Source organism: Anomaloglossus baeobatrachus, chromosome 2, assembly GCF_048569485.1.
Source record: "Anomaloglossus baeobatrachus isolate aAnoBae1 chromosome 2, aAnoBae1.hap1, whole genome shotgun sequence".
NCBI classification, from domain to species: Eukaryota; Metazoa; Chordata; class Amphibia; order Anura; family Aromobatidae; genus Anomaloglossus; species Anomaloglossus baeobatrachus.
The window spans coordinates 612,118,784-612,190,872 of NC_134354.1; positions in this window are offsets into that span (position 1 = coordinate 612,118,784).

A 72,089-nucleotide genomic window follows, 5' to 3' on the forward strand; every position below is an offset into this window, starting at 1 on the left:
CTGTCGGTTAGTCCCCCCCTCTCTCTTACTTACCGTTCCCCGATCACTGCCGCGGCGCTGCACAGCTGTTCACTAAACTCCGGCGGCTTTTCCTCTTTTGAAAAAGCCTGCCGCTCATTAAACAATCTCGTATTCCCTGCTTTCCTGCTTTTCGGCGCCTATGATTGGGTGCAGTGAGACACGCCCCCACGCTGAGTGACAGGTGTCTCACTGCACCCAAACACAGCAGCCAGTGTGTGTGTGTATACTGTGCAGTGAAATAAATAATTAAATAATTAAAAAAACGGCGTGCCATCCCCCAATTTTAATACCAGCCAGATAAAGCCATACAGCTGAAGGCTGGTATTCTCAGGATGGGGAGCTCCACGTTATGGGGAGCCCCCCAGCCTAACAATATCAGTCAGCAGCCGCCCAGAATTGCCACATACATTATATGCGACAGTTCTGGGACTGTACCCGGCTCTTCCCGATTTGCCCTGGTGCGTTGGCAAATCGGGGTAATAAGGAGTTATTGGCAGCCCATAGCTGCCACTAAATTCTAGACTAATCATGTCAGGCATCTCCCCGAGATTCCTTCCATGATTAATCTGTAAATTACAGTTAAAAAACACACACACCCGAAAAATCCTTTATTAGAAATAAAAAACACTAACAAAGTCCCTCATCACCAATTTATTAACCCCGACAAACCCTCCATGTCCGGCGTAATCCACGGACCTCCAGCGTCGTGTCCAGCTGTGCTGCATGAAGGTGACAGGAGCTGCAGAATACACCGCCGCTCCGGTGAGTATAGCGATCAGCTGAGCTGTCACTGAGGTTACCTGGATGCAGCGGTGGCCACGGGTAACCTCAGTGACAGCTCAGCTGATCGCGCTACTCACCGCCGCTCCGGTCAGCTTCACACAGCAACTGAGGTGAGTATAGCGATCAGCTGAGCTGTCACTGAGGTTACCTGGATGCAGCGGTGGATGCAGCGGTGGCCGCGGGTAACCTCAGTGACAGCACAGCTGCTGTCACTGAGGTTAATCGCGGCCACCGCTGGATCCAGCGGTGGCCGTGAGTTACCTAACTGACAGCAGCTGATCGCGCTACTCACCTCAGTTGCTGTGTGAAGCTGACAGAAGCGGCGGTGTATTCTGCAGCTCCTGTCACCTGAATGTAGCAGAGCTGGACGCGACGCTGGAGGATTGTGGAGTACGCCGGACATGGAGGGTTTGTCGGGGTTAATAAATTGGTGATGAGGGACTTTGTTATTGTTTTTTATTTCTAATAAAGGATTTTTTCAGGTGTGTGTGTTTTTTAACTGTAATTTACAGATTAATCATGGAAGGTGTCTTATAGACGCCTGACATGATTAATCTAGGATTTAGTGGCAGCTATGGGCTGCCATTAACTCCTTATTACCCCGATTTGCCAACGCACTAGGGTAAATCGGGAAGAGCCGGGTACAGTGCCAGAACTGTCGCATCTAATGTATGCGGCAATTCTGGGCGGCTGCTGACTGATATTGATAGGCTGGGGGCTCCCCATAATGTGGAGCTCCCCATCCTGAGAATACCAGCCTTCAGCTGCATGACTTTATCTGGCTGGTATTAAAATTGGGGGGACCGCACGCCGTTTTTTTTAATTATTTATTTATTTATTTTACTGCACAGTATAGACACGCCCACCGGCTGCTGTGATTGGGTGCAGTGAGAAACCTGTCACTCAGCGTGGGGGCGTGTCTCACTGCAACCAATCATAGGCGCCTGTGGGCGTGGAAAGCAGGGAATATGAGATGGCTGTGTACAGAGCACAGCGCGCCCGCCGGTATAAAGGCTCGGTCACGCTGTGCAGGCCGGCCAATCACTGCAATTCCACAACTAACAGGGCTGTGGCATTGCAGTGGTCTGCCAGCCAATCCCTGCATGAGGCCTGGCTCTCAAAAGAGCGCCAACATGCAGGGATGAAGACCACGAGTACAACACGAGTATTGCGAAATTACTCGGTACCCGCTGAGTAGCCCGAGTACAGTGATACTCGTGCGAGTACCGAGTAGTAACAAGCATACTCGCTCATCACTAATCATGAAATAATTATTTACCTGTTTTCTTACAACTCTAGTTGAATGACAGCTGGGACAATCTTTTTTATGCAACTTGGTTTATGCTTCTTAATACATCTTTAGTAACATTAAAAAATTAGCTGCATTTCCAATAGATTTCATTTAGGCTAGAATTGATTCACACATTCATAAGGGTAAGGCGGGCTTTACACGTTGCAACATCGCTACCGATATATCGTCGGGGTCACGTCGTTAGTGAGGCACTTCCGGCGTCGGTAGCGACATCGCAATGTGTAAATCCTAGGTGCGACGATGAACGAGCGCAAAAGCATAAAAAATTGCTGATCTGTGTCACGTCGTTCATTTCCATAATGTCGTTACTGCGGCAGATATGATGTTTTTTGTTGTTCCTGCAGCACCACACATCTCTATGTGTGAAACCGCAGGAACGACAAGCATCTCCTTACCTGCGTCCACCAGCAATACGGAAGGAAGGAGGTGGGCGGGATGTTATGTCCAGTTCATCATCGCCCAACTGCTTCAATTGGCCAGCCCCTTAGTGACGTTGCGGTGACGTCACTGTGACTCCGAAAGCACCTCCCCGTTGAGGGAGGGATAGTTTGGTGGTCACAGCGATGTCGCCGACCAGGTATGTGCGTGTGAAGCTGCCGTAGCGATAATGTTTGCTACGGCAGCAAGCCCAAGATATCGCATGTACGACGGGGGCGGGTGCTATCGTGCTCGACATCGCTAGCAATTGCAAGCAATGTCGCAGCGTGTAAAGCCCGCCTAAGGCTATGTGCCCACGGGACTAGGTACACGCGGATTTTGCTGCCAAAAACCTGCTGATTTATCATGATTTTCTAGATAAATCCGCAGGTTTTAGCAAGTACAGACACATGTTATCCTATGTGACATGGGGAGTGCTGTGTCCATGCTGCGGTATGTACGGCTGCGGAGTATGCTGCGGATGTCCCGCAGCCACACATTACTGCATTTTAATTCTTCCTGCAGAAATACCTGCGGAAATCCCGCCCCTCCACTATGGAGCTAGAGGGTGGGACTTCAGCGGGTAAGTTACATGAATGTCCGCAGGTTTACCGCAGCTATTTCGCTGGAATCCCGCAGCAATGGATAGCTGCGGATTCCGGGGAGCTGCTGCGGGAAACCTGCGGACATGCCTGCGGATCTATCTGCAGATAAGTTGTCCCGTGGGCACATAGTCTAAGAAGATCCTGTGCTGCTCTAATGCAGTCCACTTCATCTGAAGTACTTTAAATAGGCCAAAAAATAGAAACACCTCAAAACACTACATTAAGAAGAATTAATAAACCACTTGTACTGTATTTACTGTCACATGCTTTGTCCTCACATGGAAATTTCCACAGAAAAATAAAATGAAGGCAGCTTACAATTAATAATGTGAATGCTAGAAGTACACTTTGTTCATCAAAAAAACCCACATTTTCCAAATAAGAAATTTTAGAAATACAAAAAGATCATTAACAGAATTAATCTAAATAACACATATAAACAATGACAAGATACAATCAAAACATATGTATAATAGAATAAGTAAAAATATGGATAATTACAAAGCCAATAAATAGTTCGTAGAGTTGGGTGGCTCGATGAAATTTGAATTCACCAGCTTTGTCCCCCAGAAATTAAATATGAATTGCAAAACTAAAAATCCACTATTTACATGAAAAAAGGAGTGAAAGAGAGATTTTAATATAAGTACAGCAGGGTACATAAGAGATAAACCAGGATTTAATTTTAGCAGCAAAATTAGCACTGAGGGGTTTAACACTGCCCTATTTGAAATGTATGAAGGAATAAAAAAGCTATTATTAAAGTGCTGCTACTGCAGTATACTACTGATCAATGAATTTACAGTAACACTGAATGACTATTCAGATACAGAACATACCCACAACACAATCAGATTACACTTTTGTATCACTATGTTCAATGAGATGTGTACTTCGATAACATAGTTTAGTACAGTCAATGAAAGGGCATAAATAAAAGAAATATAACACAGTAGAAATAATAAAGAAAAAATGTAAAATGAAATGTATTAAAAGGCTGCTAATCGTATCCAAGTGATTAAAAAATATATACAACGACATAAACAGTACTGAGAAGTGAAAAAGTGAGAAACAAACCCAAAAAACAGCCGAGAGTTAAAATAGATGAAAGAGAAGGAATGGACATGTGAAACAAATAATATAATATAATACAGTGAAGGAAATAATTATTTGATCCCTTACTGATTTTGTAAGTTTGCCTACTGACAAAGACATAACCAGTCTATAATTCTAAGAGTAGGTTAATTTTCACAGTGAAAGATAGAATATCAAAAATAAAATCCAGAAAATCACATTGTATGAATTGTAAAAATGTATTTTCATTTCGCAGAGAGAAATAAGTATTTGAGCCCTCTGGCAAACAAGACAATACTTTGTGGCAAAACCCTTGTTGGCAAGCACAGCAGTCATACTTTTTTCGTAGTTGATGATGAGGTTTGTCAGGAGGAATTTTGGTCCACTCCTCTTTGCAGATCATCTCTAAATCATTAAGATTTTGAGGCTGTCACTTGGCAACTCAGAGCTTTAGTTCCTTTCATAGGTTTTCTATGGGATTAAGGTCTGGAGACTGGCTAGGCCACTCTTTGACCTTAATGTGCTTCTTTTTGAGCCATTGCTCTGTTGCATTGGCTGTATGTTTTGGGTCATTGTCATGCTGGAAGACCAAGCCATGACCTATTTTTAATGTCCTGGCAAAGGGAAAGAGTTTGTCACTCAGCACTTTACGGTACATGACTCCATCCATTGTTCCACTGATGCGGTGAAGTAGTCTTGTGCTCTTAGCAGAGAAACACCATCAAAACCTAATGTTTCAACCTCCATGCTTGACAGTGGGGACGGTGTTCTGTGGGGCAATTTTGGCCTGCTATTTTAAGGCTGGGGAGGCACCAATAACCATGGTCCTTTGTTACCTTGAGACTCTATCAGTTTCACCTTGGCTGGTGATCCAATTTGGAGAGGACTCCACTATTTTTTTTATTATTTATTTAATTTTAAATAAATAATTAAAAAACAACCAAACAGTGTTTGGTGACCTTTGTTTTGGATTATCAGCCAAGGTGAAGCTGCCTGATGTGAGCTTCAGTGCAGATGTCTGCTTTAATTTAACTGGCTACCAAAAATAGGGGGGACCGCATGTCCTTTTTTCACTTATTTATTTATTTTGTGACTAAATTCAAGGCTAAACACCCTTTAGTGTCAGTGTCACATGAAAGGCACAAAAGCGTGCAAGCTTAGAATATGTAGGGGGTGGGACATTATATAGTATAGGTGTTTGACATCTATCTATCTATCTATCTCTCTATCTATTCATTGCAAACTTTATATGCAGATGTGACTGAACTCTTAGAAAATCATCTAGATACTTTAAATAGTAGCACTTGTCCTACTTCTTTTGGATTTTTTAATGTAGCATCGCACATAGACATAGCACAAGTGAAGACCATATTACAGCTGCACCTGACCTTCCTTACTAAATCTACAGTTACTGTATAGATTACAGCAATGCCCACACACCCCTCCTCCCTACCCCCAACAAAGAAAAATGGTTTAAAACCAGGGTCAAAAACAAATAGGCCAAAAAATGGTAAATATATAATCCATTTAAAAAGAAAAACTCCTGTAGAATTTTCATTACTTTCCCATGAAAAACCTTAATGTTTATTAAATAGATTGGTGCCATTAAGTGTCACTTCTAAAATACATTTACATATTGTGTTTCCGAAATTCAAAATGTTAACAGCATAATTACAAAAACAATTGTAGAAAATCATTTAACAGTGATTAATTTAGCATTTTGAGAGTTACGATGAAACATTATAAATAGGGAAAGCAATAACTCTTTAAAATAGTAATATCAAAGAAAGAATTTGATATATAGTCTGCTGCACATTTTGCTTTAGTCAGAATTAATTCATGAAAACTGTAAATAAATAGACATTTTCCAATGTATGTTTAGCATTTAGAAGTTAATATCAGCAATTTATTATAAAGCTTAGTAATTCAATTAATTTTTAACAAGATAATACATTCTCTAAATTAATTATATTGTTAATAACTAATGGTAAATCCTGTGAATTTATTTAACAACACATTTATTCTGCATTTGGTCCTGCTGTGGTCTGTTTACTGTTCAGAGAAGAAAAGGAAAAAAAAGTATATAATCACCATTTGCAAAAAGTCTGCTTTCAATATATTTTGTGTAATGGTCATGATAATTATTTCAACATTCTGTTGGCAGTCATTACCACTTCACCCTGCCTGGTTTTCACCTTCATAACCATGCTAATTTTTTTAATTTTGACCAGTGTCACTTTTTGAGGTAATAACTCAAGCTTATTTGTGAAAATATTATAAAGTTAGTGAAAATTTAAAAAATTCAGAATTTTATGCCATTAAACCATAGAGGTGACCGCAGTTCACTGCCAGTGGTGGTTCTCACAAAGCAAAGTGTAAGAGCTGTCACCGGCTGCTGTCCCAACCTGTGACGTTCATTCTATGAATGTTCGTCATAAGCTGGAACAATGAGCCTGGGAATGCCGTGGGACCTCCTTATAGATTACGGCAAACCTGATTTGGATTAAAATGAATAAAATTGGTGAATGAGGGTGTTATTTCTTTATTAATTATATCTTTTTATGTCTTTAAAGGTCGCTTTAGAGGAACGTCATGGGAACTTCTTGTAGATTATGGCGGAACTTTTTATAAGACACTAGTTGTAGTACCCGGCATTGCCTGGGATAGTAACTGCCTCTCTTTCTCTCTCCCAGTCTCTCTGTGTGTCGCTGTCTTTCTCTCTGTGTCTTTCTTTGTCTGTCTGTTTCTATTTCTCTGTGTGTATTTGTATCAGTCTATCTGTCTCCATCTCTGTGTCTGTTTGTCTCTCTCTATCTCTGTGTCTGTCTCTATTTGTGTGTCTCGCTGTCTGTCTCTTTCCCCATCTGTCTCTTTCCAAGGCTGTCTCTTTCCAGGTCTGTCTCTTTCCAGGGCTGTCTCTTTGCCTGGCTGTCTCTTTGCCCGGCTGTCTCTTTGCCCAGCTGTCTCTTTCCAGGGCTGTCTTATTCCAGGGCTGTCTCTTTCCAGGGCTGTCTCTTTGCCCGGCTGTCTCTTTCCAGGGCTGTCTCTTTCCAGGGCTGTCTCATTCCGGGGCTGTCTCTTTCCAGGGCTGTCTCTTTGCCTGGCTGTCTCTTTGCCCATCTGTCTCTTCCCAGGGCTGTCTCTTTGCCTGTCTGTCTCTTTGCCCATCTGTATCTTTCCAGGGCTGTCTCTTTCCCTGTCTGTCTCTTTCCCTGTCTGTCTCTTTCCAGGGATGTCTCTTTCCAGGGCTGTCTCTTTCTAGGGCTGTCTCTTTCCAGGGATGTCTCTTTGCCCTTCTGTCTCTTTCCCCATCTGTCTCTTTCCCCATCAGTCTCTTTCCAGGGCTGTCTCTTTGCCCGGCTGTCTCTTTCCAGGGCTGTCTCTTTCCAGGGCTGTCTCATTCCGGGGCTGTCTATTTCCAGGGCTGTTTCTTTGACTGGCTGTCTCTTTGCCCATCTGTCTCTTCCCAGGGCTGTCTCTTTGCCTGTCTGTCTCTTTGCCCATCTGTCTCTTTCCAGGGCTGTCTCTTTCCCTGTCTGTCTCTTTCCCTGTCTGTCTCTTTCCAGGGATGTCTCTTTCCAGGGCTGTCTCTTTGCCTGGCTGTCTCTTTCTAGGGATGTCTCTTTGCCCTTCTGTCTCTTTCCCCATCTGTCTCTTTCCCCATCAGTCTCTTTCCAGGGCTGTCTCTTAGCCAGTCTGTCTCTTTCCAGGGCTGTCTCTTTCCAGGGCTTTCTCTTTCCCCGTCTGTCTCTTTGCCAGTCTTTCTCTTGCCAGGGCTGTCTCTTTCCAGGGCTGTCTCTTTCCAGGGCTGTCTCTTTCCAGGGCTTTCTCTTTCCAGGGCTCTCTCTTTGCCCGGCTGTCTCTTTCCAGGGCTGTCTCTTTCCAGGTCTTTCTCTTTGCTTGTCTATCTCTTTGCCCATCTGTCTCTTTGCCCGTCTATATCTTTGCCCATCTATCTCTTTCCAGGTCTGTCTCTTTGTTTCCTTCTGTCTCTCTCTATCCGCCTCTCCACTGACATTATATTGCCTCACACATAAGCTTCTTATACTAACAGTTTATTTTGTTCCTATAGCAACCACTGACAGTTGCTATTAATAGCCTGTAGCCTGTATTCAGTTTAATGGAGGCAGGATTTTGTAGAGTAACTGTAAAGTGCGGGGTTAAATTTTCCCATCAAAACATAGTCTATGACGTTTCCTGAGTTACATAGAGTATCTGTGCAAAATTTCGTGATTGTAAATGTGACGGTGCAAATTCCTTTAGCGGACATACACATATGCATACACACATACATACATACACAGATACATACATACACTGAGCTTTATATATTAGATTGGTGAATAAGAGCTGTTTTTAATTAATTATTTATTTTGTGGCTATATACAAGGCTACACATGCTTTAGTGCTACATGAAACACATTAAACGGTGTCATCTTAGAATATGTATGTAGGACCTTAGCACATTATATAGGTGTTTGACATCTATCTATCTATCTATTATCTATCTATCTATCTATCATCTAGCTCTAATGTAACTTTGATATGCTTGCTTTGTTATTGGTGCTATATTTAAAAAGTACATACAGTATTGTCTTTTGTAAAAGTGTCCCACGTACGTCGCAAGGATGTCACCTGGATATATCACATGGAACATGACCTTGATGTCTCATGGACATCACACAGATGTCACATGAAGGTCACGCAGATATCATACAGTTGATAGGTGAGGGGAAAAAATTCACTTACATAACATACGGAACGACACTCACATCTCACTCACATCTCACTCCCATACAGTTGCAGGAATAACAATGGAGCCATATTTCACATGCAGATGTGAAGGAACCCTATTAGTGGATATAGGTGTCCAGAAACCAGCAGGCAGCCAATAAGCGTATCTGTGCAGTTAAAGATAAAACATTAATTCGTTTAGATTTCTGCAAATTATGCTTATAGCAATATCATAGAAAACCAGTAGTTTAATGTCACAGTTGAGGATAAAAAGGGTAACATTTCTCCTCGTGGAGAGTGACATGCCTGACATGCCAGCATAGCTCATCACTTATAAGCCATGTAATGCACTTCTAGAAAATTAAACATGAAAATTTGTGAAGACACAACTTGCATAGTACAGGAACATGCACACAGTCATGTTAAACTATAGAAAGTGCACATGTTTATTAACTTAATACCAAATGCCTGCTGACATTATCCTAAATGTTTTACATTGTGCATTAAAAATGACCACCTCCAAAACTGTGCACCCTATTGTCCACACATATTTCTAATTTTAATTTGTGAATCATTATCTACCCAGTCTATTATAGGCATGTGTAAATAAAAAACTGAATCTTTAGAATAGGATGTGCCATCCAAATGAGATGACCTTGTTACTTATGGATAGCTTACGCAATTTTGATCAAAACATTCAGCAGAGTATCGTATCTTTTTTTTTTACATTTGTAGCTATATTGACATTTGTGTATACATTAACTCCTTTAAGGGAATGTGTGATGTGTAAAAATGCTTATAATCTGCAGATATGGGATTAATAATATCAGAACATAAAGAGGACCCATCAATAAGTGGTCTTCATCAGTGAAAAATGGTTGCTGGCCTATACATCGGAGGCTGATGTCAGTGCGCGGTGATAGATAACAATGTGGCCCTCAGACTAAAAAAGATTATGCATCTCCACTTTCAGGATAAACAGTATAAAATAAATATGCAAAGGACATTCTTGGAATACATTTGGCTTTTTAAAGCCTATTTAGACATTTCAAATAAACTTTAGCAACAAAAGTATCAAGACACCTGCGCATTATATCCAAAGGATCAGCCTATAATATCCACCCCCTTCACGATACCAGATATTTATTACCCAGCCATGCATTGCATGTATAGTTAGGTTTTCTAATTTATTTTATTACACTCTTGATAAAAGAAAACCTGTTGTGTATATAATCTCTATGAACCAGCTAATAGGGATTAAGCTACAGGTTAATATCATTTGACATAATGCGGCCACCACACTGAGAGGAAACTAACTTTATTCCTCCCAGCAGCCTTGGTTTTTCAGTCATAGAGGAGCGGCTGGCGTAGTTTTAGTCACTACTTGGAACATAGAGATCACTGGCTGTAACCACACCCCTGGCACAGAATGAAAGTCAGCTTCAGGATTTTATCAGTACAGAGCCAGCTGTCAGTCAGTTACAATCCAAATGTAAAAATAGTACCAGCACAAATCCGTAAAAAAAATTTCAATTTTATTCCTTGCAAAAAGGCATAAGAACAAGAAGTTAGGTGGATAAAAAACAATAAACTGATACAAGACAGGCATAGGTAACACGTTTCTGGCCCAAAGGGCCACTTTGGGCTAGAAAAACATTATTTGTACCTATCTTGTATCAGTTTATATTTTTTTTTATCCACGTACCTTCTTGTTTTTGTGTGTTTTTGCATTGACTAAAATTGAAAAAAAATTTACGGATTTGTGCTGGTACTATTTCTACTTTTGGATTGTCCATGGAGCTGCTCTGCACCAATGTTAAGCCTGATGGGAGCCACAGACTCAGACTGGCTGTAAGGGGAGTCTAGAGAAAAGCCGCTCACAAAACAGGACCCTAAGAACTCTGCAACCCTTTAACCCCTATACAGGGATTTGGAATTACACAGAGCCCCAGAGATCACTACCTGTGGTAGGCTGTAGTCCGTGGTCGTCAGGCAGGGTCAAAAACCAGGAGATGCTAAAAAGGAACAGAATCGGCAGGCAAGGGCGTAGTGAAGAGACAAAGCAGAGGTCAAATCCGGAACTGGCAGCAAGGTACAAAAACGACAGGCAGGAGGCAACTTCAGCTGGAAGACACACGTGACCTACAGTCAGCCAGTGGTACTGCAGGTTCCAGGGAAACCCAGCCTAGTGGATGAGCGGAGCCTGTGCTCCGCAGAGCCATGGGCACCGACTCCTCTCCCATCATTAGCACTATCCATGGTGGGAACATGGCATCGTCTCTCGATTGGAGCAGAAGTCGCAGGAGCAGATTCCGGTGGGGACGTGACAACCGTGCACTTTATCTGGTGAGCTGAAATGCTATTTCCTAGTGCTCGGTTATAGTCGGCACTCACTGTGTATTTAATGGTGACTGAAACTATGATGGATGCGCCCCTATGACTGAAAACCTGAGGCTGCCAGGAAGAAAAATATTCATTTCCTCCTGGCAGCAGGGCTCTAAGTGCTGTGGCTACATGGAGTCAGGATGCTATTAACCTGCAAGTTAACCCCATATCTGCAGGTTAATAGCATATTTTTACATGACCGGTTTCCTTGAAAAAAAAAATAAAAATAAGAACAACCCCTTCTGTCACAACTATTTGTAAATCTAAGGGCTTGATTTCATATATTTGTGGCAGTGGGACTAAATTAAAAATAATCCGAATTCAATGGATAAGAGGTGTGTCCCAATATTTTGGAGCATATGTTGGCATATTACACTTAAATATAGAAAAGAAAAGGAGTTTTAGGAGAGAAAAGAAAAGCAGCACGGCCTTTGGTAGTTAATATTTCATTTTTTTTCAAACATTGTCTCGATGGGGGAATTAAAACTGAAGCCTTTCTGGGGATTCCTCTCACTTAACCAGAGCATAAATAAAACCTAGTTAACATTGGATTATATATGTGTGTGTGTCTTAACCTAATAAAAAACAATAGCATAAATGTCTTGTAATATTGGAAAGTAGAGATTTCTAAACATTGATTTGAATCTTTACAAAGTATATGAGGTTAAAAAGTATTTTCCCATTTTCATTCTATAACTTGCATAAGTTAGTGACCAATGTCACTGCTATATTTACACCTACTTAATGGAAGATAAAAACAGAATTATTAACTAAGCAGCCTATTGTAATGTCACAAATGGATAATGTTACTTTGATGAAACAATAAAGCAAATGTAACTTCACTTCGTGTTTATTTCATTCTAAAGTGCTAGTCTCAATGGAAAATTTTGTTAACATTTTAACATTTTAAAATGTGACACTCATTATTATCATTTCTCCAAGTTCTCCAAGTACTTAAAATATCACATTGAATCTAGAAATGATAAAACAATTTTTTCATGTTCATTCCCTTGTGCATTTTTTGTTCCACAATTATTCCCATAGTAAAAAGAACAAAATGAGGCATAATATATTGGTAAGCTATGTATGTTAGATGCCAAGCCAAGCTCTGCACAGCACGCCAGCTTAAAAAAAGTTATTGACAGCTCAGAACTTTGCTTTAGATTTATGAGAACCAGAAATTGGATTTTCGGTATCTAACTTTTATGTCAATATGCATTTTGTGATGTGGAAGTTAATGGAAAAGCGTATGTTCATTTTTATGTAATAGATAATTTTCCACAATGTTTCTTTCCATTCTCATTCCATAAATTCTTTGAACATTTCCATCAAGAGATTTGGCAAATCTTTGCCCCACAAATACATAAGCTTCTTGTCAAAAACAATAGGAATTTCTGTATTTCTATAAGAATGTGGATTATCATTTGATGTTTCCCATTTAAACTAATAAATTGATACATGTCTTTTATAAAGTATTGCTTTGTAGAAACAAACAGTAACATCAAATAACATTAAAATCTACTAACCTCTAATCAAAACCATTATCCCTAAAATATTGGTTTTGATGCATTATAACTGGCATTGTGCACACCAGTCTTAGTGATAGTTATTCAAGAGTAAATTATTGATTAACAGGCACACAATACTTAAAGGGATTGTCCATTACTTTATCATTAATGATCTATTTTTAGGATAAGTCATTAATGTCTGATCGGTGCGGTTATAACACCAAGCACTGCCAGAGATCAGCTGTTTATGGTGCCATCGCCAGCCAGAACTGCTCAGTTGCGGAGTTTCACTTCACATATCCACCCCAATTGATTTGAATAGGGTGCCTATATGGAGAACCCGGCATTGGCCACCCTACAGTTAGTTCATGGAGCTGTGCAGCTCCACAATCAGAGTAGTATAGGTAATCAATGTCAATGTAACAGACAAGCCCTACATTGAACTAGGAAGATCTTACATAGGGGGTTAGATGATGACAGCTGTTGCTGTCATGACTCACTTCTTGTGAATGCCGGCTGCATAGTGGCATTCACATGAGGTTATCACTTCTGCTGTGTGGTGCACAAGTGAACGAACAGTGTAAAAAATGAGCCAGTGAGCCCAGGATCTTAAAAAATGAGAACGCTACAGGTCTAGAAAAATGGCCACAAAAGCACAATTCTTTTTCTTGACAAATTTCTGAATTTTTTTCACCACTTACATAACAAGAGAAATATTTAAAAAAATAATAAGTATAAAAAGTATACATGTTTGGTATCTACAAACTCACACTGACCTGAGGAATTATATTACTGAGTCAGTTTTACCAAATTGTGAACATGGTAAATAAAAAACCCCAAAAAGCTATTGTGGAAATTCACTTTTTTGCAATTTCCCTGCACTTATAACTCATCCTGCAAAAAACGAGTCCTCATACAGCTATATTGATGAAAAATAAAAAGTTATGGCTCTTGGAAGAAGGGGAGGAAAACTACAGAACAAAAAAATAAATATGGCCCTGGGGTGAAAGGGATAAAGCCCAGCTGATTAGTCAATAGTTGTTGTTTAAAAAACTATATAACCATGTAGACCATGTATCAGATGCTCACTGAAAGTTTTGAAATTCCAGAATCAATTTTGACTAGCCCCATGGCAGCCATCTTAGTAGCCATATTCGACTAGAGATGAGATCTTTTAACATTCAACTTCACCTACTTCAGCAAAGTGTTCCCAAATATTTAATTTGCAGCAAATACTTTTCCAAAAATCTCAATAATGAAAAGCTTATAATTTCTCACTTGTGTTGGAGATGAGAGAAAGATCCTTGCTGACCAGAAGAGCTTAAATTCTACAGGAGACAGAAAAGAACTTGCTAATCAGAAGAGCTTAGAATCTTCAGAAGAGAGAAAGACACAGAGGACCTGGCTGACCATAAAAAAACAATACTCTACAGGCAAGAGAGAGAGAGAGAGCGTGCACCACTGACCATAAGAGCATGCACTATATAGTAGTGAGAGACTTACCCAGTGACTCTGATGATGAAAAACAATTTTTCCATACAAACTGTACTCTGTTGGGAACTGCTGATCTGTGATTGCCCAGAAACTGACCACCACTTTACTAAGTACGATAATGTAAGATGCAATAGCATTATAGGAAGTAAAACTGCAAATTAAGTTTAAAAATATTTGAATTTGTGTGAAATTGCTAATTTCAGGAAAATTGATTCAAACTCGACCCTCAGCAGATTAATTCACTCATCTATACATTAGACCTATTATTATTATGTCTGTCTTTTTAACTGACAGAAAACAAAAGAATTAAACAGCACGACTTTATAGTGTGTTTGGTGCCATCCCAAAAGTTGTAACCCAACAACCATTGTAACATAGAAAATGTAAAAGTTTGCTATTACTTCACACTAGATGTAGTAAAAAGTAGATCTCTCACCAGCCCTTTAGGCTCCAGGGATTAGAAACTCTATAAGACTGGTAACACATAAGGAAAATGATCCGTCACCAAGTCAGTTATGTGGAAGCATAGGTAGCGGTGCTCAGGTTATCGAAAGACACATTGCATAGTCCATCAAGATGGGATCTTGAGAAAGCAAGTTTACAGAAAACCATGTTGGCCAACTCGGATAATGTCTATCTGGCACAGCTCATGTATTTGTTTCAATAAAGGATAAGAACCCAGATTCCGTGAACAAATTTGGTAATTTTAAGTCCCATGTCAAGAGATGGCAATGTAATGGTTCAAATACAACAGAGTTTGTCAAGTAAACACAGAGTTTAACAGACTGGTTTGATAACTCATATTAGCATAATTGTATAAGAAAAAATTAATCAATCAATTATATTGAAATAAATCTATAAAAAATTCCATAATATTCCATAACATTTAAATCCAATTCACAAATGAAATAAATGAATAACAAAAATAAAAAAAGTAGTTGTATAAATTCTTGAAAATTCAATAATATTACATAAAAACTAACCAAGTGACTGATGCAGTTAAAATAGAATAAGTAAGTGGTCCACCAATCAGAAGGACCAAACATTACTTTTTTTTATTATTATTATTATTATTATTATTATTGTGCCATTTATTCCATGGTGCTTTACAAGGGAAAAGGGTATACATAAAATACAAGTATAACAATCATGAACATTACAAAAACAAACTATTACAGGAGGAGAGAGGACCCTGCCCGTAAGGACTCACAGTCTAGAGGGGATGGGTGAGGGAACAATAGGTAAACAGCTGGTTGTGCAGTGGTATACTGGTCTGAGGGTTATTATAAGTTGTAGAATTGTCGGAAGAAGTGGGTCTTGAGGTTCCTTTTGAAGCTTTCCAAACTAAATGAGAGTGTGATATGCTGTGGTGGAGATTTCCAGAGTATGGGGAGGTGCGGGAGAAATCTTATATGCGATTGTGGGAAGAGGAGGTAAAAGAAGAGTAAAGAAGGAGATCTTGTGAGGATCTGAGGTTGCGTGCAAGTAGGTACTGGGAGACTAGGTCACAGATGTAAGGAGGAGACAGGTTGTGGGTGGCTTTGTATCTCATGGTTAGTGTTTTGAACTGGAATCTTTGGACAATGGGATGTCAATGAAGTGATTAGAAGAGTGGCAAGGCCAGGGAGTAGCATATATAAATTAATATACATTACATATTTTTATAAAATAAACTATTGGCATCCCGTATCTTTTGCAAGGTGCATGCTCGCTGTGATGGGAAACATATTCAAGGAGGGTGGCAAAATGCCAGAAGTTCAGGAAATATTTACGGTACTTAATGATAAATCAGTTGCATTAATTTAAGATATGGGGTCAATTGAATATTTTTTGCACCTTTTCTTTCCCTCATAATCTAGTTTTTAAGTTTGTCATTTTGAGTGGGATTTAGGATCTCCAAATGTTTTTGGCTGATACATCCCTTGCAACGTTTGGATAAATCACTATGTTTTTTGTGCAAATATACTCTAGTCCACTACTAGAAGGAGTATATTTAACATAATTACATAGTGATAGATATAGACATAGTGAAATAAACAAATTACAGAATGTTTGAACTTAATGAACCTAAGTTGCACATTCTTTATGCTTAATTATATATCACGCACAATGCAAATTGTTGAGAGAAATGCATCTAGCTCTTTTTTAAATGAGATAATAGTATCTGCCATTACAAGTTATTGCAGTAGGGCTTTCCACAGTCTCACTGCTAGCTCCACAAGTAATGAATGTCCCCCTGGACTTTTGAGATTATTGGAAGGAATAAGTCATTTGCAGTCCTTTGTAAATGGGGAAGGGAGGGTAGTTGTGCAAAAAAGAGAACAAAGTAGACAGAAAGAGTGAGACAGTAGGCATCAAGTATGGTATAGAGGGGGCTGGGATTGCTGGGATATGCAAAGAAAGTAGTGATGTGAGGAGTTAAAAATATATTAATAGTATTAATTGTCTACTGGCAAATGCAAGAAGTCTTGTAAGCAAAATAAATAAGTTGGAAATTCTTTTGTCATCTACAGATTATGATGTCTGGAGTATTACAGTAAACCTGGCTGGATGAGAGCCATGATAGATGACAAACATAGAGGGTTATACTACATTCAAAAAGGACAGAAAAGACAAAAAAGGTGGAGGGGTGTGTATATTTATTACACACCCCTTTGTCTAACTTAAGACCTGTGCTCAATGATGACTTTGAGGGAGCTGCAACAATATAGAGCCAGTTTGGGTAAATGTACATGGGGAAGGCAATTAGGGAAAGCTGTTAATTGGAGTTTGCTATAAGTCTCCAAAAATAGCTGAACAGATAGAGGAGGAAATGCTTAAAAAATTATAAAGGTAGCAAATAATAATCAAGTCCTTATTATGAGGGATTTCAACTATCCAATAATAATTCCCAGAGGGGCATTGCAGCTATAAGTCCCCTCACCACTGACAGCCAGACTGGTTTGTCAGGTCTCTGTAAGGAGAATAGTCTTCCCCCGTGGTCCCCATATAGCTTCTCATGTGCCAGATCAGTTACCCACACTTTGCACTGACGAGGGGCAATCACCCTGAAGCACCGTGTCTGCAAATTGGGATTCTCATCTGGCATATATCCTAGGTCATATGAAAAGGCTTGTTAAAAGGCCACTTTTGACTTTTAGGATTGCTACTTCCAATAGGTGGCGCAAACGTTTGTCTCCTTTCCTGGAGAGACAATTTCAAGTATCCAGACATTCAATGGGACATATAATTGTCTGATTGTGCTAAAAGCTATAAGTTCTTATCTACAATTCAAGACAATTACCTCTTTCAGTTTGTAGATGAACTGATCAGGGGAGATAGTTTGCTGGATATGGTCCTGTGAAATAGACCAGATACAATTTCAGCAATCATATTATGGAAAGCTTCAAAGTAATATTTAATAGAACAATTCAAAGGGGAAATGCTAAATCTATAATGTTAGGGAAGCTGATTTCAACAAATTAAGGGAAGAGCTTAATCGTGTAGATTTGAACAATGTCATGGTAACTGGGGATACCGAACATAAATGGGCCACGTTTAAGGATATACTACTTAAACCCTCTGGTAATAAAATGTTCAGGAATAAAAATAAACTACTATGGATAAATAGCACAGAATCAAGTCAAAGAATAATCAAATTCATAGTGACATGTGAAATTTGACTTGAAATTGAGTGTATGTGGATTGTTCTGCTAAACTCTAGGACAACCATATACATTTTTAAATTCAAGTTGTCACTCAGCCATATTGTCACAAGTTCAGTCATTATTCCTTTAGGCTATGTTCACACGTGGCATGTTTTTACCAGTGCCTCTTGAGTGCATTTTGAGTGCATCTTGGGTGCATCAAAAATGCACCAAAAGAACACCAAAAATGCACCGCTGCATTAACGCGGCAAAAATGCAATGCATTTTTACCGAGTCTTTGATGCATTTTACCGCATTTTTACCGTGTTTAGCCCAATGCGTTTTTTAAGCCAAATCTATTGACTGGGGGCCTCAAAAACGCTGTAAAAATGCAAAAAGAATTGACATGTTGCATCTTTACTGCATATTGAAAAATGCAGCCAAGATGCAGCCAACAAAAGATGCCCAGTGTGGACAGCAAAAGTTGAAATCTCATAGACTTTGCTGGGATAAGGAAATGCATGCATGTTGGTGCATCTCTGGGACTTCAAAAACACACCATAGATGCAGCAAAAGATGCACAAAAGAGGCCACATGTAAACATAGCCTTATGATTGATTGAATGATAAAGAATTGGTCAGTCTAGAGAGTTTTCTTAATTTGAACTTAACATAATATAATGCCACCATGGCAATTCATAAAATGTGATCATTTCATGATCAACTGTAAGTGTATTATTGAAAAATAATAGCATGTAGGAAGTACAGCAACCCTATCATAAAGTGACAAACCACATAAAGTCTCTGAGTGGGCTCACTAAGTAAAAAGAAGCTTTCCTTAGCAATAATCAGATAATCAGAAAAACAATATGTGTTGCGGGTCATGGTATAGGTTTCTATGGCCAAGCAGTTACATGCAAGCCTTAGCTTTGGATGGGGTTATATAAAGTATACCTCTTCTGAATTCTGGATCAGTGTAAACCTATTCTGTGAAGTGATTAATCGCTTCTCTATCTGGCAATTTGTTCTTTAGTTGGAGTTTGAATTATGCAAAAAGAATGGTACCAGCCTGACTACATTGTAGAAGCTGTAAGGTTTAGTGGACAAGGCATAATGCAATAGGGTGTTCATTGGTTGGTCTGGGAACCTTAGTTACATTGAAACTAATTATTAACGCTTCAGTATACCAAGACATTTTTCATATTCTTCCAGAATATTTGTTTCCAAGTTTGTAAGAATAGTTCGGGGGAGGGACCTTTACTTTTCCAGCATGGCTGAGTCCCAATGCAGTTTAGTATTGAAACATTTGTCCTAATCTAAGCCTCAATGGACACTTTTGGGATAAACTAAAATGGAGATTATGAGAAAGACCAACTTGTCCAACATCAGTGTTTGACCTCAGAATCGTTCTTCTGGATGAATGGATAAATATCACAAAAGACATGGTCCAAAAGTTATTCCAGAAAAGGGTAATATAATAATATTATAAATATAATATAAAAAATAATAATATAATAATTTTCATTGCAGAAAAGGGTAAGCTATTATAACTGCAAAAAGGGGATATTATAAAATCTTCTCTTAGTATTGGTGTCCTAATACATTTGCCTACATAAGTGTTATGTGTAATTGCACTAAGAAATAAAAGTAATGCACATTCTGTGATTCCGTAATTTTTTTGGTGGGGTTATCTGAGTCTCTGTATAGATGGTTAGTACTGTTTTGAAGCACTTGTAATCTGGGTTCAAATGACCACATCTGCATTGAACTAGTGTTTTAACAGCAAGTTTGATTGGGTTCAAACTTGGTACTCAGTTTTTCCCCTCCCCCACACATATACTGTTAGTATTGTGTATTGTGCATTAAGGATTTAATAAAATAGGATAGCATATATGTATGACTTGATAAGCTGACAGAAATATTTTACATATACTTCACTTATAGTTTCTAAAGTCCCTAATTATTTTTTTTTTACAAAAAGTACATCTAATAAATTAATATCAACATTATTTAAGAGAAAGGTACAAGTCAAAGAAACTACACATTTATTTTATTTTATTATGTGTATAATTATTTTATACATCACCTTTCATTTCAGTCATCTTGTGATTCATGAATAAAGAGTAATTTCATCTATCCTGTGACATAGTCCATAATTTCCTTCTTGTACTGGTGATATCATAAATAAGATAGATGCCGTGTCCTCTGTATGTGAAGTTTTAATGAATACTACCATTTAGCATTCCAGAGGAACCTTCTGCAGCTGTCATCATAAAAAGATTCTGATGAGTGGTTTGGACAGAGCTAAGTCTGCTAATTATAAAGCAAAATATTGCACAAGTATAAATTCATATACACTATTTAGGAACTAAGTTCTAAAGATCATCTCCAAATATATTAATCTACTTCATTATTTGTTAGGTTTATTGTTTTGTTTTTTTTAATGGATAACTGCTTTGGCTAAGGGGAACCTGTCAGGTCCCATATGTACCCAGAACAACAAGCATATTGCTAATCCCTGCCTAACCGTCCCTGTATACACTAGCATAGATAAAGAGATCTTTAGAAAAAGTATTTCTAAAGATCTTTTATCGTATGCTAATGAGGCCAGGGACTTGTTCCCTGGGTGTTAGTTCCCTTGGCTAGTCAGCTCCATTAGCATGTTAGTACAGTCCTGTGGGCGTACTATTATTATTATTATTTATTTATAGAGCACCATTAATTCCATGGTGCTGTACATGAGAAGGGGTTACATACAGAATATATATCCAAGTTACAATAGACAGACTAGTACAAAGGGAAGATGACCCTGCCCTTGCGAGCTTACTGTCTATAGGATTTTGGGGAGGAGACAATAGGTAGGGTGTTGGTTAGGTGGCGGCTCCGCATGGTGGTGAGGTGGTGGCAGCTCCGCACGGCGGTGCGGCGGTAGCTCCGCGCGATGGTGAGGCGGTAACTGTGGTGGTGATAAAGCAGTGGGGTCATTGAAGAGTATAGGCATTTCTATAGCTAATGAATGCGCAGTATCAAAAGATGCTCTCACTCACCTCTCCACTGCCATCACCACCCGACACTGGATTTTAGCTCATTGCGCCTTATCCCGGAGTTTTTATCTGAAGCTGGGTGTACGTGCCCTGGCTTCAAACTGAAGAAGTGCGCATGACCAAAATTCCGTGTCATGCACACTGAGCCAAAATCCAGTGTCGGACGCGATGGCAGTGGAGAGGTGAGGGAGATCATCCTCTGATGCTGCACACAATTCAGAATGTTCGCACGCCCACAGGGGCGTACTAACATGCTAATGGAGTAGACTAGCTAGGGGAATTAATGCCCTCACTCATTAGCATACAATAAAAGATCTTTAGAGATACTTTTTCTACAGATCTCTTTATCTATGCTAGTGTATACAGAGATGGTTAAGGCCCCGTCACACTAAGCAACATCGCTAGCAACATCGCTGCTAACGAACAACTTTTGTGACGTTGCTAGCGATGTTGCTGTGTGTGACATCCAGCAACAACCTGGCCCCTGCTGTGAGGTCGTTGGTTGTTGCTGAATGTCCTGGGCCATTTTTTAGTTGTTGCTGTCCTGCTGTGAAGCACAGATCGCTGTGTGTGACAGCGAGACAGCAACAACTAAATGTGCAGGCAGCAGGAGCCGGATTCTGCAGAGGCTGGTAACCAATGTAAACATCGGGTAACCAAGAAGCCCTGTCCTTGGTTACCCGATATTTACCTTCAATACCAGCCTCCGCAGCTCTCACTGCCTGTGCTGCCGGCTCCTGCTCTGTGCACATTTAGCTGCAGGACACATCGGGTTAATTAACCTGATGTGTGCTGTAAGTAGGAGAGCAGGGAGCCAGCGCTAAGCGGTGTGCGCTGCTCCCTGCTCTGTGCACATTTAGCTGCAGCATACATCGGGTAATTAACCCGATGTGTGCTGTAGCTAGGAGAGCAAGGAGCCAGCGCTCAGTGTGCGCTGCTCCCTGCTCTCTGCACGTGTAGCTCCGTGCAGTGGTAACCAAGGTAAATATCGGGTTGGTTACCGATATTTACCTTAGTTACCAAGCGCAGCATCTTCCACGCGGCGCTGGGGGCTGGTCACTGGTTGCTGGTGAGCTCACCAGCAACTCGTGTAGCGACGCTCCAGCGATCCCTGCCAGGTCAGGTTGCTGGTGGGATCGCTGGAGCGTCGCAGTGTGACAGCTCACCAGCAACCTCCTAGCAACTTACCAGCGATCCCTATCGTTGTTGGGATCGCTGGTAAGTTGCTTAGTGTGACGGTACCTTTAGGCAGGGATTAGCACTATGCACACAGAACTACTCATGGTTCTTGGTGCATATTGCACCTGACAGGTTCCCTTTAAAGGTAGAAATGTAAAATATATATGCAGACATGCCCCAAAGTGTTGGAAACCTTGAAATTGTTCCATAAACTGAAGTATTTCTCTCAAGAAATTTAACACGATGTAATGTATAATGTATTATAATATAATGACATGTTTTGTTATACACATGTTTATTTCCTTTGTGTGTATTGGAAGAACACCAAAAAAAACAAATAAAAACAGACAATTTGGATATAGTTTTACACAAAACACAAAATTGGTCTGAGCAAAATTATCAACTTTTCAAAATTTTGGATAAACAGCTTTGTTTCATGCATATCATGATCATTCAAACTAACATGTGGCGAGTAATAGCTGTGAACAATATGAAAATCACAGCTGAAACCAGATAAAAAGGGAGAAGTTGACTCAAGCTTTGCATTTTGTGTGTCACACAGAGTTTTGCATAAACTTCGCTAACTGTCATGGCAGTGTCAGGTTGTGTTTACTTTGCAGATTCTGACACTCCACCTGATAGTTTGTCTGGTGTCTGGGATCACCACAGGCAGAATCAAGAATAAACTAGCTGTGTGATGATTTATACGCATGCTAGTGGGAGTGAATTTCTGCTAGTCTTCTTGTTAGGTGACTTGGATCACATGTGGTGAGGAAGCCAATCACATTTGTTCCCCTTCTATTTAAGCTTGATGAAATGTTCTACCAATGCCAGCTATAATTTCTATGTTGTTCTGTGTGGTGTCTAGTCCCATATTTTCTGCTGAAAATTGCTATTTTCTCGTTGCGGATGTGGATGTTTACCCCTGTTGTTTTGTAGCTTCTTTTCAACTCTGGTGTTTCCTCCTGTCTTTACCATTGTGTGTGAGTGCTTTTTAACAAAGTTTGGGTTTTCCCTTGTATGTCTTCTATGTGGTTTCATCACAATTCTGTCCCATCCTTCCCTAGGGGAGGGTGAATAAAATAAGCACTGGTCAGGAAGGAGACTCAGTCCTCCCCATCATTAGGGGTATCCCTGAAAATAGGGATAGATCTCTAACTGAAAAAAGGTGGATCTATCTTTACGCTACTGTAGGAATGACACAAATCCAAAAATACTGAAGTATAGGTGGTTATATTCTTTGCAGTTCAAAGTGTGTCCTCACTTCTTCATCAGGAAAATCCCCTGATCAAGTGAGAACACACTTTGAAATGAATAGCATAAAACCACTTATTCTTCAGTATTTTTGGATTTGTTTCATTCCTACAGCAGCACAGAAATAGTTCCACCTTTATTCAGTTCCTGATCTATACCTACTTTTGTACGCTTGGACTCTGCAGCAGCTGATTACGTGCTTTGATACTGGTTGTGTCACACAACTACACAAGGTGAACACTATTCCCTATCACCTTTCATATGTTTATTTACTGCTGGAGAAGGTCCATTATGTTTTATCAAGACCAAAGTCAGTGCAGCTGTCTACCAGGAAATTTTAGAGCACTTCGTGCTTCCCTCTGTCAACAAGCTTTTTGGAGATGGAAATTTCATTTTCCAGCAGGACTTGGCACCTGTTCACACTGCCAAAAGTACCAATACCTGGTTTAATAACCACAGTATCTCTTTGCTTGATTGGCCAGCAAACTCGCCTGACTTAAACCTAACCTATCTATGGGGTATTGTCAAGAGGAAGATGAGAGACACCAGACCCAAAAATGCAGACAAGCTGAAGGCTCCTATCATAGCAATCTGGGCTTCCATAACACTTCAGCAGTGCCACAGATTGATCGCCTCCATGCCATGCTGCGCTGATGCAGTAATTCATGTAAAAGGAGCCCCGACCAAGTATTGAGAGCAATTACTGTATAGACTTTTCAGTAGGCGCCAACATTTCTGAGTTTAAAATCATTTTTTCAGTTGATCTTATATAATATTCTAATTTTCTGAGATAATGACTTTTGGGTTTTCATTGGCTGTAAGCTATAATCATCAACATTTACAGAAATAAACACTTGGAATAGATCACTCTGTTTGTAATGACTCTATATAATGTATGTGTTTCCATTTTTGTATTGAATTACGGATATAAATTAACTTTTTGATGATATTCTAATTTATTTAGATGCACTTGTATGTGAACGGAAAGCGAATGGATCCAATTCATTCATTTAGCATGATAAAATTTGGAACTATATTTTTCTAAAATTTAACTTAAAAGGTTTTTATTTTAAGATATTGATGGAATTGTGTGCTTTTGTCAAATGTATAGTAGGTTATTTCCGCACTTTAAAAAAAGTACAAAAATATGTTTACTGTAATGAAAGTAAAAAAAGACAATGTTTCACTGAACTAAACATTCTGTATAATACATGTTTGTATACATTTACATTTCGATCAGCTTGAACTAAATAAGGAAACCTAGCCTCAAGCAATTTTTTAGCCTATTTTCTTTCTATACAACAACAAAAAATTGTTGACTATAGGCAAAACTGATGTAAAATTTTATCATTTTGGCATTCGGTCTTACACAATACAGTATGACAACACATTTTTGAACACTCTTTTTCAATAAAAAACAAAAAGTCTTACTATTTTTAGAAAATGAAAGTGAAATCGACTGATATACAGTATGGAAATAAATTAACCCTTACCAAAGTCAATAAGATATTTGAAAACTTGCACAAAATTATTTACTCAAGTGTCAAGAACAAATAGCAAAAGGATTTTGGTAAATTGCATGAATGCCCAAATTATTGTTGAATAAAGGGTGATTTAAACGCTGCGACATTGCTAGCAATTGCTAGCGATGTCGCAAGCGATAGCACCCGCCCCCGTTGTTGGTGCGATATGTGGTGATCGCTGCCGTAGCGAACATTATCGCTTTGGCAGCATCACATGGACTTATCTTCCCTTCGATCTCGCTGTGACCGGCAAACCGCCTCCTTTCTAAGGGGGCGGTTCGTTCGGCATCACAGCGACGTCACACGGGAGCCATCCAATAGCAGAGGAGGGGTGGAGATGAGCGGCTGGAACATGCAGCCCACCTAATTCCTTCCTCATTGCCGGTGGATGGAGATAAGGAGATGTTCTTTGCTATGTTCTTTGCTACGTTCTTTGCTATCGCGATGTGTGACACATCGCTATGTGTCACACATAGCGATGTGTGATGCCGCAGGAATGACAAACAACATCACTACTGACCAGACAACGTTTTTTGGTGTTTGGACAACCTCTCCAATACCACGATTTTGACCACTTTTGCAATCGTTGAAGGTCACTCGTACGTGTCACGTGCTGCGATGTCGCTAACGACGCCGGATGTGTGTCACAAACACCGTGACCCCGATGATAAATCGTTAGCTATATCGCAGCGTGTACAGCACCCTTTAGACTTTTCATATAATAGATTGTCATCATTTATAATACAGTCTATGAGGAAATAGGGGAGGCACAAAAGGTGAATGGGGGGGGAGAAAAGCTTGTCATATATGACCCAGCCATCGATTTAATAGGGTATTCAAAACCAGCTGCATGAACCCATCATCGGCCAGAATTTATACAGGTACAGGGGACAAGAATTGGAAGTAAATTTTATGAAGGGCAGAAAGGGACTAGATTAGATCAGGGCAGTGAGGTGATAGGCTAGTCTAAAGAAATGCATTTTTAGGGCCTGCTTAAAGGTGTGGATGTTGGGAACATAAATAAGACAACACGCCGAAATGCGTAGTCCCATGTTATACTGTGTGGTCATTTACAACTGCTGTTTACCGGAGATTTATACCTTTTAAAGTTGTTACCAATAAATTGGATTTTAATTCATCCTGAGGAACTGCGCTGGATTTTTCTTTTTTATGTGGATCTACAAGGCAGCCCTACTTATCACTGCATGGGATCCTAGCAGGAGTCGGTGAACAACTGATCGGTGAGATGAACTTTCTCTTCTTACTTTAACCTTAATGTTTCTTGTAGACAACAACACCAGATTTCTCACACATAGGTCTGGACCACCCACACATCTACAGTCAGCCGCATGCTTATACTTAAAACTTATGTCACACAAATGCTGATCAACTTTCTCCCATGCAGACGATAATGCTGAGACCAATTGGTCTTCCCCAGGAACTTCTATAATACCGCTCCAAATTTTGATTCATGTGTTCTGTTTATCCATTAGACTGAGGATGGAACACCAACAAATGAGATATTTATTCCCTAATTTAGAGCAGAAAGCCCTCCAAAATTTGGTAGATATAATTTCTCTATTAGAAACAAAATTAGAAGGGATTCCATGGAGTCTGACAATCTCATGTCCAAACACCTTGGTTAAAGTCTTAGCCTTAGGTAATAATGATAAGGCGACAAAAGGTGTCATTTTAGAAAACCTATCCACTACCACCAAAATTAACATATTACCAGAAGAGAAAGATACATCTGTAATAAAGTCCATGGAAATGTGCATTCAAGGTTTGACTAGGAACACTCAAAGGCTGCGGACATCCTGAAGGACGAAAGTGATATGCCTTTGCGTGTGCACAGATGGCATCAGCAGACACATAAGATATCCCATCCCTCCGGATTCTGGGCCCCCAAAAGTGATGTTATTTGTGATCCAGGTTCCCTTTTACCTCAGTGTGACTAGCCAGAAGAGAATCATGATGCTCTCCCAAAATCTTAAGATGAAGATTCAGGGAACAAAAGACTTGTTCACCAGAACCCCAGATGGCGCCTCTCCTTGAGCCTCAGCAACCTGATTCCTCTTCAGTACTAAATGCTGACACCACCAATCTTTTCAGAAAGATAGGGACAGGTTCCTCAAAGGGTTCTGCTCCCAGAAAACTCCTGGACAAAGCATCGTCTTTAATGTTTTTAGAACCAGGGAAATAAGTAAAGGAAAAATTAAACCTAATGAAAAACAATGACCACCGAGCTTGTCTTGGTGTAATATCTCAGAACCAGAAGAAAACCGTGGATTATGACTGTGCTGCTGTAGATAAAAGAAGGTCCAAATTGCTGGACTGTAGATGAGGGTGCTTTATTATGGAATAAAGCACGCTAATCTACAATCCAGCGATCTGGATCTTCTTTTATCTACAGGAGCGCAGTTATAATAAATGGTTTTATCCTGGTTCCTATATACTGCTTCAGCTTCTGGGCTTGTGGATCTTGCAGCAGCTGATTTTAATCTTCACTATTGGTTGTGGGTGTAAAAACTTCACAAGGTGAGCACATTACCAACACAGTATTTTGCTTTACATTGCAATAAGACCCTATTTCACTTTTTTGTTCGCAGCATTTCAGTTGTCTTGGTGTTAGACACTTTGCTGACTCAAGGTAAAGAAGGTTTTTATGGTCAGTAACTCAAGTTACTGGATGAATAGCTCCCTCCAGAAAGTGTTGCCATTACTCAAATGCTAACTTGATCTCTAGTAATTCCATGTTACCAATATCATAACTATGTTCCACCAAAGATAATTTCATAGAAAAGAAGGTGCAAGAACATAGTTTACCAAGAAATGGACCCTGAGATAATACCGCCTCCACCCCCATTTCTGATGCCTCCACCTCCAGCGTAAAAGGTTGACACAAGTCAGGCTATACCAATACAAGTGCCAATGAAATGCACCTCTTAAGATAGTCGAAGGCCTACAAAGCATCCTGAGTCCACTTAGAGAAGTCCGCACTTTTCTTTAGTCCTGTCAGTAAGTGTTCTTGCTATGGCAGAGAAATTCCAAATAAACTTCCTGTAATAATTAGCATAGTCTAAAAAATATTGCACAACTTTTAGGTTCTCAGCATGGTCCCATTTCAAAAAAGACTGTAATTTAAATGGCTCCATCCAAATACCTGAAGCAGAAACAATGTACGCAAAAAACAGAAGTGCTTGAATGACGAACACACATTTTTCTAGTTTAGCACATAATTTAATTTTGAGGATTTGCAAAACTTGTCTGGCATGTTCCAAATGAGACCCCAAATCCTGTGAATACATGAGAATGTCGTCAAGATAAATAATTGCCTTTTTTCCTAACAGATGAGAAAACATATAGGGAGGCTATGAGTAATAAAGGTGTTAATAGTATTAAATGTCTACTTGCAAATGCAAGACGTCTTGCAAACAAAATGAATGAATTGGAGACTCTTATGTGAACCATGGATTATGATGTGGTGGGCATTACGGAAAACTGGCTGGATGAAAGCCATGGCTGGGTGACAAACATACAGGGTTATACTACATTTAGGAGGGACAGGAAAGACAAAAAAGGTGGTGGGGTGTGTATATTTATCAAATCTAACCTAAAACCTATGTTGAATGATGACATTGGGGGGAACTGTAACAATGTAGAGTCCGTATAGGTAAATGTACATAGGGAGGGGAATAATGGAAAAATGCTATTTGGAGTTTGCTATAAGCCTCCATACCTTTACAAATAGAGGGTGAAACACTGGAACAAATTGAAAAGGCAACTAATAATAATAATTGGGTTCTTAATATGGGGGATTTCAACTATCCAGACATACAGTGGGACATAGAATCTTCTGGTTGTGCTAAAAGCTGTAAGTTCTTATCTACTATTCAAGACAATTTTCTCTCTCAGATGGTAGATGAACCGACCAGGGGAGATAATTTGCTAAATCTGGTCCTGTCAAATAGACCGATTACAATTTCAAATCTACAGCTCCGGGAGCACTTGGGCACCAGTGATCATAATATGGTAAGCTTCAAAGTAATATTCAATAGAACTTTTTAAAGGGGAAATGCTAAAACTTGGAATTTTATTAAAGCTGATTTCAACAAATTAAGGGAAGAGCTTAAATGTGTTGATTGGGACAAAGTCATGGTAACTGGGGATACTGAACATAAATGGGGTAAGTTTAAGGATATACTCTTAAAGTAGTGTAAAAAACTTATACCCTCTGGTAAGAAAATGTCCAGGAATAAAAAGAAACCACTATGGATAAATAAGACTTAGCAAAGTATAGTAAAACAAAAACAAAGGATGTTTAAAATCTTAAAGGCTGAGAATGCAGAAATAGCATTTCAGAAGATAAATATATCAATAGGAAATGTAAAAAAGAAATCAAGCAAACAAAATTAGCTACTGAAACAAAAATCGCCAATGACATTAAAATAAATCCCAAAATCTTTTATAAATACATTAATGCCAAAAAGAAAACAAAGGATAGTATCGGCCCCGTAAAATATAATAACAAGTTAGTTATAGAGGACAAACAAAAGACTGAGATATTAAATAGGCATTTCTCATCTGTGTTCACCAAGGAACTGACTGTACCAGGGATCATTCAACAAGTGAAAAATCAAAGTTCACCACCCGATATAATTAATTTAACACAAGAAGAAGTACGCCTGAGTAAATTAAACATTGACAAATCCTAAGGGCCAGATGGCATTCATCCACGAATATTGAGGGAATTAAGCTCCGTAATCGACAGACCGCTGTATCTCATCTTTTTAGACTCGTTTGTAAAAGGATGAAAATTAAAAAATACTTTTTAAAAACCGCAAAGGGGTTCATAAAAAGGAATTGGTGTCTTTACTTTAAAATATTAATTTTTATTCACAAATTTTTGTTAAAAATACATAGAGTATATATTCATAGAAAAAAATGTAAAGGACAGGATCAAAAAAATTAATTAATTGAGCTCCGTAATCGACAGACCGCTGTATCTCATCTTTTTAGATTCGTTTGTAACAGGGTTGGTGCCTCAGGATTGGAGGATTGCTGATGTGGTACCGATATTTAGGAAAGGTAAGAGGGTAGATCCAGGCAACTACCATCCGGTAAGCCTGACATAAGTTGTACGCAAAGTTTTTCACGCATTTTAAGGGATGCCATGCAAAAATATATTGCAGAAAATAATATAATAGCTGAAAAACAGCATGGATTCATGAAAGATAAGTCGTGTCTAACCAACCAGTTGGGGTTCTATGAGGTAGTAAGTGCAAACCTGGATATTGGTAATGCAGCTGATGTGATTTATTTGGACTTTGCAAAGGCAATTTGATACTGTACCACATAATAGCCTTATACTAAAGCTCCAGAAGCAAGGACTAGGGAAAACTATATGCAACTGGGTAAGGAATTGGCTAAAAGATAGGAAACAAAGAGTAGTCATAAATGGTACATTCTCTAAATGGGCTATAAGGGGGCTTTACATGCAACAACATCGCTAACAAGATGTTGTTTGGGTCACGGAATTCGTGACGCACATCCGGCCTCGTTAGTGACGGCGTTGCATGTGACACGTACGAGTGACCGCTAGCGATGTAAAATATTCACTAAATCATTGATTGTTGACACGTCATCCATTTCCCAAATTTCATTGCTGCTTTTGGACGCAGGTTGTTCATCATTCCTGGGGCAGCACACATTACTACATGTGACACACCAGGAATGACGAACAGCACCGTACCTGCGTCCTCCGGCAATGAGGTGGGCGTGTCTTTCATGCGGCTGCTCTCCGCCCCTCCGCTTCTATTGGGCGCCTGCTGTGTGACGCTGCACCAACTGCCCCCTAAGAAAAAAAGGCTGTTTGCCGGCCACAGCGACGTCGCTGGGAAGGTAAGTCCGTGTGACGGGTACTAGCAATATTGTGTGCCACTCGCAGCGATTTGCCCGTGACGCACAAACGACAGGGGCGGGTGCGATCAGCAGTGACATTGCTAGCTATGTCACTGCGTGTAAAGTGGCCTATAGTCAGCAGTGGGGTGCCACAGGGATCTGTGCTAGGACCGATTCTTTTAAATCACTTTATTAATGACCTTGTGGATGGGATTGATAGTAAAGTGTCAGTCTTTGCTGATGACATCAAACTATGTAGGATATTAAAAACTGACCTTGATAGTACAATATTACAAAAATATCTGGATAAGATGTCAGAATGGGCAGATACTTGGCAAATGAGATTTAATGTTGATAAATGTAAAGTAATTAATCTAGGACGGAGTAATCCTATAACTGCTTATACATTAAATGGAAGGAAACTCTGGACTACAGAACAGAAGAAGGACTTGGGTATTCTCACTAAAAAACAGGCTGAGCAGCAGTATTCAATGTCAAGCAGCAGCTGCTAAAGCAAACAAGATTTTAGGGTGTATAAAAAGAGAGGTTAGATCCCGTGATCCCAACGTTTTGTTACCCCTCTATAAATCACTTTGTAAGGCCACATCTGGAATATGGGATCCAGTTTTGGGCTCCAAATTTTAAAAATGACATTCAGAAGTTAGAGTCAGTTCAAAGGCGGGCAACTAGACTACTACAAGGAATGGAAGGCCTCCCATATGATGACAGGTTGAAAAAGTTAGATATGTTTAGCTTAGAAAAAAGACGTCTCAGAGGAGATCTCATTTATTTGTATAAATACATGTGTGGTCAATATAAAGCACTGGCACATGACTTCAAAAGACAATACTAAGGATCAGGGGGCAGACACTGAGAGAAGAAGAAAAGCGATTCCGGCAGCTAAATAGGAAAGGATTCTTTACAGTTAGAGCAGTCAGTTTATGGAATGCCCTAATACCTGAGATAGTAATGGCAGATACTATAACAGCTTTTAAAAAAGGGCTGGATGATTTCCTCAGTACACACAACATTGTTGGTTATAAATGACTTAGTGACCAAATGTAGAACTGGTGGAGGAAGGTTGAACTAGATGGACCTTGGTCTTTTTTCAACCTAAGTAACTAGGTAACTATGTAACTATGTAACATATAATTAAAACATTTCTATAAACAGCTGGCACATTGGTTTGACTGAATGGCATCACCAAATTTTTGAATTACCCCTCCAGTGTATTGAACACTGTCCTCCACTCATCACCCTGTCTGACCCAGATCAGATTATAAGCTGCCTAAGGTCGAGTTTAGAAAACCATTTAAGGCTATGTGCGCACGCTGTGGATTTACTGCAGATTTTACTGTGGATTTGCTGCGGATTTGCTGCAGAAAATGTGTCTTTGAAAATGAAATGAAATGAAATGAAAATGTGTCTGCAACAAATCTGCACCAAACCGCGACAAAACCGCATGCGGATTTCGTTGCAGTTTTGGTGCGTTTTTTTTTACCACAGGTGCCGGATTCTTTAAGAGGGTCCAGATTTTCCTTGAGAAAAAGTCACATTCTAGTGTGCACATGGCCTTACACCAGCAATCTGATTAAATAGGTCCAGAATGAGTGCCCTGTGATATGGATTACGAACCATATCTGGTTTATCTGGTTAAACTCACAGAAGTCCTGGCACAGTCATAGTCCACCATCCATCTTTTTAACAAAGAAAAAAAAACCACAGCGACAGGAGACAAGAATGGCCTAATAATAATAGTAATAATAATATTTATTTCTATAACACCAACATATTCCACAGCGCTTTACAATTCAGAGGTTTTTATACAAACAAACATTCATAAATAACAGTTAAAGAAAATACAATAATTAAAGCAAAAATAATGACAACCCTAATCATAAGAGCTTACAATCTACAATGGGGTGACATGGTGGGGACAAGGTACAGGTGCTACGACGGTCCAGCCATCTCAAAGAAATGGGGGAAAGATAAGGCTGCATGACCAGTCACCAGCCAATCTTTGTAATGCTTCTGGGTGCGGTGGAGTCTGTCAGAGAATTATGTTTTGGAAAGTAGTCTATCTGAATATACTTCGATTAGGGAAGGTGATCCGCTACCCTAAAAAGATGTGTTTTTAGGGAGTGTCTGAAGCTGTGCAAATTGTGTTTCATCCGCAATCATCAGAGGATTTCAGAAGACGTGTTGGAGCCGGGTTTTGGAGGTTCGGTTTACTGTGGATGTTAATCCAAAGTCCTTTGCAGAGTGTACAGAACGGTAAGCCTGACAGACAGCGATAAGGGTGAAGATGTAGAGGGATGCTGCACCGTGGAGAAAATTGTGGGTGAGATCAAGCAATTTAAATTGGATCCTATGATGTATGGGCAGCCAGTGCAATGACTGGTACAGAGTAAAGGAGTCAGAGTAACGATTAGCCAGATAGGGGAACCTGGCTGATGCATTGAGGATGGACTGCAGAGGAGAAAGTCTGGTTAGAGGGAGGTTAATTAGTAGAGAATTATTGCAGCCAATTTTTCTCGTCAAGCATAACACCCAGACAGCGAGCCTGTGGCCTAGGAGTTATTGTGGCGCTGCACACACAGAAGGACATGCAAGGATTAGGGAGTTTAGTAGATTGAGGGAGTAGAAGTTTAGTTTTGGAAACGTTAAGTTTCAGCTAGAGAGCAGACATGATGTTGGAAACTGTGGACAGACAGTCATTGGTATTCTGTGGTACAGCAGGGGTGAGGTCAGGGAATGAGGTTTATAATTGTGCGTCATCAGCATAAAAATGATACTGGAAGGCAAATTTGTTGATTGTCTGTCCGATTGAGGCAGTGTAGAGATAGAAGAGAAGAGGGCCAAGGACGGAACCTTGAGACACCTCAACAGTGAGAGGAAGAGACGAAGATTTGGAACCAGCAAATGATACACTGAACGAGCAATCAGAGAGATAGGAAGAGAACCAGGAGAGAGTCGAGTCCTTTAATTTGTCCATTATCCAAACTCTCTCCTATATACTGTACTCTTTAAGAGCTTGTCTCTTAGGGCCTGACAAGTTGTACAGTCTGTACTTGGGAAGTTTTGCCCCTGGCTTCTATCTTATTTTGCAGTCATAAGTACAAACGTTGCCGATAGACCAAGTGGTTGTGATTTCAAGCAACTTTAGGTTACCAGAGCTCACAGTCATTGGGTCTCAAGGCAACTTTCAATCTGATAACTATAAAATAACCTTTAAAAGAGTCTTTAAGAGAGCCTATAAGTTTTTTTTCCAACAGCTGGGAACAGCAAGAAACTTAAAGAGTCTCTTAAAGGTTTACAGGTCTCACTGCTGCTGGGAGTACATAGGTAAGGATAGTTCACCTCGGGAAGATCAACATCCAACATCGCGAAGACACAATAACGTGTTTCTCAACGCAGTGACACTAGAACAAGGCCCCCTGGGAAAATATGCAAATCAACAATGCCGCGGTGACACCATCACATGTTTCTCAACGCTGGCAGGAAACTAGCCAGGTCTTTCACCTGGAAGGAACAACCATGGGAAGGGCAGTCTCCAGTTAACGAGACCACCTATGCCAAACATGGTATTCATCTGCAGACAGCTGTTTTGGGGTATTTGCCCTTCATCAGTGTGGAGTAGAAAACTGGCTGGTAAGAGCAATGCCTAGTAGAAGACTACATAGGTAAGGATGGTTGACTTTGGGGAGATCAACATCCAACACCGTGGGGACACCATCATGTGTTTCTCAACGCAGTGAAACTAGAACAAGGCCCCCTGGGAAAATATGCAATACAAGAATGCCGCGGAGACACCATCACATGTTTCTCAATGCTGGCAGGAAACTAGCCAGGTCTTTCACCGGGAAGGAACAATCACGGGAAGGGCAGTCTCCAGTCAATGAGACCACCTATGCCAAACATGGTATCCATCTACAGACAGCTGTTTTGGTGTATTTGCCCCTCATCAGTGTGGAGTAGGAAACTGGCTAGTGGGAGCAATGCCTTTGTAGAAGACTACGTAGATAAGGATGGTTGACCTCGGGGAGATCAACATCCAACACCGCGGAGACACCATCACGTGTTTCTCAATGCAGTGACACTAGAACAAGGCCCCCTGGGAAATTATGCAAAACAAGAATGCCGCGGAGACACCATCACATGTTTCTCAACGCTGGCAGAAAACTGGCCAGATCTTTCACCGGGAAGGAACAACTACGGGAAAGGCAGTCTCCAGTCAATGAGACCACCTATGCCAAACATGGTATCCATCCACAGACAGCTGTTTCGGGGTATTTGCCCCTCATCAGTGTGGAGTAGGAAACTGGCTAGTGGGAGCAATGCCTTTGTAGAAGACTACATAGGTAAGGATGGTTGACCTCAGGGAGATCAACATCCAACACCGCGGAGACACCATCATGTGTTTCTCAACGCAGTGACATTAGAACAAGGCCCCCTGGGAAAATATGCAAAATAAGAATACCGCAGAGACACCATCACATGTTTCTCAACGCTGACAGGAAACTAGCCATGTCTTTCACCGTGAAGGAACAACCACGGGAAGGGCAGTCTCCAGTCAATGAAACCACCTATGTCAAACATGGTATCCATGCACAGACAGCTGTTTCGAGGTATTTGCCCCTCATCAGTATGGAGTAGGAAACTGGCTAGTTGGAGCAATGCCTAGTAGAAGACTACATAAGTAAGGATGGTTGACTTTGGGAAGATAAACATCCAAGACCGCGGAGACACCGTCATGTGTTTCTCAACGCAGTGACACTAGAACAAGGCCCCTTGGGAAAATATGCAAAACAAGAATGCCGCCAAGACACCATCACATGTTTCTCAATGCTGGCAGGAAACTAGCCAGGTCTTTCACCAGGAAGGAACAACCACGGGAAGGGCAGTCTCCAGTCAATGTGACCACTTTTGCCAAACCTGGTATCCATCCACAGACAGCTGTATCGGGGTATTTGCCCCTCATCAGTTTGGAGTAGGAAACTGGCTCGTGGGAGCAATGCCTAGTAGACTACATAGGTAAGAATGGTTGACCTCGGGGAGATCAACATCCAACACCGCGGAGACACCATCACGTGTTTCTCAACGCAGTGACACTAGAACAAGGCCCCCTGGGAAAATATGCAAAACAAGAATGCCGTGGAGACACCATCACATGTTTCTCAATGCTGGCAGGAAACTGCCGGGAGACCCAGTGGCTGTGATCTCCAGTAACTTTGGGTCTCAAGGCAACTTTCAACCAGGGAACTTTAAGGGAGCCTTTAAGTTTTATGGAGTTCCCAGATGTTTCTCTGGTAACAGTTCACAGCCTTCAGATGTTCCAGCAGCTAGGAACTGAAGCATAAAGGCTTTCTTAAAGGCTCCCTTCAATTTCTCAGTTTGAAAACTGCCGCAAAAACCGATGGCTGTGAGGTCTGGTAAGCTTACTGGAGCTCACAGCCAGCGGGTCTCCTGGCAGTTGTGAGACCCAAAAACCTTAAAGGAGCTTTTAAGCCTTTAATGTTCCTTGAGTTTTCAGGTGGTTGGACATCTAGAGGGAAAAAAATTCTGCAGTAAAGGCCCTGTCACACACAGAGATAAATCTGCAGAAGATCTGTGGTTGCAGTGAAATTGTGGAAATCAGTGCCAGGTTTGTAGCTGTGTACAAATGGAATAATATGTCCATGATTTTACTGCAACCATAGATCTGCTAAAGATTTATCTCTATGTGTGATGGGGCGCTAAGTCTGCATCTCTTGGCAAAAAAACCACACAAAAACTGATTTTTTTTTTCTGCCAGGAGATGCATATTTGTTGCTGAAATTTATACTGCAAGTCCTGCAACAAATCTGCAATTTTGCCAGAAGATGCATATTTGGTGCAGGGATTTAGTGTATAAATGTCAGCACCAAATCTCCATATCTAGGCCAAAAGAATGCGTTTTTCTGCCAGGAGATGACCTACATTTTGAGATTCAGGCAGCGGCTTCAAAATGAAAGGGAAAGTGAAAGTGAAAGCCCTGCCAGAATGCAGGATGCGGTTTGCCACGCACAAAGTACTGACTTTCACTTTCTGTGGCAGACCGCAGCTGGCCATGCCTATGAACAGGGTTTGGGGCACAGCGGTCTTTCAATCTATTCTCCCTGTGGAGAACACTCACCTTTGTGCAGCATAAATTGACATGCTGCGGCTCTGAGAGCAGCGCCGCATGTTACTTTTACTTATAGATTAGTAATGGAGGGTCTCATAGACACCTGCCATTTCTAATCTAGGACTTAGTGAAAGCTGTGGGCTGTGATTAACCCCTTATTACACTGATTACCACCACAACAGGGCAATCAGGAAGAGCCTGATAAAGTGCTGGGATCTAATCTAATCTAATAATCTAATCTAATAATCACATCTAATAGATGCAGCAATCCTGGGCGGTTGCAGGCTTCTACTTTTAGGTTGGGGGCTCCAAATAATCGTGTCTGCCCAGCCTGAGAACACCAGCCCTCAGTTGTCAGGCTTCATCATGGCTGGGTATCAAAATTACTCGGTACCACAAGCTGTTTTTTTTTTTTAATTAATTATTTAAATAATTAAAAAAAGCCACATGCGTTTCCTCTTATTTTGATACACAGCTAAGATAAGCTTACGGCTGGGGGCTGCAACCTGTAGCCGTATGCTTTATCTATGCTAGTATCATAATACGGGGGGACTCTACGCCATTTTTTTTTATTTACATATTTTTACTATACGATATAGACCCACAGACTGGGTCTGTGTTTGGAAGTGTCAGACATGTTGTCCCTCAGTATGGGGGCGCATCTAACGGCAACCAATCACAGACGCTGAAAGAAGTGAATATGCCTAAGCCTATTGAGTGATCCTGGAAGTGAATGGAGCAGCTATAGCTCTGGTGGAGGTTCGGTAAGTATGAAGCGTCACTTGCTTTGTTATTTTTTCTTTATTTTTCCTTCTTTTTTTGTATTACCTGAGTTCTGGTCCCAGATCATTAGAGTTACCTGAGAACTTCAGGCACCGGGCCGACATCAAGATACTATTGAAACAGCATGGATCTGTACTTTTGCAGTCCAGGTCCTCCCATCACTACTGAAAACCCTCCTTAGAGAACACATCATCAAAATCTGAGAGAGGATCCAGAAGACTAGTGGTTATTGCCAAAATACAGGTTCCTAAACAGTGTTTCTTAGAATAAGAGTTCCATTTAATTATGTCTTGGGTTTCCCAGTCAACAATGGGGTTATGTAATGCAAACCAGGAGAAATCTAATGCAATTTGTGCAGGAGATCTTTAAGCATATAACATGATATCGGCTCTGAATGGAGTACTCCCATGCGGATTCCAACCCCTGTATACACTCAACAAAACCCCCTTGAGAAAGAAGTGACAAGTCAATGGGAAAAATCCATACCGGACTAGATAACTCCTTCACCTCTAACCAAAAAGACCGATTAAACTGCTTTTGTTCTCATAGTGAGCAGACGCATACATTATTTTCATGTCACATACTTCTATTTACAGTAGCACATGTGCTCGTAATTAATGCCTCCTGTGCAGATGCAGTGTCTTGGTCTCAAACTGTGCGAACATACTATGCACACAGCTCATTTCCGGACGCCCGCCACCACTAGCTCCATAGCATCTTCTGAACAAATCGGTAATTATCCCTAATTGTTAGTACAATTAAACATATATTTCAGAAGGTCTATGATAACAGTGCATTTACCCCTACCCCTGAGAAAGCCACAGCTGTGTGGTGATACACGGGTTACATAGTTACATAGTTACATAGTTACTTAGGTTGAAAAAAGACCTACTCTAGGTCCATCTAGTTCAACCTTTCTCCACCAGTTCTACATTTGGTCACTAAGGGTGGCTTTACACGCTGCGATATTTGTCCCGATATCGCTAGCATGTGACCCGCCCCCATTGTTTGTGCGAAACGGGCATATCGCTGCCCGTCACGCACAAAATCACGCACCCGCGTCACACATACTTACCTGCATAGCGACGTCGCTGTGACCGGCGTACCACCTCCGTTCTAAAGGGGCGGTCCGCTCGGCGTAACAGCGACGTCACTGAGCGGCTGCCCAATGAAAGCGGAGGGGCGGAGATGAGCGGGACGAACATCCTGCCCACCTCCTTCCTTCCGCATTATGGCCGGCGGCAGGTAGGAGATGTTCCACGTTCCTACGGGGTAGAGTTGAGCGCGGTTCGCGGTTCGAGGTTCTCCAGTTCTAAGCTCGAGTGATTTTTGGGGCTGTTCGAGATCGAACTAGAACTCGAGCTTTTTGCAAAAGCTCGATAGTTCTAGATACGTTCGAGAACGGTTCTAGCAGCAAAAAGCAGGGCTTTTTACAGCTACAGTGTGCAGGAGCCATCGCTGGCAGCCTGCCAGAAGCTGGTAACCAAGATAAACATCGGGTATCCAAGCAAAGCGCTTTGGTTAGTAACCCGATGTTTATCTTAGTTACCTGCAGGAAGCCCACACTTTCCCGCTCAGCTCGCTCCGCCCCCTCCTGCCCGCGGCATGTACACACACACGTACACATACATACACACACACACAAACCCTCCCCCCCCCCTCCCCGCTCGGCTTACCTGCGGTGATGAAGTCCCGCCATCCCGACCTCAGCGCTGTCACTTTACACCATGGCCGCCGCTTGTCACATCACCTCTCGCTTCCGACCCGAGACTGACTAGCGGTGACGTCACGGACCTCTCGCGATACTTGAGGGGAAGGCGCCGGTCATTGAACTCAGTGACAGGGGCTGTCAGTGTGCTGGAGATCAGCGCAGGTAATGTACCTCGCTGACAGCAGCACTTGTCATGCCCTGCAGTGACCTGGGCTGGCCCATTGATGTTAGCTCAGGTCACTGCACTGCTCTCCCAGCCAATGGGGAACATCCTGCTCTTCATTGACTGGGACAGTGTGGATCGTCATGGCAACCCCTTGGATTACAGCAGACCTGGATTTGTTTTTCAATCTAATAAATTGGTTAAAGAGGGAATGTTTTGGGGAGTGTTTTTTCAAATAAAAATGTGTTTGTCGTCTATTTTTTTTATTACTGACTGGGTTGGTGATGTCGGGTATCTGATAGACGCCTGACCTCACCAACCCCAGGGCTTGATGCCAGGTGACATTACACATCTGGTATTAACCCCATATATTACCCCGTTTGCCACCGCACCAGGGCGCGGGATGAGCTGGGGCGAAGCACCAGGATTGGCGCATCTAATGGATGCGCCACTTCTGGGGCGGCTGCGGCCTGCTATTTTTAGGCTGGGGAGAGTCCAATAACCATGGACCTCCCTAGTCTGAGAATATCAGGCCCCAGCTGTCTGCTTTACCTTGGCTGGTGATCCAGTTTTGGGGGACCCCTACGTGTTTTTTTTTTTAAATTATTTATTTAATTTAAAATAACAGCGTGGGGTGCCCTCAGTTTTGGATTACCAGCCAAGGTGAGTTTGCCAGCTGTGGTCTGCAGGCTGCAGCCGTCTGCTTTACCCTAGCTGGCTACAAAACTAGGGGGAACCCTACGTCATTTTTTTTTTCATTTTTTTGGCTAAATACAAAGCTAAGCACCCCTTAGTGCCACATGAAAGGCACCAAAGGGTGCTCCACTTTTTCTCCACTTTTTCTCCACTTTTTCTCCACTTTTTCTCCATTTTTTTCTCCACTTTTTCTCCACTTTTTCTCCACTTTTTCTACATTTTTTCTCCATTTTTTCCAACTTTTTCTCCACTTTTTCTCCATTTTTTCTCCACTTTTTCTCCACTTTTTCTCCACTTTTTCTCCACTTTTTTTCCACTTTTTTTCCATTTTTTTCTCCACTTTTGCTCCACTTTTTCTCCATTTTTTCTCCACTTTTTTTCCATTTTTTCTCCACTTTTTCTCCACTTTTGCTCCACTTTTGCTCCACTTTTTCTCCATTTTTTCTCCACTTTTTCTCCACTTTTTCTCCACTTTTTCTCCACTTTTTTTCCATTTTTTTCTCCACTTTTTCTCCACTTTTTCTCCACTTTTTCTCCACTTTTTTTCCACTTTTTTTCCATTTTTTTCTCCACTTTTGCTCCACTTTTTCTCCATTTTTTCTCCACTTTTTCTCCACTTTTTTTCCATTTTTTCTCCACTTTTTCTCCACTTTTTCTCCACTTTTGCTCCACTTTTTCTCCATTTTTTCTCCACTTTTTCTCCACTTTTTCTCCACTGTTTCTCCACTTTTGCTCCACTTTTGCTCCATTTTTTCTCCACTTTTTCTCCACTTTTTCTCCACTTTTTCTCCACTTTTTTTCCATTTTTTTCTCCACTTTTGCTCCACTTTTTCTCCACTTTTTCTCCACTTTTGCTCCACTTTTTCTCCACTTTTTCTCCACTTTTTCTCCACTTTTTCTCCACTTTTTTTCCATTTTTTTCTCCACTTTTTCTCCACTTTTGCTCCACTTTTTCTCCACTTTTTCTCCACTTTTTCTCCACTTTTTCTCCACTTTTTTTCCATTTTTTTCTCCACTTTTTCTCCACTTTTGCTCCACTTTTTCTCCACTTTTTCTCCACTTTTTTTCCATTTTTTTCTCCACTTTTTCTCCATTTTTTTCTCCACTTTTTCTCCACTTTTTCTCCACTTTTTCTCCACTTTTGCTCCACTTTTTCTCCACTTTTGCTCCACTTTTTCTCCACTTTTTCTCCACATTTTCTCCACTTTTTCTCCACTTTATCTCCACTTTTTTTCCATTTTTTTCTCCACTTTTTCTCCATTTTTTTCTCCACTTTTTCTCCACTTTTTCTCCACTTTTTCTCCATTTTTTCTCCACTTTTTCTCCACTTTTTTTCCATTTTTTCTCCACTTTTGCTCCACTTTTTCTCCATTTTTTCCAACTTTTTCTCCACTTTTTCTCCATTTTTTTCTCCACTTTTTCTCCACTTTTTCTCCACTTTTTCTCCACTTTTTTCCACTTTTTTTCCATTTTTTTCTCCACTTTTGCTCCACTTTTTCTCCATTTTTTTCTCCACTTTTTCTCCACTTTTTTTCCATTTTTCTCCACTTTTTCTCCACTTTTTCTCCACTTTTGCTCCACTTTTTCTCCATTTTTTCTCCACTTTTTCTCCACTTTTTCTCCACTTTTTCTCCACTTTTGCTCCACTTTTGCTCCATTTTTTCTCCACTTTTTCTTCACTTTTTCTCCACTTTTTTCCATTTTTTTCTCCACTTTTGCTCCACTTTTTCTCCACTTTTTCTCCACTTTTGCTCCACTTTTTCTCCACTTTTTCTCCACTTTTTCTCCACTTTTTTTCCATTTTTTTCTCCACTTTTTCTCCACTTTTTCTCCACTTTTTCTCCATTTTTTCTCCACTTTTTTTCCTTTTTTTTCTCCACTTTTGCTCCACTTTTTCTCCATTTTTTCTCCACTTTTTCTCCACTTTTTCTCCACTTTTGCTCCACTTTTTCTCCACTTTTGCTCCACTTTTTCTCCACTTTTTCTCCACATTTTCTCCACTTTTTCTCCACTTTATCTCCACTTTTTTTCCATTTTTTTCTCCACTTTTTCTCCATTTTTTTCTCCACTTTTTCTCCACTTTTTCTCCACTTTTTCTCCATTTTTTCTCCACTTTTTCTCCACTTTTTTTTCCATTTTTTTCTCCACTTTTTCTCCACTTTTGCTCCACTTTTTCTCCATTTTTTCCAACTTTTTCTCCACTTTTTCTCCATTTTTTTCTCCACTTTTTCTCCACTTTTTCTCCACTTTTTCTCCACTTTTTTCCATTTTTTTTCCATTTTTTTCTCCACTTTTGCTCCACTTTTTCTCCATTTTTTTCTCCACTTTTTCTCCACTTTTTTTCCATTTTTTCTCCACTTTTTCTCCACTTTTTCTCCACTTTTGCTCCACTTTTTCTCCATTTTTTCTCCACTTTTTCTCCACTTTTTCTCCACTTTTTCTCCACTTTTGCTCCACTTTTGCTCCATTTTTTCTCCACTTTTTCTCCACTTTTTCTCCACTTTTTCTCCACTTTTTTCCATTTTTTTCTCCACTTTTGCTCCACTTTTTCTCCACTTTTTCTCCACTTTTGCTCCACTTTTTCTCCACTTTTTCTCCACTTTTTCTCCACTTTTTTTCCATTTTTTTCTCCACTTTTTCTCCACTTTTTCTCCACTTTTTCTCCATTTTTTCTCCACTTTTTTTCCTTTTTTTTCTCCACTTTTGCTCCACTTTTTCTCCATTTTTTCTCCACTTTTTCTCCACTTTTTCTCCACTTTTTCTCCACTTTTGCTCCACTTTTTCTCCACTTTTGCTCCACTTTTTCTCCACTTTTTCTCCACATTTTCTCCACTTTTTCTCCACTTTATCTCCACTTTTTTTCCTTTTTTTTCTCCACTTTTTCTCCATTTTTTTCTCCACTTTTTCTCCACTTTTTCTCCACTTTTTCTCCATTTTTTCTCCACTTTTTCTCCACTTTTTTTTCCATTTTTTTCTCCACTTTTGCTCCACTTTTTCTACATTTTTTTCTCCACTTTTTCTCCACTTTTTCTCCACTTTTTCTCCACTTTTTTCCATTTTTTTCTCCACTTTTGCTCCACTTTTTCTCCACTTTTTCTCCACTTTTTCTCCACTTTTTCTCCATTTTTTCTCCACTTTTTCTCCACTTTTTTTCCATTTTTTCTCCACTTTTTCTCCACTTTTTCTCCACTTTTTCTCCATTTTTTCTCCACTTTTTTTCCTTTTTTTTCTCCACTTTTGCTCCACTTTTTCTCCATTTTTTCTCCACTTTTTCTCCACTTTTTCTCCACTTTTTCTCCACTTTTGCTCCACTTTTTCTCCACTTTTGCTCCACTTTTTCTCCACTTTTTCTCCACATTTTCTCCACTTTTTCTCCACTTTATCTCCACCTTTTTTTCCATTTTTTTCTCCACTTTTTCTCCATTTTGTTCTCCACTTTTTCTCCACTTTTTCTTCACTTTTTCTCCATTTTTTCTCCACTTTTTCTCCACTTTTTTTTCCATTTTTTCTCCACTTTTTCTCCACTTTTGCTCCACTTTTTCTCCATTTTTTCTCCACTTTTTCTCCACTTTTTCTCCACTTTTTTCCATTTTTTTCTCCACTTTTGCTTCACTTTTTCTACATTTTTTTCTCCACTTTTTCTCCACTTTTTCTCCACTTTTTCTCCACTTTTTTCCATTTTTTTCTCCACTTTTGCTCCACTTTTTCTCCACTTTTTCTCCACTTTTTCTCCACTTTTTCTCCATTTTTTCTCCACTTTTTCTCCACTTTTTTTCCATTTTTTCTCCACTTTTTCTCCACTTTTTCTCCACTTTTGCTCCACTTTTTCTCCATTTTTTCTCCACTTTTTCTCCACTTTTTCTCCACTTTTTTTCCATTTTTTTCTCCACTTTTGCTCCACTTTTTCTACATTTTTTTCTCCACTTTTTCTCCACTTTTTCTCCACTTTTTCTCCACTTTTTTCCATTTTTTTCTCCACTTTTGCTCCACTTTTTCTCCACTTTTGCTCCACTTTTTCTCCACTTTTTCTCCACTTTTTCTCCACTTTTTTTCTCCACTTTTTCTCTACTTTTTCTACATTTTTTTCTCCACTTTTTCTCCACTTTTTCTCCACTTTTTCTCCACTTTTTTTCCATTTTTTTCTCCACTTTTGCTCCACTTTTTCTCCATTTTTTTTCCACTTTTTCTCCATTTTTTTCCATTTTTTCTCCACTTTTTCTCCACTTTTTCTCCACTTTTTTCTCCACTTTTTCTCCACTTTTTCTCCACTTTTTCTCCACTTTTTTTCCATTGTTTTCTCCACTTTTTCTTTACTTTTTCTACATTTTTTTCTCCACTTTTTCTCCACTTTTTCTCCACTTTTTCTCCACTTTTTTTCCATTTTTTTCTCCACTTTTTCTCCACTTTTTCTCCACTTTTTCTCCACTTTTTTTCCATTTTTTGTTCCACTTTTTCTCCACTTTTTCTCCATTTTTTCTCCATTTTTTTCTCCACTTTTTCTCCACCTTTTCTCCACTTTTTCTCCACTTTTTCTCCACTTTTTCTCCACTTTTTTTTCCATTTTTTTCTCCACTTTTTCTCCACTTTTTCTCCACTTTTTCTCCATTTTTTTCTCCACTTTTTCTCCACTTTTTCTCCACTTGTTCTCCATTTTTTCTCTGTTCTTTTTCTATGGTCAGTCTACCCATTAGCTCTGCCATGCATACTGTAGCTCTACACCTACTGCACATGTTACTTTATGATTGACATCTCTTTCGTACCAGAGCTGTCTAAGTCTACTCTGACCCTATATTTGTCATTACTATATTGTCCTTGTACTGTATTATGACAGGTGTATCATCTGTTTCATTTCTTGCTGTGTTGCAATTTTTTTGCTGCATCCCAATTGTACCTCTACATTGTTCTAGTTTATGTTATTGTTCTCACTCTCACTCGCACTCACTCTTATGTGATACTGATTATTGTCATTTTTCATGATTACATGCAGATAAGTCCAATCTGACGAAGGCTCAGACCGAAACGTCATTTGTAACTTGTTTTGGACAAAAACATATATGCTTATGAAAATTTTTTTTTTCTTAATACGGACCAATAAAGAGTGATTTTGCATTACTATCCGTTGTGACTTACTGACTTAGTCTGGGAGATTTAGAGTGCCGAGGTTACTCACTAATTTTATCTATTATTACCTCTGAGCACCTATATACCAGTGAGCAGAGCTTCCTCTACAGTAGTTCTCCTGATTAGGAATGCCCTTACCTCATGAGCAGGGCATTGCAGCTTTGGTAGCAACCATTACGACATGGACTCTGCTGCTGTGGACCCGGGGAGAGTGAGTGCAGATTCATTGCACCCACACTCCTCACATGAAGGGTCCGCACTCCTAGAAAATGGGGGATACGTTCCCTGAGTGTCTCCCCCCCATATTCTAGATGGTCCAGAGTCGTCGTGGGACCCCTTTATTTTTTTTCTTACAATAAATTGGTGAAAGAGGAAATGTTTTGGGGACTGTTTTTTCAAATAAATTTCTTTTGTCGATTTTTTGTTTTTGTTAGTACTGACAGTTTATGATGTTGGGTATCTAATAGACGCCATGACATCACAAACTGCTGGGCTTGATCTCAGGTGACTTTACAGCTAGTATCAACCCGATTTATTACCCCGTTTGCCACTGCACCAGGGCACGGGATGAGCTGGGGTGAAGCGCCAGGATTGGTGCATCTAGTGGATGCGCCACGTCTGGGGTGCCTGCGGCCTGCTATTTTTAGGCTGTGAAGGCCCAATAACTATGGACCTTTCCACCCTGAGAATACCAGACCACAGCTGTCCGCTTTACCTTGGCTGGTGATCCAATTTGGGGGGGACCCTACTTTTATTGTGTAATTATTAATATTTATAAAATAATTATAAAAAAGAGCCTGAGGGGACCTCCACATTGGATCCCCAACCACGGTAAAGCTGCCAGCTGTGGTTTTCAGGCTACAGCCGTCTGCTTTACCCTAGCTGGCTATCAAAAATGGGGGGACCCAACGTCATTTTTTTTTTAACTATTTTTTAAATAGAAAAAATTAATGGGCTTCCCTGTATTTTGATTGCCAACCAAGGTAACGGCAGGCAGATGGGGGTGGCAACCCATAGCTGTCTGCTTTATCTGCGCTGAGAATCAAAAATACCGCAGAGCGCTACGTCATTTTTTTAAAGATTTATTTTTACAGCACTGTGATGTCCAGCAATCAAAATACAGGGAAGTTCATTTTATTTTTAGTTATTTAAATAAATAATTAAAAAAATATATATGGGCTCCCGCTGCATTTTTTGTATTGCTAGCTAAGGGTAATCCAAGCAGCTACTGACTGCTAACCCCCACTGCTTGGTGTTACCTTCACTGGCAATGGAAAATCCAGGGAAGCATTTTTTATTTTTTTTGCCAAAAAACTACAAAAAAAGGACGTGAGCTTCGCCATATTTTTGTATGCTAGCCAGGTACAGCAGGCAGCCACGGGCTGCCTCCAACCCCCAGTTGCCTATTTGTACCCGGCTGGGAACCAAAAATATAGGGAAGCCCGTTTTTTTTTAATTATTTCACTTATTTCATGAAATAATTAAAAAACAAATGACGTGGGCTTCGCCCCATTTTTGTGTCCAGCCGGGTACAACTAGGCAGCTGGGGATTGGAATCCGCAGCACAGGTTAGCCCGAGGTTTCTGGGCGCCTCTGCTGCGGATTTCAGTCCGCAGCCGTCCCAGAAAATGGCGCTCTCATAGAAGCGCCATCATCTGGCGCTGTATCCAACTCTTCCAACAGCCCTGGAGCCGGGTGGCTTGTTGGGTAATCATGAGTTAATACTGGCTTTGTTTTACTAGCCAGTATTAAGCCAGAGATTCTTAATGTCAGGCACGTTTGACCCGGCCATTAAGAATCTCCAATAAAGGGTTAAAAAAAACACCACACAGAGAAAAAATACTTTAATAGAAATAAATACACAGACACATTAGAGACTCCATCTTTATTACCCCCTGTCAGCCCTCCACGATCCTGCTCTTCTGTCTTCTTTCTTTCTAGTGTAGTAGTAGTGACGATTGTAGTGAGGATGAGATTCACCAGCCCATCACTTGGGGCTGGGGAACCTCCATCCTCACTACAATCCTCACTAGTGTAGTAGTAGTGACGATTGTAGTGAGGAAGGATGAGATTCACCAGCTCATCACTTGGGGCTGGGGAACCTCCATCCTCACTACAATCCTCACTAGTGTAGTAGTAGTGACGATTGTAGTGAGGAGGATGAGATTCACCAGCTCATCACTTGGGGCTGGGGAACCTCCATCCTCACTACAATCATCACTACAATCGTGAAGCAGCGTGCAGCCTTCACTCCGTGAGTGATCACTGCTGGCTGTCATCGGTAACAGCGGTAACGCTGACAGACGCGCTACCATAGCAACGGTGCTCTTGGAGCCGCGGTTAGCGGTGACATCACCGCTAACTACGTTGCTATGGCAACGGTGATCTCCGTTAATGACCGGCTGTGTCAGCCGGTCCCTAACGGAACGGGGAGTCGACCGTGTGCTAGAGCATGTCGCCGGTACACGGCGATACACATATGTGCACCGTGTACCGGAGAGATGCACTCGCAGGTCCTACATGACGTGTCATAGTCATGTGACCAGTCTGTAGCCAATGAGATAATAGCCACGTGACTGGTCACATGGCTATTTTGACGTCACGATAGGTCCTGCATCTCTGCTGGCAGTGCCATCACCGGGAGGATTCAGCGATCATCGGATGGAATAGCGGCAGGAGACAGAGTGCAGAAGGGATCGCGAGGACCGGTAAGTGTTATGGCAATGTTTATTAACTGTTTGTGTACATTTATAATGCATTTTTATGTGTTTGTGATTGCCTCCCATTATAGCCTATACGTTCGAGTTCGGTTCGTCGAACGTTCGACGAGCCGAACTCGAACAGGACCCCCGTTCGGCGAACCGGCCTCGAGCCGAACCGGGACCGGTTCGCTCATCTCTACTACGAAGGTCACACACAGCGATGTGCACTGCCACAGGAACGAGGAACAACAACGGGAAAGCGATAGTATCGATATTTGGGAGCGGACCCCCATGTCAACGAGGAGCGATTTTGGATGTTTTTGCAACAATCCAAAATCGCTCCTTGGAGTCACACACTACGAAATCGCTACAGCGACTGGATGTGAGTTACAAAATCCGTGACCCCAACGAGATCGCTGTAGCAAAATCGTAGCGTGTAAAGCCCGCTTTAGTCATTTATAACCAACAATGTTTTGTGTACTGAGGAAATCATCCAGCCCTTTTTTAAAAGCTGTTATAGTATCTGCCATTAAGACCTCTTGTGGTAGGGCAGTCTGACTGCTCTAACTGTAAAGAACCCTTTACTATTTAGCTGTCTGAATCGCTTTTCTTCCACTCGCAGTGAGTGCCCCCTGGTCCTTAGTACTGTCTTTGGAAGAAATAAGTCATGTGCCAGTCCTTTATATTGAACACACATGTATTTCTACATATAAATGAGATCTACTCTGAGACGTCTTTTTTCTAAGCTAAACATATCTAACTTTTTCAACCTGTCATCATATGGGAGGCCTTCCATTCCTTGTAGTAGTCTAGTTGCCTGCCTTTGAACTGACTCTAACTTCTGAATGTCCTTTTTAAAATGTGGAGCCCAAAACTGGATCCCATATTCCAGATGCCTTACAAGTGATTTATAGAGGGGTAAAAATACGTTGTGGTATCACGGGATCTAATCTCTATTTTTATACACCCTAAAATCTTGTTTGCTTTAGCAGCTGCTGCTTGACATTGAGTGCTGCTGCTCAGCTTATTTGTAATCAGAATACCCAAGTCCTTCTCCTGTTCTGTAGTCCCGCGTTTACTTCCATTTAATGTATACGCAGTTATAGGATTACTCCGTCTTAGGTGCATTACTTTACATTTATCAACATTAAATCTCATTTGCCAAGTATCTGCCCATTCTGACATCTTATCCAGATATTTTTGTAATATTGTACTATCAAGGTCAGTTTTAATATCCTACATAGTTTGGTGTCATCAACAAAGACTGACACTTTACTATCAATCCCATCCACAAGGTCATTAATAAAGAGATTAAAAATAATTGGTCCTAGCACAGATCCCTGCGGCACCCCACTGCTGACTATAGCCCATTTAGAGAATGTACCATTTATGACTACTCTTTGTTTCCTATCTTTTAGCCAATTCCTTACCCAGTTGCATATAGTTTCCCCTAGTCGTTGCTTCTGGAGCTTTAGTATAAGGCTATTATGTGGTACAGTATCAAATGCCTTTGCAAAGTCCAAATAAATCACATCAGCTGCATTACCAATATCCAGGTTTGCACTTACCCCCTCATAGAACCCCAACAGGTTGGTTAGACAAGACTTATCTTTCATGAATCCATGCTGTCTGTCAGGTATTATATTATTTTCTGCAATATATTTTTGCATGTCACCCCTTAAAATGCCGTCAAAAACTTTGCATACTACTGATGTCAGGCTTACTGGACGGTAGTTGCCTGGATCTACCCTCTTACATTTCTTAAAAATCGGTACCACATCAGCAATCCTCCAATCCTGAGGCACCAACCCTGTTATAAGCGAATCTAAAAAGATGAGATACAGCAGTCTGTCGATTACTGAGCTCAATTCCCTCAATATTCGTGGATGAATGCCATCTGGCCCTGAGGATTTGTCAATGTTTAGTTTACTCAGGCGAACTTCTTCTTGTGTTAAATTAATTATATCAGGTGTTGAACTTTGATTTTTCACTTGTTGAATGATCCCTGGTACAGTCAGTTCCTTGGTGAACACAGATGAGAAATGCCTATTTAATATCTCAGTCTTATGTTTGTCCTCTATAACTAACTTGTTATTATATTTTCAGGGGCCAATACTATCCTTTGTTTTTCTTTTGGCATTAATGTATTTATAAAAGATTTTGGGATTTATTTTAATGTCATTGGCGATTTTTGTTTCAGTAGCTAGTTTTGCTTGTTTGATTTCTTTTTTGCATTTCCTATTGATATCTTTATACTTCTGAAATGCTATTTCTGTATTCTCAGCCTTTAAGATTTTAAACGCCCTTTGTTTTTGTTTTATTATACTTTGTACAGTTTTATTTATCCATAGTGGTTTCTTTTTATTCCTGGACATTTTATTACCAGAGGGTATAAGCTTCTTACAGGACTCCAGCAGTATATCCTAAAACTTCCCCCATTTATGTTCGGTATCCCCAGTTACCATGACTTTGTCCCAATCTACACATTTAAGCTCTTCCCTTAATTTGTTGAAATCAGCTTTCCTAAAATTGCAGGTTTTAGCATTTCCCCTTTGAAATGTTCCATTGAATATTACTTTGAAGCTTACCATATTATGATCACTGGTGCCCAAGTGCTCCCGGACCTGTAGATCTGAAATTGTATCCGGTCTATTTGACAGGACCAGATCTAGCAAATTATCTCCCCTGGTCGGTTCATCTACCATCTGAGAGAGGAAATTGCCTTGAATAGCAGATAACAATTTACAGCTTTTAGCACAACCAGAAGATTCTATGTCCCACTGTGTGTATGGATAGTTGAAATCCCCCATAATAAGAACCCGATGATTATTATTATTATTAGCTTCCTTGTCAATTTGTTCCAGCATTTTACCCTCTATTTGTTCAGTAATGTTAAGAGGCTTATAGCAAACTCCAATTAGCATTTTTCCATTATTTTCCTCCCCATGTACATTTACCCATACTGACTCTACATTGTTGCAGTTCCCCCCCAATGTCATCATTCAACACAGGTTTTAGGTTAGATTTGATAAATATACACACCCCACCACCTTTTTTGTCTTTCCTAGCCTTCCTAAATGTACTATATTCCTGTATGTTTGTCACCCAGTCATGTCTTTCATCCAGCCAGGTTTCGGTAATGCTCACCACACTCCTAGCCTCCCTACGTTACTTGCATGTCCCATCCCCCCTTATCCTTCATTTACCCTTACTGTCTCACTGTCTGTATCTGCTCTATCTATCCCCTTTTTTGCTCCACTACCCTCCCTCCTCCCAGATCCTAATTTAAAAGCTCCTCCATCCATCTGACCATTTTCTCCCCCAGCACAGCTGCACCTTCTCCATTGAGGTGCAGCCCGTCCCTACCGTAGAGCCTGTAGCCGACTGAGAAGTCAGCCCAGTTCTCCATGAACCCGAACCCTTCCTTCCTGCACAAATTTCTAAGCCACGTATTTATCTCCCTAAGCTCCCGCTGTCTTTCTAGTGTAGCTCGTGGAATCGGCAGTATTTCTGAAACCACCACCTTGGAGGTCCTGGATTTCAGCTTCTCTCCTCTCCTAGTTCCCTGTAATCATTTTTAAGGGCCTTCCACCTGCCTCTAACTTTGTCATTAGTACCAATGTGCACCATGACCGTTGGGTCTTCCCCAGCCCCACCCAGCAATCTGTCTATCCGATCTGCAATATGCCGAACCCGAGAACCCGGCAGACAACACACTGTTAGGCATTCACGGTCTCGGCGACAGATGACCCTGTCTGTCCGCCTAATTATAGAGTTCCCTACCATCAACATCTGTATGGGCTTTGCTGCACGCCTATTTCCCTCTTTCCTACAGCAGTCATTTTCCTGGTTGCTAGGAGCAACGTCCTGCTGTAGTGACCCTAGTCCTGGCCCTGCATTCCTAATATCAGCCAAACAGGCATATTTACTAGGTTGTGCCAGGTCAGGACTAGGCTCCCTGATACTTTTCCCCCTACCTCTTCTTCTAACTGTTACCCAGCTACCTACCTCTGGGTTCTGATCTTCCCCACCTCTACCCTCCTCCATATCACTGGCCCCAGCCAGAGAAAGCTAAGTGAGCTCTAAACTCCTCTCCAGGTTTGCAATGCCCCTGAGTGTTGCAAGCTGCTTATTTAGATCAGTTACCTTATCTTCCAAATACGCAACATGCTTGCATCGAGTGCAGACATATTCACCCTGGCATGCATACATCTGACAAGATACACACCTGGTAGCATTGTCCATGGAGCACCTATTAAATGGGGATAAACAGTAAAGTAGAAAAACAAAGAAAAAAAAAACTATGGGAAACGTATAAGGATAAATTCAAACTATGTTCTTGTGTCAAACTTTGAAATTGTGTTTAAACTATGCCGCACTTATCAGAATCCCCGCGCTTTGCTGTAGTTCCTTGCACGCTCAGGTGGGTGGTTCTTCCAATTTCCTGCTTACTTACCTGGTCTTCATCAGCAGGTTTTCAGCAGTGCTGCATATTCTTTATCTTATATTCTTTTCTGCATTCAGTCATCTATTAATTCATCATGGCCTTATTGGCAGTCTTATCATATGTCTTATTTATTCTTCAATATTACCAATTTTTTTAGACTATGCTTCCCGCACAGCAGTATATTGGCTCTTCTTTACATCATTTGGAGACTGTAAGGGTATGTGCGCACGTTGCTTTTTACCTGCTTTTTTGCTGCTTTTTCTTCTGCGCTTTTTCATGCCAAAATGGATGTGTTCTTCTATTCAAGCAAAGTCTATGGGAATTTGGGTTTCTTGTTCACACTATGTTGTTCAAAATGCTGCCTTTTTGTGGCAGAACTTTGGTCAAAAACTCAGCTTTGCAGTGCAAAACCCAAATGGCAAAAACAATTGACATGTTGCTTCTTTGAAAAGCTGAGTTTTTGACCAAAGTTCTGCCACAAAAAGGCAGCATTTTGAACAACATAGTGTGAACAAGAAACCCAAATTCCCATAGACTTTGCTTGAATAGAAGAACACATCCATTTTGGCATTAAACAGCGCAGAAGAAAAAGCAGCAAAAAAGCAGGTAAAAAGCAGGTAAAAAGCAACGTGCGCACATACCCTTAATCTTATGAACTAGTTGGTTTACTTCTCACTTTTTATTTTGTTCATGTAAAGTGTGTTTCCTATATGCTATTTCATTTTTGGAGCAAATACGTCTATTCATGTATGCTATGGGATGGTATGTCTCTTTAGAGGAAAACACATTTTAATATATACACTGCCTGGCTGTTATAAAATGGTTTTATGTGTTTGATTTTTTTGTTCCTGTCTCATGTTGTTAATAAAATTACATTTTTTTAAATATTTATTGTAATCTCAATTTTCATACACGCCCCTTTTCTTACTCTTTCTGTTCATTATTTGTTCTGGTTTGTTATTGGTTTAGATCTCAAGATATCTGTGGTGCCCTCTACCTTGCCTTCCTTTCCATTATTCTGTATGGAGAACAGTGTGGGGCCTATTATTCTGTATATAGGGCTATGTGAGGCCTATTATTCTGTATGGAGGACTATGTTGAAAGAATATTCTGTTTGCAACACTATGCGGGTCCATTTTTCTGTTTTGAGGATTATGTAAGGCCCATTATTCTATATGGAGGGCTATGTTTTGCCCATCACTCTGTATGGAGGGCTATATGGGGCTAATCATTCTGTAGGAGATCCTAGATAACGTAGTAACTGGGAACAGGGGCTCTTAAACTGGCCCTTAGGCTAGGGGGGCCCTAACTGTCCCTTATTTTAGAGGTACATCTGACGGTGAAGAGTTCTGGACAGCCAGCATAGCCCTGACTCCTGATTAATTCTATGTCTCATACCCCCTCACCCTTGAACCAGAAGAGGATCGGGACAGGAGTGGTAAATCCAATACAGAAAGACAAACTGAGAGAACAGAAAACACAAACTCACAGCAATCTCTCACAGAGGTATAGACAAAGTGTGCTCAGGAGGAAATAAAGAAAAAGAAGGAATTAATAAAATGACAAGAGTATTCCCTCAACAGACCAGAATAGCATACAGCAGTTCAGCAGAATCTGGATAACAAAGCTATCATCGATATGAAGGAGAAGATTCCACCATCATTTAAATGGTGGAGGCAGCCATGATAGGTGTCCAGAAACCCATGACCAGAGCAGCCATTCACAGGCCTGCAGAAATTAACTCCTGCTAGATTGATAATTGGTAAGCACACAACAGGTCAATGCCCAGCTTTCAGTGAACAACTCAAAAGCACCAGGTAGCATCTCATACTCTGCAGTGTGAACATGGTCAGAAGACACCATGATATCTGGTGAGTTTAGCATATGGAGCACAATATGGTTCCCATTATTCTGTATGGAGGACTATGTGGGGCCCATTATTCTGTATTGAGAGCTCTGTGTGGCACATTTTTCTGCATGGAGGGTTTTGTGTGGCCAATTATTCTCTATGGAGTACTATGTAGGACAGATTGTTCTGTTTGGAGGGCTATGTGGAGCACATTTTAAGTATGGAGTGCTATATGGAGCCCATTATTTGTTATGGAGGACTATGGGGGACACATTATTCTGTATGAAAGGCTATGTGGAGCTCATTATTCTGGTCGGAGGATTAGGTGGAGCCCATTATTCTCTATCGGAGGGCTATGTGAAGCCCATCATTCTGTATGGAGGGCTATATTCTCCCCATCATTCTATATGGAGGACTATTTGGGACCCATTATTCTGTATGGAGGACTGTGTGGAGCCCATATTCTATATGGAGGGCTATGTGGAGACAATTATTCTGTATGGAGGACAATGTGGGGTCTATTTTTCTGCATAGAGGGCTCTGTGGGGCACAATATTCTGTAAGGAGGGTTATGTGGGGACAATTATTCTGCATGGAGTACTATGTAAGGCTCCTTGTGTATGGAGGGCTATGTGGGGTCAATTATTGTGTATGAAGGGCTATGTGGAACACATTATTCTGTATGGAAGGCAATGTGGGGCACATTATCTGTTTGGAGGGCTATGTTTGTCCAATTGTTCTATATTGAGGAATATTGGGGCCCATTATTTTGCATGGAGGGCTATGTGGGGCCCATTATTGTTTAAGGAGGACTATGTGGATCACATTATTCTGTTTTGAGAGCTATGCGGGGCTCATTTTTCTGGATGGAGGATTAAGTGGAACCCAGTATTTTGCACCTTTGTTCTATATAGAGGACTATGTGTAGCACATTTTTAGGTGGGAAGGGTTATTTGGGGCCCATTATTCTGCATGGAATACTATGTGGGGAGCATTATTCTTTATGGAGGACTATATGGGGCACGATTTTCTGTATTGAGGGCTATTTGTGTGTCATTTTTCTGTATAGAGGGCTATGTTATTACTGTGACTAGGTTGGCTAGCCAATTTGTCCTATTTTTTAATTTTGGTGGCCCTCTGTGGTTTTGAGTTTAACATCCTGCCCTATACTATGTCACTACTGTACTCATAGGTTTCAAGGAAATACGATGAATGATGGCCCGGATATTAAGACTATATTCACACGTTGCATTTTTGCTTCTTTTTCTGCAGCATTTTTAATGTGTTTGATGCAAATAAAAGCTGATTTTACAGCCCCAGTTTTTACTTTGCCTGACTGAAATGGAAAACTAGTGCGTTTCTAAAAGGATGCCAAGAATGAATATAGCCAAAAAGGTGGAGGATGTAGTATTCTTGCTGAGATATATCACACTGCGCATCTGCCGCCTCCAGCGCCAATTTCCTGAAGTCAATGACATCCGTCACTGGGAGATTAATGGTGCCTGCCTTGCACTGCCAGAACATCCTCTCCTCCGAGCCTAGGGCCCACAACATTGCCCCACTCGTGCGGCCACCGGTTACATTTGGCCTATAAGACGGACCATAAAAATAAAAGATAGATACCTATTTATACATAAAAAAATATTTTTATTTCCTAGTTTTTCCTCAAAATTTGAGGTGCATCTTATAGTTCGCTGAGTCTTAGAATGAAAAAAAAAATATAGTATATAGTTGTGAATGACCATATGAAGAGTCTATGTTAGAGCTTTAGGGACTTCAACTCACAATCATGAAAAACTTTATGATATATATTGCAATACCACAATATTTCATCATATAGAGAAAATATCAGTCCCCTATAGAGCTCAGTCTTTGGCTGACCTTCCCAGGAGGACCAGAATGAAAGTTAATGGAATCTTTAGCAGATAGTAATGCATTAGTTCCCCACAAATTCAACATAGGTGGCCAATAGTAGCTGGTCCACCAGGGCATCAGAGATTTAAAGCTGCATTTAAATTGGTCAACAGCTTAGGCTGGAACTTGACGCCAGCAGTGGCCGATAGATAAAGATGCCAGCTATAAAATATAGCAAGTATTTGCAATGAGTAACGGGAGCTCCCTCCGCAATTGATTATTAGGGATCAGCCTATGTATTCACCACTATTCGGTATCCGACGGATAACAGGCTATTCGCACCATTCGCAATCCAACGGATAAAACAGCATCCACTCCGATACTTTAATTTTCATTCCTGACTTCCTGGCACCTGTTTTCGAGCCAATGAACACATCTGATCTTGCCTGCCCTCACAATAACGCCGCAGCCATCTCTGTTGTGGTGTTACTGTAATTGGCATGGCCTCAAAACGTCATAGGGGCTATATAAGCCAGCGGCCATTTTGTGAACATGCAGTCATAGGTAGCTGGCGGTGTAGATAGACTGTAGTGTGCGCGGGAGAGCATTCGTAGATCCAACTAATAAAGAATTGTGGGCATGTTGCGTTCTGGCGTGACAAATAAAAAGCAGCGTGGCTTGATTTTACGTTTTATTAAAGTGATTAGGCACTACAAACTGTTTCCTCTCAATTTCCCCTCTTTTACTTTGGTTTACTTTGGTTTGAGAGCTTTTCTGCCGAGTACGAAAAAGCCGCGTGCTGCTCTGAGCACGTTATTGCAAGACACCAGAAATGCAGTCACGCACCTTGTACAGGCTGTGCCCATACTGTTTCTGCCTTTTCCCATCCATTTCAGCCTTTTCCTTAGTCACCAGAGCTCGCCGTTAGGTCCAACGTGAAATTATTCGGGTTTTCCATAGACTTAAATTGCGCATTGAATATTCGCGAATAGTTGAAGAGCGGCGACCTCTTCGTCGGATATTCGCAAAGTCAGATATTTTGGTATTTGATCATCCCTACTGATTATCCCTTCTTTAGACGTATATACAGTGGGGAAAATAAATATTTGGTACACTGCCGATTTTGCAAGTTTTCCACCTACAAAGAATGGAGAGGTGTGTAACTTTTATTGTAGGTATACTTCAACTGTGACAGACAGAATAAAAAACGTATCCAGAAAATCATATTGTATGATTTCCAAATAATTAATTTTAATTTCATTACATAAAATGAGCATTCGATGACCTACTAGCCAGCAAGAATTCTGGCACTCACAAACCTGTTATTTTTACTTTAATAAGCCCTACTGCTCTGCACTCATTACCTGTATTAATTGCATCTGTTTGAATACATTACCTGTATAAAAAAACACCTGTCCACACACTCAATCAATCATACTCCTACCACTCCACTATGGCCAAGACCAAAGTGCTGTTTAAGGACACCAGGGACAAAATTGTAGACCTGGACAAAGCTGGGATAGGATACAGGAAAATAGGCAAACAGCTTGGTGAAAAGGCAACAACTGTTGAAGAAATTATTAGAAAATGGAAGAAACACAAGCTGACTGTCAACGTTTCTCAGCCTGTGACTCCATGCAAGATCTTGCTTTGTGGGGTAAGAATAATTCTGACAAAGATCAGGAATCAGCCCAGAACTATGTGAGAGGACATGGTCAATGGCATGAAGAGAACTAGGATCATAGTCTCAAAGATTAATGTTAATAACACACTACGACGTAACAGATTAAAATCCTGCCAAGCACAAAATGTCCCATGATCACACCAGCACATGTCCAGGCCCATTTGAAGTTCATCAATAACAATCTGGATGATGTGATGAAGGCATGGGAGAATGTCATGTGGTCAGATATAATAGAAAATAGAACTTTTTGGTATCAACTTTGATCAACCAAAATAGAACTTTTTGGTATCAACTTTGCTCACCTTGTTTGGAGGAAGAAGAAGGATGAGTACAAATTAAGAACACTGTTCAAACTGTGAAGCATGGCGGAGGAAACATCATACATTGGGAGTGCTTTTCGGCACAGGGGACAGGACAACTGTAACTTATTGAAAAGAGGATGGATGAGGTCATGTATAGTGAGATTTTGTCTAACAACATTCTTTCCTCAGTAGGAGCATTAAAGATAGGTCATGGCTAGGTCTAACAGCATGAAAATAATCTAAAACAAAAACCAAGTGCAGATAGGTAATGGCTCCGTAAGAATCATTTCAAGGTCCTGGAGTGGCCTAGACAGTCTCCAGACATGAACCCATTAGAAGATCTTTGGAGGGAGCTGAAAATCAATGTTACCCAGCAACAGCCTTCAAACCTGACAGATCTAAAGAAGATCTGTATGGAGGAGTGGGCCAAAATCCTTGCTGCAGTGTGTGCACACTTCAAGAACAACAGGGAATGTCTGATCTCTGTAATTGCAAACAAAGGTTTCTGTTCCAAAAATTAAGCTCTGTTTTTCCATTGTATCAGATACTTATTTCATAAAATAAAATGCAAATTAATATCTAAAAATCATACAATGTGATTTTCTGGATTTTTTTTTAATTCTCTCTGTCACAGCTGAAGTGTACCTACGATAAAAATGACATACCTCTCTATTCTTTGTAGGTGGGAAAACTTGCAAAACTGGCAATGTATCAAATACTTATTTTCCCCAATGTAGAATATTATTTTGTTGGAAGGAGTTAAATTATGAGGTATTTACTCCATTTATTAGACTTGCTTTTCTAGCAGATATAGCAGATGCTTAAGCAGAAAAAAATCTGGGTACATGTCAAATTAGCATTCTCAATAACACCAGAATCCAAGGTTTCCCAGTAGAAAATTGTCCAGAGCACAATCACTTATATATGGTGGATATAAAACTTCACAACCACCAGTTAAAATGACTTTTTTCTCATGTAAAAATATCATACCAAAAGTAATTACTTTAAATCCTTTTCCACCTTTAATGTCTTATATAATATATACAATTCAATTGCAAAACAAACAAATCTTTTCAGGTGGAAAAAGAACTTAAATTATGTGGTTGTATTAATATAAATATCTCTAAACTAATTTTTTTTTAAGTAACGTTTAAATTAATGACAGCATTCAGTCTTTCTAGGTAGAAGTTTAATGGCATGGCACATCTAAAATTGTCAATCTTTCCCCACTCTTCCTTGCACTAGTGCTCCAAGTTTGACAGATTTGACATTTACATCTTTTTTTACAGCCCTGTTCAAGTCATTCCTTTACATCTTTTAAGGTCATGCAAATTGGGCCAAACTTTAGACCATTGAAGACTTTGATCTTATGCTGAAGCCACAAAGCATATTGCTGCCTCCACCATGATTCATGGTAGGTTTGGTAATCTTTTGATGATAAGCAATATTGGTTTTACACAAAACATGACTTTTTAAATTAAGGACACAACTTTCAAACGTAGTCTCAAAAAAGCATGCTATATTTTCCCACATGCCTTTCACAGATTTGATTTAGGTTTTAGCAATAAATTGCCAGACTTCAATGTTTTCTTTGTAAAAAAAAATGCTTCAATCTTGCCACTGTATTCCACAGACCAGACATATCAAATAAATGAGAGATTGGTGACACAAGCATTATACAACCAGATTTCCTGAAGTTCCTTTAATGTTGCTATAGGCATCTAATCAGCATCCTGAAACAATTTTCTTCTTGCCTTTTCATCATTTTATTGAGGAAAGTAAAGTTCTAGGTAATGCCAAATTTAATTCACTCCTTGGTGGCCATTTTCATAGTGTTCCATGGCAAATCTAATAACTTGGAATTTTTTTTCTACCCCTGGCTTTTGCTGTACAGTGCTACTAAAAAAATGTGAGGAAAATCCTACTAGAACAGCTAAACTATAATTGATTTAATCAGAATCACTTTAAATTATAGCCATTGTGTAATGTATAGTATTTAACACGAGTCATTTTCTGATAGCTTACCTTTAACTGGCAAATTTGCTGCATTTTTACCTCTGATTTTGTTAGTCTGTACCAGGAAAAATCTGACTCTAACCATGATTTTAAAAGTTAGAAGTCTTAAATGAGATATGAAATATAATCCAATTTTTTAACAAGTAAAATTCTCAGTACTAAGAAGTATTAGTTGTTCATTATATCTGAAGTGATCTATAGACATTTAACATGTTCTAGATACATTGATTAGAAAATAAAAAATTATATATTTTATATATATATATATATATATATATATATATACCGTATTTTTCGCTTTGTAAGTCGCACCTAATTATAAGATGCACCCCCATATTTGGTGAAGGAAAAGAGAATTTTTTTTTTAATGTTAGATGGGGTCCATCTTATAATGCCAGTGTCCGTCTAACAAATCATATAGGGTATATGTCCCTCATAGCCCCCCATCCTAAAATTTGCCCCCTTAATCTGGATATGGCCCCCTTATATTGAATATAGCCCCCTTGTGCTGGCACACATTCCCCTGTACTGCCTATGGCCCCCTATGGATTGCACACGTCCCTCTGTGCTGCCTATGGCCTCCTATGGATTGCACACGTTCCCCTGTGCTGCCTATGGCCCCCTATGGATTGCACACATTCCCTGTGCTGCCTATGGCCCCCTATGGATTGCACACATTCCCCTGTGCTGCCTATGGCCCCCTATGGATTGCACACATTCCCCTGTGCTGCCTATGGCCCCCTATGGATTGCACACATTCCCCTGTGCGACCTATGGCCCCCTATGGATTGCACACGTTCCCTGTGCTGCCTATGGCCCCCTATGGATTGCACACATTCCCCTGTGCTGCCTTTGGTCCCCTATGGATTGCATACATTCCTCTGTGCTGCCTATGGCCCCCTATTGCTTTCATATGTTCCCCTGTGCTGCCTATGGCCCCCTATGGATTGCATGCATTCCCCTGTGCTGCCTATGGTCCCCTATGGATTGCAAACGGTCCCCTGTGCTGCCTATGGCCCCCTATGGATTTCATACGTTCCCCTGTGCTGCCTATGGTCCCCTATGGATTGCACACGTTCCCCTGTGTTAGATATCGCCCCCATGCTGCTGCCCATAGTAAAATAAAACACTCTTTCCTTACCTCCTCCAGCGCTGATCTCCCTCCTGTCTCCCTCCGTGCTTCTGTTCCTCCACTTCCTGGTTCTTGGTGCCGGTCATGTGATCGGTACAGCAGAGTGAGATCTCTGCATGCTTGATCACAGTGGAAGTAGGGACACCGGGGAGAAACGCTGGAGGGGGTAAGCAAAGCTTTTTTATTTTAGGAGGACCAGCAGCATGGGGGCCATATCTAACACAGGGAGGGCATGTGCGATCACAGAGGGGCGCAAGCTCATATAATATGCACCGCTCCCCCAGCCCGTCACTGCGGTGCCATTTCAGCACCATGGTGGTGGACAGCGGCTCTGCATATTATATGAGCGGGAGCAGGAGATCTAACGCTGCCGCCCGCAGCGTTCACCTGCCCCCAGCACCGCTCCAGATATATATATATACACTGCAGGGTCCGCTCTGGAGCGGTGCTGGGGGCAGGTGAACGCTGCGGGCGGCAGCGTTAGATCTCCTGCTCCCGCTCATATAATATGCAGAGCCCCCCTCGTATATTCGGCTTATAAGACGCACCCCCTCTACTTTCCCCCAAAATTTGGGGGAACAAAAGTGCATCTTATAAAGCGAAAAATATGGTGTGTGTATGTATATATATATATATATATATATATATATATATATATATATATATATATATATATATATATATATATATCATTTATCTAAGTAAATATGAAAAAAGTTCAGTAAGGCTGAATACACACATTAGTGTTCCATAGTAAGGAGCATAGTGCATGGATAAATTCTGTGCCCCATTTGATAGAGCTAACAGCCTCATAGTCATATACATGTGCTGCATGGTGGCTCAATGGATAGCACTGCAGTCAAGCAGCACTGGAGTCCTGGGTTCATCTTCAAGGAGTTTGTATGTTCTCCCTGTGTTTGCATTACTTTCCTCCCACACTCCAAAGAGTATTGATATGGAATTTAGATTGTGAGCCCCTATGGGGACAGTGTTGCTGACATGTGTAAAGCATTATGGAATTAATGGCACTAAGTGAATAAAGGTTTTATTGTTATTATATAGGATTATGAATTTGGCTCAGGAGCCCTAAGTCTGACAGTAAAACATGAACATATAAATGCAGCCTTAACCTAGCCAAATTCTTATTTATAATTTAGAGAAACATTTCTAAAATAATTTTTACAATTTGCAATAACATCTTCTACAAAAAAACTCCTCGGTAAAATAAAGTTATTTTAGATTCCATTGTTATTTTGCAACAAGATGTAGCATTTACACATTGCTTGTCTTTGTAAGTAAAGCATTATCAGGTAATGCAGTCTAAATTTGAAGCACCTCTTTTCAACAGTGCAGTGAGAAAAAAATATTGTTCATGACTAGCAATTGATTGGCCACAGTGCTTCATGGATACATAGCTAGGGCACTCCAAAAGGTGTAACAAACTCACACATCTCAGTCATTATCCTTGTCATTACAGTTCTCAAACTGTGAAGCACTGCAGAACGTGTTGGTAGCTATAAAATAATAATAAGACCAGAAATAATAATACTTGTTAGTACGTGCACAATCCTTGAAATGTGCAGACCATCAAGAGCAACAGAGTGGTAAAAAAGGCTGAGTGAAAACAATGTGGATGTTTGTCCGGGAAGTGGAAGGATGGGAAGTTCTAAAGAAATCCTGAGGACAATGAAACACACACAATTTCTTATAACAACATATAATGCAGATGTACTGAAGAATAGCATCTTACATAAAAAGGAGCATGAACTGTTATTAGTGTTACCAACCTTCTAGAAATTGTAGTAATCATAATTTTACAATTAGGAGTGAATGCAATGTCCTCATATTAGGATTCTGGAAACACATCACTTAAAAGTTTAATAATTTGTCATGGATTTGGCTATTTGGTGTGTCTGTAAAAATGGCTGTCCATGATTTTTTCATAAGCTGTCCATAAAAAAAGAAAATAACTTGGCAATCCTAACAGATCTGTAAAGCAAAACATGGGGAAAAAAGGTTAAAGATCAACAAAACTCTTGTGGATGTTTTGAGAAAAGTCTGTCTTTTGCAAAGGTATGGCAGCAACTTATTTAACTCTCAATACATACATAAATATACACATTGTAATTCAGGGTCGGGCTGAAAAAGAAATCAGCTCTGGTGTAAGGTAATGATAGAAACTTCATCCTCTATGGCTGAAGATATGTACTGGCTCACCAGCATGATACAGATCTGCTTGATTGTATTTACATAAAGGTAATGCTATGCTAGTGGTATGTCCATTTCACTGTCTGAAGTAATGGTCAAATATTACTGCTATTATTCACCACTGGGTGTCTCTGTCTTATAGCACAACAGACTGGATACAGATGGATGTTACACACATAAAGGTGAAGTGTGTCCATTTTGAGGTGCAGTATGGAGGTATCTAGGAAAGATTCAAGATGTGCAGAATGGCAATCTAGGGTCATCTGCCTGCTCAAGTATCCTTACGAGACCAAAGCTGTGGCTGAGTGAAGCCTATCAAGTCTATGATCCGATGCACAGCAAAGAAAAGTGCTGCGAGGCAGGCCACTGAAAGAGGGGAAAAGTAAGACTGGAGCCCAGTGTGAGCCACGTTAGACACCATGTGAGATTGGAGTCATCACCATCTGAGTCACAGTTCACCTGCCAGAGGGGATTCTTATCCATCCGTATCCATCTATTAGATGTCAGTAAGACAATTAAGGTCCACTGCAATTCTGCAGTGAGTAACTGTGCATGCAACACATTACATTTTGGACACAAAACATGAGAATAATGCGGGATTCACACGGTACAATCTATCGTGCGATTGCATGAGCGATCGTACCCGCCCCATCGTTTGTGCATCACGGGCAATTCGTTGCCCGTGGAGCACAAAGTCGTTAAACCCCCGTCACACGTACTTACCTGCTGAGCGACCTCGCTGTGGGCGGCGAACATCCACTTCCTGAAAGGGGAGGGACGTTCGGCATCATAGCGACGTCACACAGCGGTCGGCCAATAGAAGCAGAGGGGCGGAGATGAGCGGGACGTAAACATCCCGCCCACCTCCTTCCTTCCGCATTGCCAGCGGGAGTCGCAGGACGCAGGTAAGCTGTGTTCATCGTTCCCGGGGTGTCACACGGAGCGATGTGTGCTGCCCTGGGTACGATGAACAACCGGCGCCATTACAAATAAACAATTTTTTAAAAATAAGCGACGAGTACATGACTCACGATTTGTGAGCGATTCTGCGTCACTCGGAGGTGTCACACGAAATGATGTCGCAAGCGATGCCAGATGTGCGTCACGAAAACCGTGACCCCGACGATGCATTGCGCGATAGCTTGTCTCGTGTGACGCCCGCATAAGACTGAATCTTTAGTTTGTTAGATAGGTACTGTATATTGATTGGTTAAAGCTAAAATATATTGCATGAACAGCAACCGGATTCTCGGGTTTCACTGCCATGTGCCTTATTTCCTTGCTCTAAGAACTTAATACTCACACCTCGGTGCCATCACAGCATGTGAAGGACTTCGGGCCATATCTGAATTTTAACAGGAGCAAACTTCTGAATGACGTTATAGTGCAAGATAATTGCTGCATTTGATTAAGTGTCTAGGAATACTTGGTGTAATTGAGAAAGGATTATTTGGCTGATTTTATCTAAGTCATCCCGGGGTGAGAGCATAGTTGGTTGGGGTATAGAGATAATTGAATATGTTTGTGATTTGTTGTGCTGCATCACAAATGAGTCTGAACTTCACATGCATATATTTGTTCCAGATGAGAGGGGGTTAAAAGGTAATTAGCAGCTGAATTAGCCAGATGCGCTACTAGGTAAATTTTTAGTATGCAAAGTTGGTACATATTGCTAGGGTGCTCAGCTGTGCAGAACAATGGTCTCGTAAGGTATTTTGACAGTTTTCTTCATTTTCTGTGTAGGTGCATTAACGTAACTTAACCTCTTCACGACACATGATGCACTGGGTACATCATGGATCATTTGAGGTTAATCCCTGACGCCTGCCGTGGGCAGTCAGCAGCGATCCGTGCACATATCAGCTGATTTCAACAGCTGACATGTGTGAATGATAGGCGCGAGTGGAATCGCATTCCACCCATGCTTATTAACCCCTTACATCTCGCTGTCAAAATCTGATAGAGAGATGTATCAGCACGCTGCCATAAGCATAAATTACCCAGTGCCATCAGAGGTCATGTGATGTGATCATGTGACGTCCGGTGGTTGCCATGATGGCACAGGGTCATGTGATGACTCCTGTAGCTATCATGAGTCCCTTTCACTGTCGGCAAATTTATCTTTTCAGTCACTTGTCTTACGGGTGTGGGCATAGGGTTGAGAAACATCTATTTGAAAGGGCAACATATACCATCAGGGGTAAATCCTGACAAGGTCGTCTAGAAAGGGGTAATAGGCGGAGTGTTCTGTTAGTGAAAGGTCTAGGGAGCAAACACCGGCTTAGACTGGCACAAGAGAAATGAGAACAACTTATGTTACTGGACAGGCTACCACACTAGATTTTTTTGGCAGCTGTACATCTATTCAACTTTGAAATGAGGCTCAGCAACATCAGGTGGTAGAGTTGGTTTCAAGTGTTGTATAAAACAACGTCTCCTCCTCTTCCTCCACCTCCACATCACACAGTTCATTCCTCAGAGGTGCCACCCTCATTACACTTGTTTGCACCCGCGTCACAAATCTCCAATTGGTACCCTGACTGTGGGAAACCAGACATGGTCGAATCTGCAGAACTGTTCACACATTGTGTCCCATGGGCATCAGAGGTCCGGTCCAAAGAGTCCCAGACTGTTAAGGAGGGAAGCATTTGCCCTGATGCCCAATTCTTTGTGAGTTGGATCCTGGCCCGTACCAAGTTGGGTCCTAGCAGGATCTCGACCCTCATCAACTGATGTTAAGCCTCGGGGACGGAGGTGATGATGATGAGACTCAGATACTTGACTCCCACGTGTACTGTGCTGTGATGTTAGGTCACCAAATGAGGAGGGGACGACATTGAGCATGACAACGAAGTTGTAGATCTTACTTGGTTTGAACCCAGATCCACGCAGCTGAGTAGCTCAACTGATGATGAGGAGGAAGAGCAGGGAGCTGAAGATGTTACAGTGTCCATTCCCACACAAACAGGTAGTGATGCAACAAAGAGAAGCACTGCATCCTCAGCCACAACCGCGGCTGTGGCCAGCGGCGGTTGCGGGTCTGCAGTGCGCAAAAAGTTTTGCCTAGCCTGGGCCTTTTTGAGACCGCAAAAGATGACCCAACTTGCGTTATCTGCCAGCATTGTAAATGACTGAATAGAGGCAGAAATAGTAATAATTTAACTACTACAAGCATGAACAATGCATGAGCAATCAACATGCATTACTCTGGGAATCTCACTGCACTAAAATGCGGAGTAATGGGCCAACCCAGCCACTTGCCACCAAATCAACATTGTCTGCTGCACCTTCCTCCTCCTGCATCACTGAGGAAAAGATTACAACACAGGTCTCAAGAACCTACTCTTGGGTACCCACTAGAGTGTGGGTGAGTGAAGGACCATCAGGTGGTACAGAAGTCACCATGCCTGGTGCTCTAGATCCACGTGAAACATCGAACGCACTACATGGTTCTCAATCCAACATTCCATCCACCCCCACATCTCCTGCCCAGTTCACCGGTCAGTTGTGCACCCCTTCCTCCACCCTCTATAAGCACAGCAGCCAACTGGTCATGCAGGTTTGGTAATGTAAAAGAGCATTTCCTCCCACACAAGAGAAAGCAAAGTTGGCCACGGAAATGCTGCCTTTCCATCTGATACAGATGGTTTCTAAAAACTCCTTGCCATCGCAGTCCCCCAGTACCAGTTGCCCAGTCGCCATTGCTTCGTTTCTCAAATAAAGCTGTGCGCTACACTATCAATCTGCAGCCAAGATTTCCTTTTCCTTGGAAATTTTGTGTCTCCCAGGTTCTATTTTACCCCTGACACTTGGACTTGTAAGGATGGGCAGGGGTGTTACATATCAATGACTGGGCATTGGGTTACTCTGGTGGCTGAGGGGACAGGCAGGGAAGGGGCTGGTTCCAAAGTGTTGAAATACCCAAGTCTTGTGGGCCAAAATTCTGAACCTACTGCTTACTCTTCTGCTTCCTCCACCTCCTAAAAGACCTCCACCTGTGCCCTCAACCTCTCCCTTAATGTAATATGTGTTACAGGATTGCAAAGAGTATCCTCCCCCTCCTTACAGCTCGGCCAGGGCTAAACGCTATCAGGTAGTCCTGAAATTAATGTGTATCAGAGAATGCAGTCACACAGCTGCAGAGTTGTGGAAAGCTATCCAAACCTAGTTTTATCAATGGCTGTCTCCACTGAACCTGGAGCAAGGGAAGGTCAGATGCGAAAATGGTGCAAACCTGTTAGCGGCCCTACGCCTGGGTAAAATCCCACATGTACCTTGCATGGCTTATGTTCTGAACCTAGATGTACAGAAATAGCTAGGCCAGTATCCCGTGCTGGATGTGCTGCTGCACAAGGTACGGGTTGTGTTTGCTCACTTCCGCCATTCGCAGCCCATGGCTAATCGATTGGCAGCAATACAAAGGAGTTTTGGCCTAACAGTTTACCGGTGGATATGCGATATGCTGATACAGTTGAATTCCACTCTGCACATGTTGCAGAAACTTTGTCAGCAGCAGCAAACCCTGCTGCATTATGCCTTGAGACATAACCTTGGACACGCAGTATGGAGGTGGAGCAAATCACATTTGCGGAGTGGACACAGATCAAGGCAGTCTGCACCCTCCTTGGTAGTTTTGAAATGGCTTCAAACATGATTAGCGCTGACAATGCTATCATCAGCATCACGTTCCCGCTCATCTACATGTTAGAGCACACTTTGAATAATCTTCAGGAGGAGATCGGGGTCCCAGAGGAAGAGGAGGAAGCAGGTAGAGGATGAGGAAGGGATAACAATTCCTGTAAGGTGCAGACAGTTGTCACACTGGCGGGTGTCACAGGAAAGTGTAGGCAATCGATCTAGGCGGGCTCCTGGTAACAAAAAAACTGGTAGTGAAGATGGAGGAGCCCAGCAACAAATGGAGGAGGAATATTTGATGAAGGCAGAAAACTCTGGAGATGAAGAGGATATTGATTCCGTTTCTTTTGACCGTGGTTGGTGTGAGAGACAGAGGAGGAGGAGTAAGAGGAGGCAAGCTTAAGCATTAACCCGCCACCATCTCAACATGGACTTGGACAGCATGGAAGCGTCCAACATATAAGCACCTTCTTGCAGCACTATTTGCAACATGATGTCTGTATCATTAAGATTAGAAATAGTGCTGACTAGTGGGTTGCCACTCTGATAGATCCATGTTACAAGAGTCAATTTAGCAAGATGCTTCCAGCCCCTGGAAAGGGACTTACAGATTCTGTTGTATTGAAACAAGCTTGCAGACCATCTTAACAGTACTTTATCACAAGCTAGCAGGGTGGCACATATCATGCATGGCAGTTCTGTAATTCCAATCACAAGAATCTCGCATCCTCAACTCAGAAACATTAACAGCTGCAGTTCAAGTGCCAGAACCAATTTATATGTTTGTTGGAACACATTTGTTACACCATTGCATGCACCAGCAGAACAGGCTAGATGTCTGACACATAGTCAACGACTAGAGATGATGGTGCTTGATTATCTAGAGCTCAACATGGATGCAATACAGGTGGGATTGGACCCTTTTGCATTTTGGTCTTCAAAAATGGAAGAGTGGCCTGATATTGCAACACACGCCTTGGACGTTTTGGCCTGCTCAGCAGCCATCATTCTCTCAGAACGTCTCTTCAGTAGAGATCTCTTAAGGCTCGAATTCAGTTCGGTTCGTCCAATGGAGGCCCCGTTCGAGTTCGATTCGACAAACCGTTCGACGAACCTATAGAGCCCCATTGAAACCAATGGCAGGCAAACACAAACACATAAAAACACATTATAAATGTACACATACAGTTAATAAACATTGCGATAACACTTACAGGTCCCCGTGATGTGTCCTGCACTTTGTCTCCTGCCGCTTTTTCTTGCGATAATCACTGTGTCTTCCCGGTTACCAGCACTGATGATAGAACCTATCGTGACGTCAAAATAGCATGTGACCAGAACCGTGTCTATTATCTCATTGGCTACAGACTGGTCACATGGCTAGACGTCATTGCTAGGTGCTGTCAGTGCATCTCTCCGGTATGCGGTGCTCGTTTGAGCATGTCCATGTACCGGCGAAATTCTCTGGCACATGGTCGACTCCCCGTTCCTGCATGGGGCGCTCTTTACAGAGTCAGCCCACATGCAGGGACTTGCCGTCACAGCAAGCAAATAGTGACAGTGGGAATCATGTGATTGGAGCACCATTACTATGGTAACCCATCTGTCAGCGGTGACATCACCGCTTACAGCACGCAGCTGCTGCTCACTCACTGAGTGAATAGACTGCACGGGAGCAGCAGGGTTCTTCCTCCCATGCAGTTCTGTCTGATGTAGCAGAGCTGCATGGGTTGAAGGAGAAAGAAAACAGAAGACCAGGATTGTGGAGGGATGAGAGGGAGTAATAAACATGGAGTCTCTAATATGTCTGTGTATTTATTTCTATTAAAGTATTTTTTCTCTGTGTGGTGTCTTTTTTTAACGCTTTATTGGAGATTCTTAATGGTCGGGTCAAACTTGCCTGACATTAAGAATCTCTGGCTTAATACTAGCTAGTAAAACAAAGCTAGTATTAACTCATTATTACCCAGCAAGCCACCAGGCTTCAGGGCTGCTGGAAGAGTTGGATAACGCACCAGATGATGGCGCTTCTATGAAAGCGCCATTTTGTGGGGCGGCTGTAGCCTGAAACCCACAGCTGGCAGCTTTACCGTGGTTGGTGATCCAATGTGGAGGTCACCCCAGGCTCTTTTTTTATAATTATTTTATAAATAATAATAATTACAAAAAAAAGTAGGGTTCCCCCCAAATTGGATCACCAGCGAAGGTAAAGCGGACAGCTGTGGTCTGGTATTCTCAGGGTGGGAAGGTCCATAGTTATTGGCCCTTCACAGCCTAAAAATAGCAGGCCGCAGGCGCCCCAGAAGTGGCGCATCCACTAGATGCACCAATCCTGGCGCTTCACCACAGCTCATCCCGTGCCCTGGTGCAGTGGCAAACGGGGTAATAAATGGGGTTAATACTAGCTGTAAGGTCACCTGACATCAAGCCCAGCAGTTTGTGATGTCATGGCGTCTATCAGATACCCGACATCACAAACTGTTAGTACTAACAAAAAAAATAGACAAAAAAAATGTATTTGAAAAAATACTCCCCAAAACATTCCCTCTTTCACCAATTTATTGTAAGGAAAAAAAAATAAGGGGGTCACACAACGACTCTGGACCATCTAGAACAGTGATGGCGAACCTATGGCACGCGTGCCAGACTGGGCACGCAGAGCCCTTTTTGCTGGCACACACGCTGTCGCCACATTCAGCCACTTTGAACTGTCGGTGTGGTCGCTCCGACAGAGCAAAGTGGTGTTGGAGCAGAGGAGACATCTCTCCTCCTTCTGACATGCCTCCTCTCCTGAGCCACAGGCCTGTTGCCTAGGAGACGGAGGAGCGTCAGTAGGCGGCGCCGGCTTCTTGTGGCCGCGCGGGAACTGAACTGACTGAGGACGCAGCGATGGAGTGGTGCTGCAAGGTGAGTTTTTTTATTTTATTTTTAAGCTGTGTGCGGCTGTGCCAAGGTGTGGGGGACAGTGCCAGCACAGGGCAAACATGGAGCGCACGGGGGAAACATGGGAGCACGGGGGAAACATGGGAGCACGGGGAAACAAACAGAGCATGGGGTAAACATGGGAGCACGGGGCAAACATGGGAGCACGGGGAAAACTTGGGAGCACGGGGGAAACATGGGAGCACGGGGGAAAAATGGGAGCATGGGGGAAACATGGAGCGCACGGGGGAAACATGGGAGCACGGGGGAAACATAGGAGCACGGGAGAAACAAACAGAGCACGGAGCAAACATGGGAGCACGAGGCAAACATGGGAGCACGGGGGTAGCATGAGAGCGTGCGGGAAGCATGGGAGCACGGGGGAAAAATGGGAGCACGGGGGAAACATGGAGCGCACGGGGGAAACATGGGAGCACGGGGAAACATGGGAGCACGGGGGACATAAAACAGAGCACGAGGCAAACATGGGAGCACAGGGAAAACATGGGAGCACGGGGGAAACATGGGAGCACGGGGGAAAAATGGGAGCACGGGGGAAACATGGAGCGCACGGGGAAACATGGGAGCACGGGGAAACATGGGAGCACGGGGGAAACAAACAGAGCACGGGGCTAACATGGGAGCACGGGGGAAACATGGGAGGAGGGGGAAACATGGGAGCAAGGGGCAAACATACAGAGCACGGGGCAAACATACAGAGCACAGGGCAAACATACAGAGCACGGGGCACACATACAGAGCATGGGGCAAACATGGAGCTCACAGGGGAAACATGGGAGCACAGGGGAAACATGGGAGCACGGGGCAAACATAGAGAGCATGGGGCAAACATACAGAGC